General features: G+C 27.7%; 5 protein-coding genes and 1 long non-coding RNA gene across 8 annotated transcripts; 4 read left to right on the top strand and 2 right to left on the bottom strand.

Annotated features, from left to right (window-relative positions):
* Nucleotides 1-20,413: 20,413 nt before the first annotated feature.
* Nucleotides 20,414-34,546, bottom strand: LOC132949008 (cytochrome b5-related protein-like). Its single transcript, XM_061019748.1, has 6 exons — nucleotides 34,408-34,546; nucleotides 25,830-26,043; nucleotides 24,843-25,240; nucleotides 24,533-24,721; nucleotides 24,252-24,455; nucleotides 20,414-23,184 (listed from the first exon to the last, which is right to left on the bottom strand). Exons 2-6 carry the CDS (start codon nucleotides 26,031-26,033, stop codon nucleotides 22,872-22,874), a joined length of 1,308 nt encoding a protein of 435 aa, XP_060875731.1. The 5' UTR covers nucleotides 26,034-26,043; nucleotides 34,408-34,546; the 3' UTR covers nucleotides 20,414-22,871.
* Nucleotides 34,547-35,455: 909 nt separating this feature from the next.
* Nucleotides 35,456-50,998, bottom strand: LOC132948814 (utrophin-like). Of its 2 annotated transcripts, XM_061019463.1 has the most exons (9): nucleotides 50,263-50,996; nucleotides 45,167-45,368; nucleotides 44,365-44,611; nucleotides 44,181-44,292; nucleotides 42,682-42,845; nucleotides 42,477-42,601; nucleotides 39,943-40,041; nucleotides 37,891-38,005; nucleotides 35,456-36,295 (listed from the first exon to the last, which is right to left on the bottom strand). In XM_061019463.1, the coding sequence occupies exons 1-9, from the start codon at nucleotides 50,393-50,395 to the stop codon at nucleotides 35,693-35,695; spliced, it is 1,800 nt and encodes a 599-aa protein (XP_060875446.1). In that variant the 5' UTR covers nucleotides 50,396-50,996; the 3' UTR covers nucleotides 35,456-35,692. The 2 variants fall into 2 exon arrangements, with proteins under 2 accessions (XP_060875446.1, XP_060875447.1); XM_061019464.1 differs by lacking the exon at nucleotides 39,943-40,041 and having other exon boundaries at nucleotides 50,263-50,998.
* Nucleotides 40,325-42,178, top strand: LOC132948816 (uncharacterized). Its single transcript, XR_009665050.1, has 3 exons — nucleotides 40,325-40,561; nucleotides 40,628-40,738; nucleotides 42,041-42,178. It is a non-coding gene; the product is annotated as an uncharacterized LOC132948816 (long non-coding RNA).
* On the top strand, nucleotides 46,546-48,815 carry LOC132948815 (prolactin regulatory element-binding protein). The gene is made up of 2 exons (XM_061019465.1): nucleotides 46,546-46,653; nucleotides 46,945-48,815. Exon 2 carries the CDS (start codon nucleotides 46,950-46,952, stop codon nucleotides 48,084-48,086), a length of 1,137 nt encoding a protein of 378 aa, XP_060875448.1. The 5' UTR covers nucleotides 46,546-46,653; nucleotides 46,945-46,949; the 3' UTR covers nucleotides 48,087-48,815.
* A 4,428-nt stretch (nucleotides 50,999-55,426) lies between the features above and the next one.
* On the top strand, nucleotides 55,427-56,798 carry LOC132948772 (cuticle protein 8-like). Its single transcript, XM_061019416.1, has 2 exons — nucleotides 55,427-55,576; nucleotides 56,001-56,798. The coding sequence occupies exons 1-2, from the start codon at nucleotides 55,565-55,567 to the stop codon at nucleotides 56,388-56,390; spliced, it is 402 nt and encodes a 133-aa protein (XP_060875399.1). The 5' UTR covers nucleotides 55,427-55,564; the 3' UTR covers nucleotides 56,391-56,798.
* A 504-nt stretch (nucleotides 56,799-57,302) lies between these two features.
* On the top strand, nucleotides 57,303-64,916 carry LOC132948952 (coiled-coil domain-containing protein 112-like). 2 transcript variants are annotated; one of them, XM_061019673.1, is made up of 9 exons: nucleotides 57,303-57,672; nucleotides 57,822-57,925; nucleotides 58,696-58,771; nucleotides 58,855-59,029; nucleotides 59,124-59,271; nucleotides 60,687-60,877; nucleotides 63,707-63,831; nucleotides 63,902-64,087; nucleotides 64,225-64,916. In XM_061019673.1, exons 1-9 carry the CDS (start codon nucleotides 57,545-57,547, stop codon nucleotides 64,247-64,249), a joined length of 1,158 nt encoding a protein of 385 aa, XP_060875656.1. In that variant the 5' UTR covers nucleotides 57,303-57,544; the 3' UTR covers nucleotides 64,250-64,916. The 2 variants fall into 2 exon arrangements, with proteins under 2 accessions (XP_060875656.1, XP_060875655.1); XM_061019672.1 differs by having other exon boundaries at nucleotides 58,828-59,029.
* Nucleotides 64,917-72,089: the final 7,173 nt, after the last annotated feature.

The raw sequence follows: 72,089 nt of genomic DNA, 5'->3' as shown, positions 1-72,089 counted from the left end.
CGAGATTATGATACTAACTGTTCATTTTCCTTCACAAAACACACTCACACAAACAAACATACATAAATACATACATACAATGTGTACGTCCCCGCATACGTCTAAATATATTCGAACTATCAATTAGTAAAAATGTATCATTGTGACAATAATTTCTTAGTACATACTATAATATTTTCTGAAAATATTATAAAATTCCCAGACAGCAAATGTTTGACTAAAAATATTATTATAACATTATTATAGGCACGTTTTTGCACTAATAAAATATAATAATGGTAAAACGGCAACAACTGGACACCGGCCCATAGGGCTGCTTTTAAAATCAGACAGGGGCAAATGCCCACCTTGCCCCCCCCCCAAATGACGCCACTGATGGTAACCATCATAATATGCCATAATAGGTATATTATATTATGTTTAAAACGTACCTATATAAATAATATTGCATGCCTGATATAAAATAAAATGTATAATATAATAGTATGCATACCTATAATACACATCGGTACACAAAATATGTTCGTTTATCGTCATTGAAAAAATAAAACGATGGTAATGTTATGATTTCTATGATACTTTAACGTGGGAGATTATATTATAGCCTTATAAAATAACCTTATAATAACTTATAATATAGTTATGTAACAGCTTTGTAAACGCACATTTAATACGTTTTTGTTGTTAAGAGTTAAACGTTGTTTTATACCATTCTGACAAAAAAAAAATTATGAAATTTCTATGTTAATAATGTGTTTGAAAATAAAATATGTTATCTTTGTATTACTATAACATAATATAATAAACAAAGTGTAACACGCAATAGGTAGGTTAGGAACCTAAATCTAAGTACCTATTTCACACGCCCATGGAAACATATTATAATATTAATTATTAAACGTTCCCGATACGTTTTTTTTCAAGTTAATGCTCAAATGTAACATGCACAATTTATACATTACCTACATTATTCGTATAACCGTATAAAACGAAAATAAAATATATGGTTGGTTAGTAGTCGTATTGAAAAACACGAATATCTAATTATCTGCGTGCAACTTGTGTGCATAAGGCACCAATATATTATAATATGTATCACAAGCACACACCCACATGTCACACACTATATATACACACTACACACAATATACATACGTACATATATACACACATACATACATACATACATACATACATACATACATACATACATACATACATACATACATACATACATACATACATACATACATACATACATACATACATACATACATACATACATACATACATACATACGTACACACATACGTTGTGGTTCAAAAAATATACTCATACATTGTTAACTATATTATGCACCATGTACAATATTACGGTATTATTTATTCACAGGGTATCGTTAGCATAATAATAATATAATAATAATATACAGTAAATGTAAACTCTTTTTTTGCGATTATTTTGTCATCGAAATCGCACTCGCGCATTATACCGATGAAAAGTAATTCCATATCCAAACAACTTTGTTTACTTTTAAATTAAAATAAAACGGTTTTCGCTCACCACCCGCGCAATGTATACAGCTGCTCGATAATTAGTTTTGCCAATATGAATTAAAATTATGGCGCATTTAATTTTCGTTTATTTAAAAGAGAAAATCGTTACTCAAAAACGGTAAAGATTATGTTTTATTCTCTTGGATTCTATTATTATTTTTTATGTTCTCTTCACAACTCTGGGAAAAGTTTGACTTACTTTATTCATTGAATCGAAATACTACTTTCCTCTGATAACAATGAACTGCAGTCGAATCAAAGCAGTTGCACACAACATAAAAACGATGACGATAGTATATAAAAAAAATTCACAAACCTTTAAAATATAGTTTTTAGCGTTCAGTATTTAAAAAAAGTTCAATTTTAATTTTTGACGAAGTTGCTTGGTTAATAAATAATAATGACGTACTTATAATTATAACTTGGTATTGCTTACTAATTACATTTTATATATTTAATAAAAAATTAAAGTATGTGTGCAATAAGACTTCGGCAAAAATAATTAAATAAATAATCAACTATTATTGAGAAATGTACAGAATACGAAAAAATACATTTTAGTACACTTAAAATTTAAGATATTAAAATAATATTACGGCCATTTTAAAGTTGAAATATAGATCTATTGTGCAATACATTATATCAAAGTTCTATCTTCAAGTACTCTTTTATAAAAACATTTATGTGTCATTATTATAGTCTATGTCTCTGTAACAAATACCGATTACCATAAAGAAAATCGAGGAAGTCACTCTGCCATAGTCAGCGCCGCTCCGTTGTTTGGTTTTGCGAGGACCAAAAAAAATCTTGACACAACACACCACGACACTTTTATTTAATTTGTATTAACTAATTCACATTAATTTTATAATTTAGTAATTAATAGATAAATATTTCATAGGTACCTCCTATAGGTACATCCTATACTGGCTACACTTAACAATTATTTTTATAAATACCTATAGGACATTCACTCCATTTATGCTCAAGAACTGTAGCGTTAAATTTAAATCAGATTCCTGATACCACTTAACATTGTCGAATTCAATAAATCAATAATAAATTATATTTGAAGAAGACTACCTGCCATATATGACTATATCTGGAGCAACAGACATTTCATCAGTCATCACTGCATCCATAATCTTTATTTTCTATATCATTTAATTTTGGAAAATCTGCTGAAGATCAGCTGGAACTGTGCCATAACCATCCTAAAAATTTCGGTAGGGTGGAAGGGGGTTGAAGCCTCTAAATACATTTTCCTTAAGAGTAACCCGTTATAGAGTTGCCTTCCTCTCCCAACGTTTTTTTTGAAAACTTTGGTTATCTAGGACTCTAGACCCTGTGACTATTAAATCCTAGTTACGTCCATGATGTAGCTATATAAAGAACAATAATAATATAGTCGTTGGAAAAAAAACGGGCACCAAATCCTAAGCTGGCCGATTACTCGCTGGCTATAGTAATATACAAGTATACAACGTTGTTCTCGTCGTCGGGGAGATTTTTGAATTTATCCATCAGATGAAATCAAAAGAATAATATCTACTTGTTCCATTTGAAATCATCATCAGAGTATAAACAAAACGCGCACTACACAAGCTGATATCAAAAATAGGATAATATCCGCTTACAAATCAGCTGATAACTTCGATGAAATAGAACTTACTGTTGTTAATGAGCTCATGGAAGACATTACGATTCCGTCATACAGAAGTCGATTTCCAAAAAAAAGTTGATTTTCTTGTTCTGCCGGACCAGTGGTGTAAACTGGGTGGTGCAAATGTGGTGGTGCAAAGGTATGTTTTTGCACCACCAGAAAATCATTGAAATTTTATATCTATATTTCATAATATCATATTATTTCGCGGTTATTTCATGAGATATCGAACAAAAATAAATTCTCGTATCCATATTATCAATATAAAAACCTATTATCTTGTCCCATACACTACCTATGTCGTATATACCGTGATTATTATCAATTGTTATCAATTTATCATGAATTAACTATAGTTCATGTTTGTTATTAACGTTGTACCGCCAATACAGACTATATTGTGTTATCAGTTATCGCATTAGATTGCATAATACTTTCTTTAATCTTTTTAATATTTTACACTTAAATGATTCGAGTTCACAAACTCATGACAGTTTAGTGTTTCTACTTCCAGTTTTCACTGAAAGATTTTAATTTGATATCTGTAATCTGTTGGTTTTTTTTCTCTAAAAATGACTGAACCGAAAAAAAATAAAAATGAAGACAATTAATGATTTTTTTAAAAACGAATCTGTTAATAGTAAGTTAACTGTACTTCAAAGTATTAAATTATAGAAAAACATTCAAAAATTCCATTTGTATGAAATATAGGTGCTATAATCAACCAAGACTTGTCTCAGAATAATCAGAATCTCTTTCCTGGTCCAAGTTCTGAAAATGATACCAACTTGAGTAAATAATATTATTCTCTACTCTCATGTGTTTTAAAAGCCTGTCTAAAACTCTCTAAAAATGTCCGTAAACAGTTCAAAAAGAGTCAAATTATTTTCAAAATTGTATGGTGTATAGAAAAAGCTAATATAAACATTCAGTGAAATTTTCAAGTATCTACAGTCATTCGTTTTTTAATTACAACAAAATAAGAAAATCGTTACATGAGATATCGAGTGAATATCAAATGTTGTAAAAATATAAATTTCAGACGCTCATAAAAATTTAATTTAAGTTTCTTATAGACATTTTTTTTTTGATAAAGGTAGAAAAACTTATGAGTAATCTTATATTACATTTTAAAATCTTAGATTTAAAAAGAAAAATTTTTATGAATTCTCAACTCAAAATAATTTGCTAATTTTCGTGATTTTTCCGTATTTTGTCGTAATTTGAACTTTAAATGCGTATAAATAAAAACTGTGACTAAGGATTTTTAATTTTTTTCCTCTGCCTTTGAAAAAATAACCTAGGAGCCTTCTATTAAATTTTAAAGCTTTTTTACTCAACAGATAAAATGTTATTGATATTTATAGAAAAAAAAAACTAATAAAAATGGAAATTGACAATGTCCGTAAACAGCTCAAAATAAGTCGAAATATTTAGAAAATGTTATGGTGTATAGGAAATGCAATTACAAACATTCAGTCAAAATTTCATGTCCCTACGGTTATTTGTTTTAGAGTTACACCAAAAACCAAAATCGATTTTCTCGAAAACAAATTTTGCGTAAAAATTCCAGTATTTCCTTAATTTTTCTTTTGTTTTTCACTTCGATTTTGAAAACTACTGTGATTTTTTTACTTTTGACCCCCCAAAGTACCAACTAGATTCACTTTCCTCAGAAAAGTTACTGTTGAAGAAAATCCAAGAACTTTTACTGTCCTAAAAGGTGATGACAGACACAAAAATAAAAAAAAATAAAAAAAAAAAACACATCATTGTAAAATCAATATAATATTCAACGCTTCACTCAGAATCTAAAATATAAAAAAAAATTTAAAAAAAATTAAAATTAAAATAAAAAGAAAAAACACACATCATTGTAAAATCAATACATTCATCGATTCGCTCAGAATCTAAAATGTATTATTCTCGTAGTTAATTGTTAAGCTACTTATTAATTTTTAAGCCCAGATAGTTATTCTTTATATAGTTATATTTATAATATTATTCGTTAAAAAACATTTAAATACAAAATCAAACTGTTGACCTACTTTTACAAAATACTTGAATTAATATAAATATATGATATCCTTAATGTAAACTGTTCAAGTAACTGTATTTTAAATCAGTATTATTTCTAAGCAAGTTTGACGCACTTATATTTTACGAAATTATCAAAAAATGCGTTCGTTAATGCCAAAACGGAGAAAATAACAATGTACGTAGATACCTATAATATACAAAACAATTTATTAAAATAATAATATGTTAGTATAAGACTAAATTTGGTGAGTAGATTCCTGGACCGTTTTTAAAATATTCAAACAGGGATTCGATGGAAACAAAACGTCGTTTTCTTCGGATTGGATGTTCAAAATCTTCGAGTCTCCATAGAAAAAAGCTCTCTTCATACATAATGTGTGTATATTATATATATACATCACAAAATCGTGTACCCGGAACGAAAATGGTGCTATTACACACTGCGGCCAAATTCGTTTTTGACAAACCATGAACAAATAACAAACGAGAACTAATACATTTTATATATAATATATATATTACATCGTATCATTATATATATATATCACACGATCATGAGTCATGACTCTTATATTGGCGCGTGGCGCGTGCCGGATGCCGCTGCAGAGGTAGAAAATAAAATATATAAAATCACGCACGGCGGTGATACAAATACGGTTTGACGATCATTGCCGTAATAGGTAGGTATGTACGCTGAGAATTGGATTTACACCATATTTTGGTAATCGAAATTGAAAGAGAGTCTTTCCCCGCGCCACTGCGCCTTTGTAACGCGAATTGATGAAAAATATGACCCATTTATAATATATATATATACATTATATTATATACACCATAATAATACCCGTGTTGTGTGTAAGAGAAAACCTTAATTGTAGATAGCTATATTCCCAGCAAAGGGAAAAATATAAAAATATTTTGGGAAATGTTTTTTTCCGACATCCGAACGCGTCTGGCCGCAGGAAATTAGATTACGTGAAAATAGGAAATTGTACTCGATTTCTGTGGAAGCTCGGGATACATTCCGATAAGACGTGCTTGCAGTAAATGACAGATACGGATATACATCATATAGGTACGACGTACGTGTATATTATACTAGTGTATATAATATTATTATTATAGTTAGTGTTTATGAATTTAATCTATATTATATACACTATCATAGATGGTGTCCCGTAAATACAATTTTTAGAACCAATAAATTTTCATATGAAGAATGATTTTTTTAAATTATAACATTTTTTATTGAATAGTCAATTTTCTAATTTTATTTATTATTACTTACAGCAAGTCGAACAGCGAATGTTATTCACTACCTATACACATGCGTGTTGTGAATAGTCTTCTTGTGTCTTCTATTTTACTATACAGTTTACAACAGTAGGTAGGTACAAATACTTATATACATACAAATTTTTTATTTTACATCATTGAATGCAGAAAAAAACTATAATATGCTAGTATTTTAATAGAAACCCTAAACGCATTTAATTTAGAATACACTATAGTAGTTATAATTGATATATATATATATTATAATATAATATTGACTAATTAAACCGTACGTCAATTAGTTACTGAAGCAGGCTGTCATTAGTCAGCAACATCTTATTTACAATTAAACGGTCAAGCTAATCTATTCCTAACACATAATCAGCAAAATCAAAACAATGCACCAAATACTAAAACAAAATTTCCCCGCCAATATTTGTTCGTGGTATATTGGACTTTGTTGGAGTTCACATTTTCTCAACGAACTAATATATTTGATCGGTTCTAATAACTTCCATTCAAATCGTCTATAAACGAAATAAAGAACCAAATAACTAAACCTGAATCATAACTTGAAACAATTCATATTCTAAGAGATTCATACGCACAGTACCTACTACTTCCCACCACAATAAGAAAAGTCTTTTCTTATTGTATGCCGAAATCTACACCCGTCAGGCATCAACACAGACAGTCGAGAAAGGAATAGCTATCGGAAAAATAGGTTCTTTAGTCCACCATGTTATTACGTTCTCAAAAATAAAAATAACAAAATTAAACTTCACATGGTTTTTGTTAATCAAGAATAAACCTGGCATAATCAATAAGAATATTATTTACTATTTAGTGTAACATCAATAATTCACACCAAAATTAAAGTAGAATAGCCAATCAATTAACAAACTTAGAGACTTTGTACTATGCAAAAATTTCTAATATTACGGCCACTCCAAAAAATACTGTTCTTAGTCTCTATAGGTGCGTTTGATGAGATGAAAATCCCCAATGAGTCACCTACCAAATGTTACAGGGACCTAAAGTAACACGGTACCAACTTAAACAATAACCACAATAATACAAATCATATAGATAATTTAAATAAAAATAAATAAACAATATTGTTCAATAACCCATGGCTCGTGCACATCGCGTGCACATCTATAAATTGATAAAATGTTCACTTACAATACGCCCCCTAACATTTAAATAAAACATTTAATGAATTGGCACTGATTTCTATGACTTTTTTTTTACTCCGTATCTAATATTTTAATTCCTGGCTATAAAATATAATTCTTCAAACCATCTAGACAATAATACCCAAGTTGACGCCTTGATTCTAATCAGATAAAATTTGCCAACAAAATCATCATCTTTACTTATGCTTATGAACTAACAAAGTACTCCTTTTACAAGTTGGTACTTTAACTCAATTGCTAAAATTGATTAATAAGATAGACACTGGATTGGAGACAGGAATAAACTAATAATCAATTTACAAGGGTTATTTATTTTTTTAACAACCATAAGGTTGGTTTTGCAGTATTCCATAATTTTCATCCACGGTGTCTTTTGCCATTTGTTTTCCTTTCTATTTGTAGAAGTTCCTCTTCATGTCACAGAAAATAATATCCAATCATATTTCATACATCTTTGATTGTACAGAGAATCTTCCTTATTTAGTTTACTTCCCCTAGTATACTGATATTTGCTCTTTGTTCTATCCAGCCCACTCATATTGTTTCCGTCGGTTTTAGTGGACTGTATCGGTTTAAGTTTTTTTAGTAATATATTAAAATTACACTTTTTTTAGTTTAATAATTTATTTCTTTTGTGGAGACGGACACGGTGACACGCATGTGTACAATGTACAAAAGAAATTTGATAATTGAATACAATTTAAAATTTTAGATTATAAGTTTTAATTTAAATAATATACCACTTAATTTATAAAACTGTTCTCCTATATATGTATTTTTAAAATAAATTCATTGCTTAAAAATAATGTAATGTACATTTTTTTTTATTAATTACAATAATTTTTGAGATATATGAAAAAAAACGAAAATACGCCCTCTCAAATGAAATTTCAACCCTCTTGAGGCACGTCTTAGGGTTATACTATCGTTGCCAAATTACACAAATATTATTTTTTTATAGTTTAGTTTCAAATTTGATCATGGCGCAGTTAAAATTTTGATCTTTATTTTTAAGGACCACCCTAATGTACATAGGCACACGGTTAAACACACACTAACTAAAGTAATATAATAATTGAATGTTAGTCGAACCGATATCGGTGAAAATAAGATAATAATATATAACAATATAGATAAACGTACGAATAATAATAATAACTACATTAATGATATAATACACGCGTCAACACATATCATTCGTCCGCAACAGTGCAACACCACATCTCTCACTCATAATCTTTAATATATTTAAATAGCTATTATAAAAACTTAAGATGGGACCTTCTATTGAAAAAAAACTAAAAATTATCAAACATTTAAAATGTCTATAAATAAAGATAAAAAAAAATTATACCAAGTATAGAAAATGCTAATATCAACATTTTGTGAACATTTTGAGTATCTACGGTTATTCGTTTTTGAATTACAACAAATAAGAAAATCATTTTATGAGAAATCGTTATTTTACCCATATCTAATTTCATCAACGATTTAACTCTAAATGCTCATAAAAAAATCTTTGTGTGATTACGTTCAACTTTTTTTTTGTAATTCCGGCTATAACAATTTACGAGTAACCTTGTATTAAATTGTACGTAATTATATTGCGCATCAGTTGCTAGGGGAAACCTAGGTACTGTAACGTGAAATTATATAACGTAATAACAAAAAATCTATCAGGATTACGAAAAATAAATAAGTTTTATCCAGCCCAAAAATATATCTATGTAAAAATATATATTTTATTTACAATTTATACGCCAAACGGCAGTTACAAAGGAGTAAACGAAAATTAATAATAATTAATTAATACAATATTATATAATATATCGTGTACAATTTATTAGTGCTGGTTAATCCCTCTAATCTATTATTCTTTGTCTAAATAACTAACTATAATCAGTTATCACATATGCATAATATAGTAAATACATTTTAAAGATTGTTTATGTGTAATACATTTAAAAAAAATTATCTACTGCTATAGATGTTTCAGTAAAAAATAATATTAAATATTGCTCTCCGTCAATCACGCTTTTTCGATAAAAAATTAAACTTTAACTTATGTGATTAAGAGTAGGTATCAACAATAACAGTACATGAATTTTAAAATTTAATTTTTTATTATAATTATTTGTTTTAGTGTCTTTACTTTTTAGATGGCAACACAATATTTTGATACCATAATATAATATTACTCTGAAACAGAAAATGTCCAACAAACGAAAATATTATGTAAAATTTTAATATTAAAATATATTGAACCAATATATTTTTATTTATGATTTTATTTTCTTACAATAGTATTTCAAGTTCGTACGAACTGAATTGTACGCGACATAAATACTAAATACACCATGAGTATCTTATATAAGTACCTACATTGCATATTTTATGCATTATGCACTACTGATATTTTATTTTTTTTTGCTACTGTTATTATTTAATTTCAAATACCTACGTACACGAATGGAAAAAATAAAAACACCAAAATATATTCATATTCCTAGGAAGTACTGTGTAAAAACAATCAATTGTAAATAATGTCAGACTTGTGCTTCAAACAGTACACAAATCATATTTTATCAAATCCATCATAAAGATCAAATCAACCCGTATATAATATTATATTTCCATTAACGTAGGTAGTACTATAATATCGATTGTTATATTAAAAATAAAAATATAAATATATCATGTACCTCTTAATACTTATATATATGGAATACTATATAAATTATATAGTTCAGAGTTTGACGGGAAAATAATCATGTGAACAGTCGAATAGACGTAAACGGTACAAATGATTAGGTAGGTAGGTAGCTGGTCGGTTTGCGGGCGTTGGAGGCGGGACAGTGGACTTACCGGGTTGACGACGTAGAAGAGGGTGATCAATATACATATAATAACATTATTATCATATTGTACCATATACGTTGGTAATATTTTTATCAGCGTATTTATCCATATATTATAATAACGGACCCGGGTGGATTTTTTCATATAATATACATGATTGTTATAGTAGCATGACCATCTCCGCCACGACCCGGAACGTCGGATCATTATTTTTTTCCGGGCGATTTTTTTTTTACACGCACTCTTATAATAATATATCCCTATAGTTATTCACTTATAAATAAACTGTACTAAGTAGATAATATACCTACGAACAGACAAAATAAAAATTAAGTATAATAACAGGTATAACCGCTCTGCTGTGCACTTAGGTAGCACTGTAGGTAACACTGTAGGTGTTGACTGTCGATTGCGTACCTCGTGATTGAGTAAGTCGTAATGTATACCTATTGTGTTAAATTTGAATTCAATGATAAATCATTGCATAATACGAACAACTCAAATTATTTAACAAGATATATTTATATCGTTATAATAGTTATTTATTTACTATTAATAATACAGTAAGTTGAATTATTTTTTTCTGAAAATATTGGATTTATTTGATATTTCAAATACCTATCTGTAATAAACGGCTTGATAAAAGTCAAAATATTTTGAAAACTATATACCATGTATAGAATTATTACTATATATACATTTGGTGAAAATTTAAATTATATACGTTATTTGTTTTAGAATTACAATAAAATAAAAAAAATAAAAAAAAAAATTTTAAAAACACACTTTTCCATAAAAACATTTAAAAAAAAATTTTAAAAATTGCACTAAAAAGACAAAAATAATTCTCTGTACTTAAAAATAATGAAAAATTTATTGATGAAAAATTTAAAAGTGTGTGGTGCTCATACACTTGACATATATTCCCAGTCACTATCTTATAAACATGATTGAACAAAGAAGTGTATGTGAGACTTTCCTTGGCTTTTAAATTTTTCATCAGTAAATTTTTCATTATTTTGCTCTTATACTTGACATATACTGCCAGTCACTATCTTATAAACAGGATTGAACAAAGAAGTGTATGTGAGACTTAGCTCGGCTTTTAATGTTTTGTATGATGCACCACACACTTTTAAATTTTTCATCAATAAATTTTTCATTATTTTTAAGTACAGAGAATTATTTTTGTCTTTTTAGTGCAATTTTTAAAATTTTTTTTTAAATGTTTTTATGGAAAAGTGTGTTTTTAAAATTTTTTTTTTTATTTTTTTTATTTTATTGTAATTCTAAAACAAATAACGTATATAATTTAAATTTTCACCAAATGTATATATAGTAATAATTCTATACATGGTATATAGTTTTCAAAATATTTTGACTTTTATCAAGCCGTTTATTACAGATAGGTATTTGAAATATCAAATAAATCCAATATTTTCAGAAAAAAATAATTCAACTTACTGTATTATTAATAGTAAATAAATAACTATTATAACGATATAAATATATCTTGTTAAATAATTTGAGTTGTTCGTATTATGCAATGATTTATCATTGAATTCAAATTTAACACAATAGGTATACATTACGACTTACTCAATCACGAGGTACGCAATCGACAGTCAACACCTACAGTGTTACCTACAGTGCTACCTAAGTGCACAGCAGAGCGGTTATACCTGTTATTATACTTAATTTTTATTTTGTCTGTTCGTAGGTATATTATCTACTTAGTACAGTTTATTTATAAGTGAATAACTATAGGGATATATTATTATAAGAGTGCGTGTAAAAAAAAAATCGCCCGGAAAAAAATAATGATCCGACGTTCCGGGTCGTGGCGGAGATGGTCATGCTACTATAACAATCATGTATATTATATGAAAAAATCCACCCGGGTCCGTTATTATAATATATGGATAAATACGCTGATAAAAATATTACCAACGTATATGGTACAATATGATAATAATGTTATTATATGTATATTGATCACCCTCTTCTACGTCGTCAACCCGGTAAGTCCACTGTCCCGCCTCCAACGCCCGCAAACCGACCAGCTACCTACCTACCTAATCATTTGTACCGTTTACGTCTATTCGACTGTTCACATGATTATTTTCCCGTCAAACTCTGAACTATATAATTTATATAGTATTCCATATATATAAGTATTAAGAGGTACATGATATATTTATATTTTTATTTTTAATATAACAATCGATATTATAGTACTACCTACGTTAATGGAAATATAATATTATATACGGGTTGATTTGATCTTTATGATGGATTTGATAAAATATGATTTGTGTACTGTTTGAAGCACAAGTCTGACATTATTTACAATTGATTGTTTTTACACAGTACTTCCTAGGAATATGAATATATTTTGGTGTTTTTATTTTTTCCATTCGTGTACGTAGGTATTTGAAATTAAATAATAACAGTAGCAAAAAAAAATAAAATATCAGTAGTGCATAATGCATAAAATATGCAATGTAGGTACTTATATAAGATACTCATGGTGTATTTAGTATTTATGTCGCGTACAATTCAGTTCGTACGAACTTGAAATACTATTGTAAGAAAATAAAATCATAAATAAAAATATATTGGTTCAATATATTTTAATATTAAAATTTTACATAATATTTTCGTTTGTTGGACATTTTCTGTTTCAGAGTAATATTATATTATGGTATCAAAATATTGTGTTGCCATCTAAAAAGTAAAGACACTAAAACAAATAATTATAATAAAAAATTAAATTTTAAAATTCATGTACTGTTATTGTTGATACCTACTCTTAATCACATAAGTTAAAGTTTAATTTTTTATCGAAAAAGCGTGATTGACGGAGAGCAATATTTAATATTATTTTTTACTGAAACATCTATAGCAGTAGATAATTTTTTTTAAATGTATTACACATAAACAATCTTTAAAATGTATTTACTATATTATGCATATGTGATAACTGATTATAGTTAGTTATTTAGACAAAGAATAATAGATTAGAGGGATTAACCAGCACTAATAAATTGTACACGATATATTATATAATATTGTATTAATTAATTATTATTAATTTTCGTTTACTCCTTTGTAACTGCCGTTTGGCGTATAAATTGTAAATAAAATATATATTTTTACATAGATATATTTTTGGGCTGGATAAAACTTATTTATTTTTCGTAATCCTGATAGATTTTTTGTTATTACGTTATATAATTTCACGTTACAGTACCTAGGTTTCCCCTAGCAACTGATGCGCAATATAATTACGTACAATTTAATACAAGGTTACTCGTAAATTGTTATAGCCGGAATTACAAAAAAAAAGTTGAACGTAATCACACAAAGATTTTTTTATGAGCATTTAGAGTTAAATCGTTGATGAAATTAGATATGGGTAAAATTTTTTTTTAAATGTTTTTATGGAAAAGTGTGTTTTTAAAATTTTTTTTTTATTTTTTATTTTCTACTTTTTAGTTGAAAGTAAATATTTTTATTAAACGTTTAAGAAATATGTTTGTGAAACAAAAAGAATCAAACTACTGGTGATTATTTTCACTGCTGACTGTAGTGTTTAAAGAATATCGGTATCCGGTGTTTTCGGTACCTATATCAGAATACCGGTATAATGTTATTTGGTAATAATTACCGTTGTTACCATAGATATTATAATAATGGATAGGACACGCCTATACTTGCTTCGTAAGAGGTTGCGGTTTTTTTTTTGGGGAAGAGAGAAAGTTCAATATCTGCGAGAGATATTACGGCGACGTCGTGGGGACAATCCTTTTTTTTTTTTTTGGTCCATGTCCCAAAATGACAACGGATTATTGTATTGTCATCCAAGACCAAGGTCTATACCAATTTTCAGAATTTTTCATCTTCAAAAAGTGCCTCAAATCGAGCGCGCAAGATTTGATCACAGACAGACGTGAAACCAAACTTAAGAAAAGTGTTAATAAAATGATTTTGTCTAATTACACTAATAACGCATAAGCAATTTTATTTTGTTTTTCACCAATTGTATTTTTGTTTTTCCAAATTATTAAGAAAAATACTGAAAATATTTAATTTTCCCTTCCCGAAAGTACCTACATAGATATTTTACTCCCCTACCAGAAAATATATTGAAGTTTCTACTATTTGTAAGTCATGTTACACTTATATTATACAACAACAAAAAAACACATAAATTGTAAAATGAATATATTCATCCCTCCACTCAATTTAATTTAGTCAATAAATATAATGTTATTATTATTATATCTTTTTAACTGAATGCAATTTATTAAATACGTCACATATTTGGTGTGATATCAAAAACAATGCATAATATTATATTTTAACATTTTACACCAGCTGATAATTATTCTCTTCGTGCATTTTAGTTAGCGAAATGAAAATAAAATTATTATAAAAATAAACGCCACACATTAAACTCAGTATGGTTCTACTCTTCAGCACCATATTGAACTTTAGCTCATAACAATAAAACATTTAAAAAATAATAAAAACATTGAATGTAATATTGTGCAATATAAAAAAATCTAGGAAATATAAACGACTAAAATTATTCATATTCATACTATGTGTCTATATTATTGTTATTTGTTAATATAACTTGCAATAAATCTCGTCGGAGACGTGATGGGAGTTCTCTCTAATGCGTGGCAATTGTTCGACGTTAAACCTAACATATATTATATTTTCTTAATCATTCTCTCATTAGCTATAATTTTATTCATTGTTTAATATTGTGCAGATGCTTATATTTACGATTTTGGCGCCCTAGGTACACACATTTTGGTGCCCCTTTTTTTCTCAGTTTCCTTTTACTCATTGTCACAAAAAACTTTTAAACCCCCTCTAATAGGAAAATTTACTTTTTCTCTCCATTAAAAGTGATACCCCAAAATGTATATTTTTCCCCTTATTGCACTTAATAATTAATATGCTCCCACTAGTTTAGAGAACACTTTTATTTTACCATTACCACTCAATTTATTCCTAGTAAAAAAGTCAACCTTTATAATTAAATAAAATAAATTATAATTTTAGACTTAAGCCTTTTTTTCTAAATTGTACATAAGACAATATAATAAAATACCTATATAATATATGTATATATAGTATATACTTATAGAAATATGTATAGAAATGTAAAAGATATAGGTAATAAGAAAAGATACAGGTTATCACTTATCAGTTATCACTAATATTATTTATCAACAAATCCAATAAAATAAAAATCAATTTCCCCCCGCAGCCCCCCCCCCCCACCAAATACGCCTCTGATATTGTGTGTAAATATATCAGTGAAGTCACGTCATGTTAAATAAAATACCGCTTATGTGCGATTTAATATACGATGTGAAATTGTATGTAAAATAATAAAGGCTGTTAAATTAATGTAATATGTAAGTACATGAATTACAGTTAAAGTTACCCATGTCTATATAATATATTATCATTTAGTTCAAACTTTTAAGAGTTTAAAAAATTATAATTTTCATACGGTCCGCAATATTTTTAATAGGACAAACCACACAGTGTAATTTTGACATAAAACTTTTCTGGCTGCCGTGTTTAAAATACTAACCACGAAAAAGCCAATCAAAAGTTTCGGATGATTATATTTAAATTTACATTATCCCTGAGGAGCCCATGCCAACAAGTATTCGGTAGTTTTTAATTCGATTACCACCCTCTCGACGCTGCATCGGGCGTCATAGCTAAACTCACACGATAATAAATAATTACAAATAACAATATTGAATGAACAAATTTTAAAAATAATTTTCAAAGGAGTAATTAGAATATTCTGTGCTTTTACAGAGACGGCGAGTTTCTTTCAATACCTACCATAGGTACACGACGTCAGACACGTTTTTATCGGATAGGATTATGCTAAATGCTCAAGTACTCGCGGTTTATTAGGAAACGTCAAATCATAAATCTCGTACGATATTTGCCGATTATTAGGTATTATAAATTCGATACAGATATACGCAGATATCCGCAAGATGAGGTTTTCGTGTTTATTTTTTCGTTCCTCCTACTGCAGCTGCAGGCTTATGTTATATTTCTTGCGATTACGATATAATTAATTATAACCGTATCTACCAATTAAAAAACCGTCGTTAATTTTTATTACCTTCATTTTTATCTTCAGACGTTATTTATGTTTTATTTTTCGAGTTTACGTTTACACAATATTAACAATTTAATCTCGTTTCTAATTTTTATACCCTAATGGCTCAATAACGAATGCTAAGTACAGTGATGGAGATGCTCTTTTTTAAAAAGTCCTCCTGCTGTTATTTTTCCAATTCGAGCACTGGTTGTGATACGACAATCATCTGTAGCAAGGTGTGCACGGTACTCAATGGCGTGTTGAATGTAGGTTACTGGTTAGGTAGGTATTTATTAATTAATAATGTCTAGGTAATAGTTTGAAAGTTAGGTACATAAATAAAGTTTGTATAGTAATAAATTTAGTATATAATAATATGTATAAAATTGGTGTATAATAAGGAGGGAAAAGATTTGAATGCTAATTGCATTTTTTTCTGAATACCTAAAAACATAGCTTTTCAAGCACTTATATTAGAGCATTTTTTTGACATTTTTATATTTTTAAGTCATTTATATGTGAGTGGATACAATTTTATAAAAATGTAGTTAAAATTCTTTCTAAAAGAATAAAACAAAATAAACTATAGGTACTACTACTATTTTTATTATTTGTTATGTTTTTACCAATCAGATAAATACGTCACTTATAATACGGTTTGTATAATTAATTTTTTTGAAAATAATTTTCAGGCTAAAAAGAAGATAGGAGAAGATGAATAATAAGATGATATGAATAGTTAATAACAATTGAATGTATATAATAATTATTAATTAATAACAAAACAAATTTTTTCAATGTTAAAAAAAATTTTAAGAACATTTTTTAGTGCATTTTTTAAAAATTGTATTTTTTTAGGCATTTTTCTTGTTTTTTAGAGCATTTAAGTCCGTTCTCTAGTAATAAGTTATTAAACACGAATGGGGTTGTATTATATTATACTGATTACTGAATTGGACTTGGCATTAAACCTCTGTAAATCACGAATGGACGACTTATGAACGCGATGACACTTGTGAGTAAAAGTAGAAAAGTGGATGTAAAAGACGAAAACAATTAAGAAGCTCAGGTATAATTCTGTATTAAGCAAAAACGTCCAAGGTACCGCATCGTATATAAAACGCAATTAGTTCATTGATGAATTTTAACTCGGTCAAAAAATGGTAGGGTAAATTCATCATTGAGTGTATTAAAACAGGTGATTGTTTATATGTACCTATTGTATTCGTATATAAATAATATAATATAGGAGATAGGACTGAAGGTAGAAAAATAATCTAAATTGAAAGCTATATAGGAAGAAAGTATATTATACATTGTAGGGGAGGTAAACGGTCGTGCAGTCATGAAACCCATAAAAAAAAAAAATCACTTCTTCATAAACAGTATGTACTAAATGGCGTATGATATATTTCTGTTAACTACAAAATAATTATTAAATTTTAAATTTGATACATTTTGTCAAAATTCAAACTTTAAATACTCATAAAAAAAATAGTGACTAATATGTATTTTAACCTGCTATTGTAACAATATATCAGGAGCCTTGTATTACATTTTCCCGCTTTTTGGCCACACAAATAACGTTTTGTTAATATTTATAGAAAAAAAAATTTGAAATTGTCCTTAAACAGCTCAAAACAAGTCGAAATATTTTCAAAATTGATGGTGTATAGAAAATGAGAATTTAAACATTCAGTCAAATTTTCATGTATTTACAATTAGTCGTTTTTAAATTACAATAAAATAACAAAATCACTACATGAGAAATCGAGTGAATATCCTGTGTTTATCTGAGTGTTAATCTTGTAAAAATATGAATTTTAAACGCTCATAAAAATGTAAATAACTTTCCGGTAGAGATTTTTTTGTTGATAAATCTTGTTTTAAATTTTCAAATCCTAGATTTTGATATAGAAGAAAATTTTTATGAATAATATTTTTCAAATGTTTTTGTAACAATATTATATTATTGAGAGCCTGAAAATTTTATGTTTCTACGGTCATTTCTCTTATTAGAGTTACACCAAAAGGCAAAAACCAAAATAGATTTTGTCAAAAACTGATTTTGCGTAAAAATTCCCGTTTTTAACACTTTTCTTAAGTTTGGTTTCACGTCTGTCTGTGATCAAATCTTGCGCGCTCGATTTGAGGCACTTTTTGAAGATGAAAAATTCTGAAAATTGGTATAGACCTTGGTCTTGGATGACAATACAATAATCCGTTGTCATTTTGGGACATGGACCAAAAAAAAAAAAAAAGGATTGTCCCCACGACGTCGCCGTAATATCTCTCGCAGATATTGAACTTTCTCTCTTCCCCAAAAAAAAACCGCAACCTCTTACGAAGCAAGTATAGGCGTGTCCTATCCATTATTATAATATCTATGGTAACAACGGTAATTATTACCAAATAACATTATACCGGTATTCTGATATAGGTACCGAAAACACCGGATAACATATTTCTTAAACGTTTAATAAAAATATTTACTTTCAACTAAAAAGTAGAAAATAAAAAATAAAAAAAAAAATTTTAAAAACACACTTTTCCATAAAAACATTTAAAAAAAAATTTTAAAAATTGCACTAAAAAGACAAAAATAATTCTCTGTACTTAAAAATAATGAAAAATTTATTGATGAAAAATTTAAAAGTGTGTGGTGCATCATACAAAACATTAAAAGCCGAGCTAAGTCTCACATACACTTCTTTGTTCAATCCTGCTTATAAGATAGTGACTGGCAGTATATGTCAAGTATAAGAGCAAAATAATGAAAAATTTACTGATGAAAAATTTAAAAGCCAAGGAAAGTCTCACATACACTTCTTTGTTCAATCATGTTTATAAGATAGTGACTGGGAATATATGTCAAGTGTATGAGCACCACACACTTTTAAATTTTTCATCAATAAATTTTTCATTATTTTTAAGTACAGAGAATTATTTTTGTCTTTTTAGTGCAATTTTTAAAATTTTTTTTTAAATGTTTTTATGGAAAAGTGTGTTTTTAAAATTTTTTTTTTTATTTTTTTCTTAATTTTTTTCCCCCCGGCGTATTTGAAAATTACTGGGAATTTTAAATTTTAACCTCCCCAGTGCACCAACTAATTAGATTCTCTTTTCCATCGAACAAAATACTGAAGTTGAAATCTAATCATTATTTCGACTAATTATCGTGTTTCGTGTACACAAAAACAAATAAAAAAACACACATCATTGCAAAATCAATACATTCATGATTCATCGCTCTGCTCAGAATCTAAAATTGAATAATTATATTAGATTATAAATTTTTTAAAAACGTCTAATATAAATATTTGGTACAAATCTCAAGTCTTTAGAATTATTAAATTCTGAATTTCAAAAATTAGTAAATCGTTGACACCTTTAAAGTTGTATAATATAGTCCATAATAAACCAATATATTATAGTCAATTTAAACTACTAGAAGGGAGGAATGATTTTTTTAATATCTTGGTAAGATTTCCGAAAAGGTAATCCAAAAGAATATATCTTAAGAATCATTACATTATTCAAACAAAACAACATTAATTATGGTAAGATTTTAAGAAATTTATATTATTTAGTAGGTGCTTTACCTTTAGTCCTTACCGATTTTTGTATATACTTATATTATATATTAAATATGTAAAACCAAGCCAAATACAACAATATCATATGTTTGCTAATTATTTTATCAACATGAGTAAACAATAATAATTATTATACCTAATTAGAACAATATATATTAAGATTATAAAATGTATTATTTTACTATGCATAATAAATATGTTAGAATAATAATAATAATAATATATTAGTTATGTATGTAGTATTAATACTAGTATGTAATATGTATATGTATAATATTATGAACATAGTACATTATATATTTATATAGTACCTATACATGTGTTATGTAAGTATATGTATATTTGGATAATGGTCACGCAAAGTTAAGGTCGAATACATTACGAACACGTTAGATCCAAGTACCTAACAAAAAAACTAAATCGTTGTCCGTATATTTTTGCATATATTTAGTCTGTCGAATTTTTTTATGTAAATTGTGTACCACACGTACGTTTTCATACGTTGAACCTACTACGCGTCTAGAGGGAATTTATTTATATTTACTATTTGAGTAAAATTAGGCTATAATACGGCATATGCATATAATATAGCCCATAGGTACATACATATGATTCATGATTTATGAATTATGATACAAAATGATGTATTATTATCTAACATTTTCTTTGACAATTTTAATGTATTAGGTGGTTTGTTTTTTTGTAAAACATAGTATACGTATATTTATTATTATATCAAAATTTAGATGTAGATGTTCGGCTAGTAAAATACCTACGTTATGTAAAATAATGATAAGGGATAAAATTAATGAAATAGATATATGAATTAATTAATTTCGTGTCACATTTTACAAGGTGTAACATTTTTGTATCGGTATATTTAGATATTTTTGTTTTATAATCTAAATAGTCTACGTTTTTTTATGTTAAGTATAATTTTACTATATTTGTTTTAATATTTACTTACTTATAATTTTTGTGGTTTTTATCATACTACTTGCTGTATTAATGATATGATCTCAATCAATATTAATAAAATATATATTTATAGAAATATTTGGAAATTAATTGTATTTTATTTTATTGCATGTCATTAAAAAAAAAATATGTGTGGCAAAAGTCCACCTTAAAATAATGTACCGGTGGAAAATTTTCGGAGGGAATTTGTCCTATAGAATCTTATAATTCACGGATCATGGTTTTCATACAATATATTTTGGTATAGCATAAACATTACAATATATAAGTCATAAAATAGGTATGTAATATAATTCATAAATATATAATTACAAGTAACTAATTAATGGACTATGATGGTTATACAACATTGACGAAATAGGTCAGTCAAATCCTCTCACTTTGTTCTTCGTTGTTCAGTTGGTACACATTTTTATATCATAATCATAAATCTTTATATTTTAGGTATAATGATGTATTGATGTGTATGCTTAGTACTACGAAGGCTAAATTATTAATCTAGCCTTCATGGCTCAAACACGTTGATTACCTAGTATTATATTTTGAATTAATTTTTTTTATCTCTCTCGTTATATATTTCAGGGTTAGATACATACATTTTAATAATAATTTATAATAAATAATAAGTACCTACTATAGATATCTAACATAATTATACAGTGGTCAATAACAAATGCTTAAAGCATAAATAAACAACCCTAATGAACATTGGGTACATGTTTAATTCAAATATTTGTCATATTTTATATTTTCTTATGACCATATTATAGGTGACCATTGACAATCTTTATAAATATTGGCTCTGTACACAATTATATTTATTTTAAATATATATTTTTATAATAAGTAGGTAATAATTAAAGGTATTCATTCAGACAAATCAATAAATATTTTTTTTACATCATTGTAAAGAACAATCATAATATACCTACAACTGAAATATAAACCCACAATTTTATTCATATGGTTTATAAGACGAACTACCTACATAAACTATTTTTGAGTTAGAGTAAAAATTGTTATGCTTATAATAATGATATATAATCTAGGTAGGTACTAGTTCTATTAAAGTTTATCCAAACACTATCACTTTAAAAACAGTAGTTTATATTATTTTCTAACAAGTAACATGAGTATAGCATTGAAAAACCAATACTTTTTTTTAAAAAATCTTAAGGAATTATCACAATGAATACTTAAGTAAATTTATGCTAAATAGTTGGTATACAAATAAGTAAAAATTAAAAGCCACCGGCTGTAGTAAATTTTTCTTATGTTTACGTGAAATAAAAAATGATATTGCCTAATATTATCAATAAATTAGTTATCTTTATCGACAAAATCGTAATAATATCGTATAATATCACATGTTTAATAAATAATGATTTTAAATAGTAAAATAACTATTCAGCCGACAATACTATTACTCATAAATAGGCTAATAAATTACAATATTACCGCCCAGGATCTCTGTGTCTCAAATCTCACTTATATTTTTTTTTCATATACGTCATACATATACGCATTCAAATTTTCTTGATTTTCTTATATTTAGATGTTATTGTCTAATTTTATATCAGTTCTATTCTTCTTCGGATTATTAGGAGTAACGCGGGATAATTGTTTAAACTGTCCGTGCATAATCGTTGTACATGATTTTGGTGTTAGGTCCAAACCAAATTCTTTACATGTATCTTCGAAAGTATCTTTTAATAGTGGTATTAAGCTATGATCTAAAGCAGGGAACAAATGGTGTAATGTATGGTCGCCAAATGTCGCTATTGTTATAAATATATTTTTGATTGGCTCGTTTCGTTCTGCGCTGGTTTCTATTTGATGTATTCCCCAATCAATGTACTCATCACTAGAAAAAAACAAAATAGTATTGGTATTCAAATAAAATAAAAGTTCGTTGGGAAAATAGTACGATGTTATTATTAATTTTACTTCTGAGCAGACCTCAATTTAACCGAACAAAATACTATAATTAGGCAACAAGAAATAAAATGAATTACGACAATACATTCGTGCAATGACCAAAAAATATAGGAAAAACTAAAGCTATTAAGATTTTTATTTTTTATTTTACATGTAATGTTTTCATTAAAAAAAACGAAGAACGTCGATAATCGTGTTAAAATAATACATAATAATATAGTCCTTGTATAATATTGATTGTACCTACTCTATAACTTGGTATTATCTAAATATTACAAAATATTATTGGTTGTATACAACTTGTTACACAAAAATTAAATTCAGTTAAATTAATATAAGACGTTATTAAATCTAAAAACTCCTATTAAATAATAATAAGACCTATTTATTTAGAAGTCATTATAGATAAGTTGACAAGTTTTGGAGGTATTCGTAATAATAGTATAGGACACTTCAAAGTTCAAATCATCTTATATTATCAACAAATATTATAACTACTGTAATAATAATAATTTGCATACATTATGCACTGTAACGACCACTGGCCTGCAATAATGACCGTGCATTACATTGCAATAAAAATACCAGAAATATTTTTTTAATGTTTTTTGTAGGTACTATATATTAAAAAATCAAAACTTATGACCCATGAGTCATGATTTACTTCAATAATGTACGAAATTTTTTAAGGATTAACTCTAACTTTGAATTGTATATGTACCTACATACCTATTTTAACTACAAAAAGTATAACTTATCATAATTTATCTATAATTATACGAGTTCCCCCATATCGAGTTGGTATGATTAATTTCGGTAAAAATGTTTACGTTTTTTTATAAATTATGATATGTTAGGTACTATTTGAAGTTTTAGTTGTGACATATTAATATTATCAGAAAGTCCCTTATAAATTACCTACGAAAGCTATATCTAGAAGGAAGACATTTTATCTAGCGGTTTCAATTATAAATGTAACTTGTGTTTTTTTACTTGACATAGTCTCCATCGTGAAAGTTGTCCGGAAAATGATGAGAAGCACTGAACCCAATGAATGTAAACATAAAACTACTTGTCAGAACTACGATAAGCCAAGCAATAATTACAGAACTTATGGTCATTTGTCCACAAAACATCAATATTGCAGGTATAACAAACATAAGAAGATCGGCTTTGTCATTATTGCACTTGAAAGTTCTAAAACAATGTTTATGTATGTACAATGATAATTAATTCGTAACACAACTGAATTATTTGTATACGACATAAAATACCTAATGGCCAATTGTCCAGGAATAATAAAAGGGTATATAATGGGGGTGAGGTAAGGGAATAAACGAACAGTAAATGGTTTGTCTGTAGTCGGAAACCAATGGATAAACGGATACAACAGTGACATCTCCAAGTCTTGTACTGTGTTCGTGTATATATGATGACTGAGTACATGCGATATTCTCCATTCGCTAAAAAATAAAAATAAAAATAAAACACTACAGAACGTTAAAAATAGTTTGGCTGTATAAAATATATAAATATTGTAAGAATTACGACGACGGTGGACCAATTAATAATTGCACAACTCACCGTACAGATAATAAAACCAATTGCACGTAATACATCCTCCAGTTGTCCTTAAGGTGCGTGAAGTTGTGACTAGCAACGGTCCCGAGTGCCAAAACAGTGCCGGCCAACAGTGCTAAGAAAAAGTTTTCTGTCTGAGCCAATCCAACGCACAGGGCCAGTGCGAGCAGGTAATATGTGTCGACGACCAGCATAGACTTTATATGATAATTTTTGCTGTCCACGTAAGACAATTTCTTTGCGACTCTAGACTTCAACACGTTGTAAAATCCGCCTGGCTTAAACGTGAAAGGCGATTTCCTGGGCGACTCTGTCTGTCGCACATAATATTTGTGCATCACCGCCGTTGCAGCTTTGCCATTTATATGGTACGACTCAAATAATTCTGTGATATCAGTACCCTATATTATATTGTGTTACAGAAAACAAAGGTTGAAACTATAACTGTGGCAATACGTTTTACATAATAGTGATTACTTAACAAGTATAAATCATATTATTTTATTATAGTTTAATAAGCTTATATTGGTTTCGTTGTTTCTTTTAAATTCGTAACCCATTGTAATGGAATATCTACTCAATCAAAATGTTTAGTTTTTGTAACATTTTATAGGAAATTATTATTTGAAAATAAATTTATAATTGCATTTATTTTTTCATACTTTATAGAAATAATATTTATCCTTTATCCGAGTATTGTAATGCCAAATCAACTTCGAAAATCAAACCTTAAAATGTCTAGATAATAATTCAAAATAGTGTGGATCGTGGATGTGTTTGATAAATAATATTTGTAAGTCAAACAAAATATTTATTTATTTATTAAAAAGTATCTTATTAGTGATATTACCTATGATATTCTATAGGTACTCTTGACGTACTTATTATTATTATTTATTTATATTATTGTAAAGAATTTGGTATTTTTGTCATTCATATTATTATGTTTGAAATATACATTTTTAAGTACAAAGTTAAGTAGGTACATACTTTTGTAATTTCCAACCACTGTGGTCCTCCGGGATGCTTGTGTATCCATTGTTCAAGGTTATATAATCCATCGTGAATTCTCCACAACTTATCTGCACCATCTTCCTTTCTGCGTGCTTCAATCCAATCGTCGGCCGATTTTATATTGTTGTCTGTGCTCAATATACCACTCCATACTGGCCAACTACTAGTTCTTGGGGCCATAATTTAAGAACTGTTTAAAATATTAATGACAAAAAGTGTTATATTTAATATATAATCGTGTTGGATGTTTTTGGTACGTAAAAACATTAAGAAAAATTCTCATGAAATGTTTATTTATTAATGACCACTATATAATAAACCGAGGATGGACAATGGTTAAATATATTATAAAGATACCTTTGCTACAAGATCCGGTATTCCGGTAACCTATCTCTGACACTAAAGTTTAATCAGTCTACAGACTCAGGGGTCTCCAACTAATTTCTATGGGGGTCCGTTTTGAAACTTACCAAACTTCCCACGGTCCAAAACACATTCAATGACTTTTTCACACATTAACAATTAGTAACAAATAGGTGCCTACATATTTTATTTATATTCAATTATTTTTCCATATAATCGCAAAAGAATTTATTAAAAAAGAAAATATTAAGTTTGATTTATTAATACATTTAATGTGAACAAATACTTTTTTTATTTTTTAACAAGTTCTTTAATGTTTGGAGTGAATGCACACAGCAAAACAAACTATATAGTGTTGCCCCCCTGCACTACCAACGGGTTAACCTAAAAATATATCACACACAGTACTTTGAAAATTATGAGCCATGTTTTGGCTGCACTAGACGGTTCGTATTATGAGATTTGAAAATATCAACAACTTTATGTATACAATTAATAGTTATCTGCTGGTTAGGACCTACCTAAATTAACGGTTTGTTTACTGTATATTATTTAAATTGTTTGCCTATTGTTGTTTATTTTATTTTTATTGACGTTTATCAGTATAATATTAAGTTTATTCGGTAGGTTACCTATACTCTATACAGCAAGAGAACACGCCGATTCTGAGGATCACCACTCGACACCCTGCCATCAGATTTAGTACCAATACTTGTTGAATATTATGATGATTGATGACTAATAGAGCAGTGGCGTCATTTGGGGGGGTGGCAAGGTGGGCATTTGCCCCTGTCTGATTTTAAAAGCAGCCCTATGGGCCGGTGTCCAGTTGTTGCCGTTTTACCATTATTATATTTTATTAGTGCAAAAACGTGCCTATAATAATGTTATAATAATATTTTTAGTCAAACATTTGCTGTCTGGGAATTTTATAATATTTTCAGAAAATATTATAGTATGTACTAAGAAATTATTGTCACAATGATACATTTTTACTAATTGATAGTTCGAATATATTTAGACGTATGCGGGGACGTACACATTGTATGTATGTATTTATGTATGTTTGTTTGTGTGAGTGTGTTTTGTGAAGGAAAATGAACAGTTAGTATCATAATCTCGTATAGTTTAATTTCTAAAATCTAAAATGATTACAAATTCTAAAAACAACAACCGATTGACGCTCTTATTATTTATCATTGATCACGGACTTCATAACTTGCGACAGTCGTGTATGATTCAACTATTCTGCGTATTGTGTTAATTTAGTTGAGTACCTAAATTAAAATTAATTTTTTTCGTGACGCATGTTTACATTAATCTTTTAATTTGGGAAAAATATGATCTAAAAAAAATAGATGGGTGGTTAAGGGGTGCGACTAAAAATATAAAATTACCGCAAACTGCTCGAAAAGTATCGAAAATAATTTCTAGCATGTTAATAAACAGACAAAACTTGAGCCGGTAAGCAAGCAATAAAAAAAAAATATATTATAATTTAAGATAATATTAATTTGTAAATATATCATATACTTATATAAGATATATATATATTATATAATATATACTTATATACTTATAATGAATCAGGTAAAATTGATTTATAGATAATGCTGTCAATAGATTTTCAAAAATAAAAAAAAGAAGATATCTTAATAAACTATTAATATTTTTGCGGTTTTTTTTTTACCCATTCGGGCCGGTCTAAACCTTTGCCCCCCTCTATTGAAAACTGAAATGACGCCACTGTAATAGAGGCAATAGCGTGTTGCATAAATATATAACCTGCAGCCCTTAAATTAATAAAAACTCTCAACCATCTAGATATTGCCGTTTTAATAGTTAATACAGTAATAGGTTAGGATATGGTCCACGATATACCTCTACAAGACATCACGTCATTATCAAACTCGAGTTTACTCTTTAAAATTAAGTTGTATTTTTTTCTGGAATTTATATTTGAAATAGTTACAAGTTTATGTAGAAAATTAAATACTGGAAACTGGAGAGAAATAAAATATAATGTTTTGATGTTTAATAACATAATATAATATATTTATTTTTTTTTGCCCTGCAAAAGTCTGTAAGGACTGTAAGCCTCGACTTCAGCGCAACTCATTCAATTCACGATACTGTGAACAGTGGCGTAGTTATAATTTTGTTCTGGTGTATGGGAGGGGGTGAATAACTTTTTAGGTAAACGTCAGGTGAGGGGGCTTTGCTTCCCACCAAAATACCATATAGCTGTTTTTTTTTTAATACACCGCTATACACAGTAAAATAATTTATATTGAATATTTTAAATTCATTTTTCTAATCTATAATAAATATATGAAAAAAAGTCAAATACCACTCACGACTATCGCTATTTCTCAAAAGCGACAAAACGTTTAAACTTGACATTTGGAATAGTGGTTTCTCTAATGCTCTATATGTCGAATAAGAAGGGATTCAAAAAATTCATATTTAAAGGATATTTAAGAAGTTATTTGTAAAAACCTTGATTTTGATAGTTCATCAATAGTATAGTACAGTACTATTTACTTATTTGAGTCAAGGATTATGTTTTTGTAGATATCTAACTGCTATCATAGCTACGGTTGGTGCATTTTAATAATATTACAAAAAAAGGTGGGCAAGTTGGTCCTGCTCTGCTGTACAGAAGTGTCAAATGGAGTCAATGTAACGGATGTGTCAAATTTGGATTTAATGATATAAAATCATTGTACCTATACGAAAAACTGTTCTGAGTGAAGTCGATCTGTCAGCCTATATTAATAAATACCTACTAAGTATATTTTATGATATTATTGCTATTAAAGTAATTTATTTTACTATTAGACGGTCTAATAGTAGTACACAGTAGGTTGAATAAATTTTTGCCAAAAAAATGTATTTTGTTATTGTGTATATAAAATATAATAATATACTTTAAAAGTGTTAAGAACATTTTCAATTTTTATCTCTTAAAAGTACAATCTGGATTCAATTGTCTATTAGAAACCATTATCTAAGTCGAAAATTGTATAAAGTAATAAAATCTATACCTACACAGAGTAGATACAAATAAAAAATTAAAAAGACATCACGCAATATAGTGGATTGATCACTCCACTCTGGGGGGTCTATGGACTATGGTACCTATATCCATTATCCCCATCTCATCCCCTCCCCTATAACTAAGACACTGTACTATTTTAGTAAACTATTCGTATAGTTAGCTTATTTATTATTAATATTATAATTATTTATTACTATTAAGGTATATTCAAAATGATTACACTATTAAAACCTAATTTTCATAGTGACTGACTTAAAGATTTTTGAGCTACGTACAGTCGTACTCGTACATATTATTATTATTATTATTATCATCATCTCTTAATCTACCACGTCGTGTTTATCAGTCAGTCGTGACCTTGTTACTATGGTTACCGTAAACTAACTTTTTTTTGCACACTTAGTTTGAGAGATTATACGGAATCGTCGTATTTAATATTATATTGTTCGTCATTGAAATTCAAAAAATCAAATAGGTACCTAGGTTCTTCACAAATATTCCGTATAACATTTTATATGCTATATAGATTATAGGTAGGTACCTAATATTGTAAATGCTACTATTTTATGGTAGTGGGTAAAAGAGAACAAAAAAACCCGAGCATACTTTACCTATGATATATATACTTTCTTTAATTGCGTTTTATTAGATACTCAACATTGATGGAAATGTTGACAGATTGTTCGAGTATTTATATATATATATATATTATATATGTATATATAAATATAATGTTCTATTTTTTCATAAAACAATGTCAATTTGAACATATTTAATTCGGTTTAGCAATATAATAACTAATAAGTAATAACACTTTAATGACCCATATCCTATTGGCTATTGGTTATATTTATGTATAATTATAGACTCGTCCATTGCGTCGTACCTATATAGTTAGGAGTAAGTACCTAACTTATAAGTTATAAGTTGACATGCTCTAATAATTAGGTAGGTATAGACCTACCCATGTAGGGTGCTAGTTTGCAACCTTCTGTTTAAATATGATGAGGTACAAACCTAAGGTACCTATATAAAAAATAAATTATCAGATTTCAACATAACATTGATAGGTAATGAGTATTACCGTGTAATTTTTTGTTCATATTGGTACAAATTACACGAGTAGCTTAGGTAGGTACATAATATAAATTCTTATAATGATTAGGTATTATATAGTTGTATACGTACTTACAAAAACAACCCCACTGATTTTTACCAATGACTATTATAGAACAATGTAGAACCTTGTAAAATGTAATTAACAGAATAGAGCAGTTGAAAAAACATATTTGTTCAGTCTTGGCGATTGATAGCGATCGGTCGCAAATTAAGAAATAAGAACACGAGCTAGTCGTTCCGGGCTGTCGTTATATTTTAAAATTTAGTCCACCGACAACTGCGACCGATGCGTTGTCAATTGCCAATGCCAAAAGGTGCAATAAATGTGACCAAGTTAAAATAAAAATAAAAAATAGATCATATAAAAAAGGGCATACAACCAATTTTGAGTGTTTTTTAGTGTTTAAATTTTTAAAACAAAGAAAAAAGAAAAAAAGATATAATATGTTCTAATTATTGCCGTAAATTCGATTAAAAGTAACAAAACGCCGTTCGTCCCGAACAATATTAATATATTAGGTACATTGCACAATATAATTCAAATTGCCTAATGATTAGCAGTGATAGTAGTTGATGTGGGTACCTATGTTTTAATAATATTATCACCTTATGAACTTAGTAATAAACTCTAATCAACCAACTTAAGCGTAGAAACCTATGATAGGTATTTCATATACTATGTACCTATACCTATATAATGTATATTATATAATAATAATATTATATATCATTATCATTGGGTTAATGGGTTATAAATATTAACATAATGACTTGGTTAATCGAATTATAATATTTATAATAAAACACAGTTGAGATTAATGTTTTATCGGTCATTATAATATTAATACCTAGGTACATATTTTTCCATGAAAACTCTCCTACCGACAGCACGGTTATGTTTATTACATAATAAATTGTTAGTTGATATTTCCGAAGTCTAAATAATTTGTGATTTGGGACAAGGATTCTAAAAAAATATATAAACATAGGTATACCTACCAATTATATCGAAATTCACGTTGCATTCACTAATTTACATATTATTTACAATAATACGACAGTGTACCTACTAAACATTAGATCACTTATTACAGATATTGATACCTATTTCAATGTATTATGGATAACGATTAACGACAGAAGAATATTGAATCATTAAATAGGTACTTGCTTGTATTTTTTTTTTAAATTTTCAATGTCACCGAGACACCGAGTTCGCCCAACGCATAACACAAAACGTTATAATAAATATTATTATATTATATTATTTATATAAGTATACGCTATAATATTCCTATACCAACAATATATTATTCCTACTTTAAAGGTAGGTACAATAGTTATTACTAATAATTATATTTGGTACAACTCAATAGCTGGTCAGCTGGATACGTTCTATACCAAGGTACTAATGTTATAGACACTAATTAATCAAATTAAGTAAATATTAAGTTTTTCAAGGTTAACCACTGATAGCGAGTATATTTAGACATTTAGTCTTTCTAACAAAATTAAATTCAATGTTAATTGAGTAAAACCAGAACAACAAATTATAAATAATTCAGGTGCCGTTTTGAAATCTGAATAATATACCTGCCAACGCAGTTTATAAGTACCTACCTATAACCTACATAGGTATCTATACTCTGTTTATTAGACTACAGTTATTACTTATTATTATAAACCAAAAACAAATTTAAGTGGTCAGTAAAATAAAAGAATATAATATTAGGTGATTATCAGTAGGTATTAATATTTTTTGAAGCTTTATTATATACCTATTACCCACTAAAATAATGGCAGTAAACTATTTATTTAAAATAAACATTTTACGAAACCTATGTAGGTATAACTGTGTAGGTACCTACCTAATATGATTAGTATAATAAATAATAATTATAATAGCCATTAGGTATGTATAACATCCTAAGTAGGTATACTGTTAAATGTATTTATATAGGTAGTAGGTAAAAACCAAAATAAATTCCAGAATATTCATTTTTAATAATCATAATAAGGTAATTCAATATTACTTAATTATTAAGAAAAAACATTTTTTGAAGAGACATTTTTATGGACGCAGTAAGTGCGGAGCTGTAGTATTAGGAGGAGCAGAAAGTGAGAATGCACCAATACTCACATTTTAAAAACTCCAATTATTTAGAAATCGTATAACGTATAAATATATAAGTAATATAATAATTATTATAATAAAAGGAAATTAAAGGAGTTTAGGCGTTCATTAAATTTAGGTGTTTAAAAAAAGGTTCCATAGAACGGGGTGAAATGGCCCATTCTCATTTTTTTTTTTAATGTTTATCAGCATAACTTTAACATGGTTTAATCAAAATTAATTTAATCAATTCTACCTCCATAGCAGTATATGATAACAAATAATTTAGTAAAATTATCGGTTATATAAAAGAAAATTTATATAGGTAGGCATTAATATTGTTCTAGCGTTCAAACAATCAAAACTATAGATAGGTAGGTACTTTTAATTTATTCATCTGCAGAAAGTATGATATGCTATAAAATAGGTACACAATAATCCAAAAGTGAAAGATATGGGAATATTAATATGTACCTATAATACTAATTTGTATTTGTTGTTCACTTGGACCCGTGAATATTAATATAATACCTATGACAGCTCAAATAAGACTGTAGGTCGTAGATAGGTACCAAAAAGTAATTTGTACATATTTAATAAGTAAATAGGTGCCTTATAGTATATACACTTATCAATTTGAACTTACGTGATTATTATTTTTATACAACAATAAAATATTATTCTTCTCTTTTTTTCACTAAAATATTTATTAAGTAATATTATTGGAATCTAATTCGAGAAGGTAATAATTTTTATTCGGTTGTACAGCCGAAAAAGATTAGTTTAAATTATGATATTTATTTTATTTTTTTGAAATAATAAAAGTAGATAGTAAAATATCTAAATATGTATGTTCCCTGTAGGTATTATTAAATTGCATTGGATACATAATACAAGATCGTATAAATCTTATAGGTAGGTACAATAAATATTATATAAAATATGTAGTTACATAAAATATACGTCTAAAAAGAGAAGATCCTGTAGACAAAAACCTTTCCGGTTCTATGTCATTAGTCATTACTATGTATTTTGATATTGCTACCTACCATATAGTACCATTTAGACAGAAAACGTTGAGGTATGTAATATGATTATGTATTGAATATTTTTTACCAAAAACTAATAATGCATAAACGCAAACATAAAATGTCACGTCATATTGTATTATAATATACCGATGTTTTTTAAGTATTATAGGTATACCTACATTTATATTATATTTGTGTAGTATATAGGTACAATAAATAATAATTGAAGTTTGGTACCTCCTGCATACCTACTTTATTGCTTATAAACGATTACATTTATCAATAATTTTTGATTGGTTATAGCCTATAGGTATATCTACAGTTTTTGACTTTTTGTACATATTGGCAATTGGCATTAATGGTAAAAACCAATCATATATATATTATAGCTTAATAATCTATAATGTACTACTGTTCTAAAACTATACTCGTGTAATGCTAAGTATTACCAGGCACTTATTTTTAAGATTTAAAGAAATTATAATTAATCTATGTTATTATAACATACATTCGGTTTTTGATTTACACAAGACTAAATCAGAGTTCAATTTGGAGATGGTTGTAAATTGATGGATTATTCTAACTACATATAACATGTCGATATTTTATACCTACATATTATTATATAGGTATTTATTATAAATTGCTCTAGTATATATCTCAAATACTGAAATACCTACGGAACTATAAATTATACATATCAATGTGCTTTAAACTATAGAACATGATTAAATTATCGAACCGAAGAAAATATGTATATTGTGCATTTTGGAATACTTATTGAAATAACACGATGTAGATAAAATTATCTACATCGAGTTAAATAGGTAAGCAAGTTGATAGAACACATAAAATAATTTGACTTACTTCAAAATAAATTCCATAAATATCAGCAGCGACTTTACATATGAAAATACGTCTTATTATTACGACGGAGAACGAAAACTAACTGGCATATTCGGTGCATTGTAATTTGTATGAAATCCTGATGACCATGAATAAAACATTGTTTTTAAAGTCAACCGGTAATAGACCGTTTATACACCCAAGGTCAATAATTTTTTTTACTAGTTTTTTGTCTATATAAAATTTAAATTAATATTATGTGGGACAACTTCCTTTATTTTTATTTATTACCTAGAATGTAAACACCAAATAAAAAAATATTGGAACTGTATACACGTAGACTGCTGCTGCTTATCGGGCATTCATTCGATAAGCGCAAGTGCCGGCAGTGAACGAGTGAGCTTATAATTATTTCACAATAAAAACGAGTTTCATTCGTGGTAAATATTTGGATACTATAGGGATTTGGATTATAATAATATAATGATTTTAATTTATTAAATTCCAGTATTTCTAAGACGAATTCTGAGTCGTTATACATTATACATATTATATTTAATCAGTTTTTGATCAGCATTACTCCACGTAAAATTTATGAAATCGACTGCAGGAGATTTTTAACGTCATATTAAACTTATTTAGTGTACCGCATTATGTAGCTGCGATGATGCCTGTAGTTATGGTTCAGGCTAACACATATTTTTTACAAATTAACACACCAATATTCCAATCCATGAAATAACTCGACCGATCATTTTTGACTAGCTTTACCAAAAAAAACTCCGGCACCTTGTATCACCATCGACAGCCTCAACAGAACATACTAATAGAATTAATTTTATTGTTAGTCGCTAATTAATCCAGATCAATCGCATAATATAATGTTTTTGAATATTCTTGCGATTCGTGGGTCCAAGAACAATTTTTTTTTATAGAATGTACTTATACCTATATATTTTTGTGATATATGTTGTAATAGGAACACATCAAGAAAAAAATAGAAATACCTACATATAGGTTAGGTTAGGTACGGTACCTATACACCAATACAATTGTATTAGAGACAAAAGATAGTTTTATGAATTTAATAAAAATGTAATTGCAAAAATATGTATTTTTAAGTACTGCGATCCACTCTTAAAATATGTGCTATTAATTATATACAAATAAATAAAGTTATTCTAAATATAGTAATACGTTATGATGCAAAGTATAATACATGTATATATAAATTATACAATATTATAGAGTGCGAAATTTAATTAGATTTAATAGGAAAAAAATAAATATTTGTTTTTTTTTTTATCTAAGTCACGAGTTTCTGTAACTGGTCCAAAATCTTATCTAATTCGGTATGTAATTCGTCCATGTCTTTGTCGTCAGTTGGCTCTCTGGCGTAGTCTCTACTTGCGTTGAGCCACACCGACGACTGTTTGTTGACCGTGATGGAAATTTTGTCAGGAGACTTGGGCCCGCCTCCACCACCTGACGGTATGTTCAGGATGTCGGATAAGACCGACGACGGCGGTTCGGGCTCGGGTCTGGCTGACACGGCAATGGCCGCTGCAGTGTCGTTTTCTTTGTCGCTGTGGTCAGCCGGTTTTTCGATATAAGTTCCGTCCAATTCTCGGTTCTTGGCGGCGGCGATTTTCGGGCCCAGCCAGTAAGAAAACTCGTTCGGTTCGGTGGCCAAGCCTTCTCCGGCACCCGTCCTCTCGCCGTACAACGTGCTGAGTGCATCCAGACCAGTACAGCTGTGCACGGCGCGCGACGACGCATCAGCAGAAAATATCGGACTCAGATTGACCGCGGCGATTCCATCACCTTTACGGTCCGGTCTCGACATGATGAGCGGCGTGCTCTGCATACGCTTCATCTTTCCGCGTCCGAACGTACCAGTTAAATGGTTCTAAAATATACATGGATACATGATAAGCTATAATGTACTCAGTGGCGTAGCCAGGGGAACTAAGGGGGCTATACCCCCCCCCCATTGACTATGTTGACCTTAGAATTTTATCAAGATTCATAAAAAAACAAAAAGCGTAAATAAAAGATATATTGTATTTTTTTGTGAGACGTAGCCCCCCCACTCCCCTACAAAATTCCTGGCTTTGCCACTGAGTGTACTATTGTAAAATGTTGACGACACAATATTATTATTATGTTATATCATCCAGTTATTGGCAATAGGCTTCTAAAAATGATATATGCAGTACCTACACGCCAGTACCTATAAATACTTACTAGCAGTGGCGTAGCCAGGATTATGAAATGGGAAGGGGGAGGGGTAAACACCAAACAACTCCTAGATACGCCACTGATAAACTGCTTACTAATCACCCAAAACAACAAACTTGTTATATCGTTCATTTGTTTGTATAGTCATACATATACAGAAAATTAAATTTATTTTTCATGTTTCTGATGATGTTTTTATATTAATAAGAAAATTTGACATTTTATCACCACCAAAGACACACAAGAGAGTTATTCTAAATAGAACTTTGAATTTAAACTTTCAGGAATAACTCAGCTAAAGATTTTTGGAATACTAAATATTATAATTTATAATCAATCAAATGTACCTATTATTGTGTTAAATAGATTACCTATTAGAATGTATAACAATGATACTGGATAGGTGCTTAATATTAAAATAGCGATAGGAAAAAATATTCAACATATCAACATAAATCATTAGAATAATTTTTAAATATTAAATAATACATTTCTTAAGTCAAAATCAAAAACTCTGCTGTATAGTAGGTGTATCGAGTTACCTTGTCATTGAGTAGGCACTGTAATGGGAGTATTAAATTTGAATTAAATGTTAAATCATTGTATTCGAAAAACTATTCTAAGCAAAGACAGTCGGTCAGTCTATTATATTTTCTATTATATTTCTGTGGCTTGGTGCAAGATAGGCCAATGTCATATTTTGATAATGTTCAGGAATTAAAAAAAAAAACGAATTAACTAATTTTTAAAATGTACACAATAATTTTAAAATTAAAGTAGGGACTCTAAGAATTATGTTAATTATTTAAATTTACCATAGAACAATGTGAATAGGTTCATGGTATAAATAGGTAATGGTAATTTAACTAAAATTAAAATTCCGTAAATTAATAATATGCTTATAAGTTTCAAGTCTCCACAAAAAAAATATCTTTGAATTACAACAAAACAATTAAGTTTTATGCTTCATTTAAATATCTAAGTTAGTCAAAATTTGAACTTCAAATGTCTATAAAAGTATTGAATTCAAGAATCTGCGGTTATTTGTTTTTGAATTATTATTTCCAAATCCTTTCATAGCAGGTCTTTACATTATAAAATGAAACTACTGACGAAATTTCATTCTCATAGCTTCGGCGGTTCCGGCTAGGCGACGATAAATTAGTCAGTTAGCTCTTTCATATATAATATAGATTATAGTGATTGTAACTAAATATATTATATTTATTTTATAATATATCAATATATTAACTTTTAAGCCACCTTTAATTGTTTTAGACGTATCAACTGTCTTTCGATTTTGCTCCGGTGTTGGTCTAAAAACGCTTCAAACTGAGAATCACCTCGTTTCAACGTATTTACTTCAATCTCCAACAGTCTGAAATACATTACAAGTTTATTATTTATTAGTTCTATAATAACATAAACATCTAATTTATAATTATTATTTCACATTGTATATTGTACATTAGCAAAACCTAAAAAAAACATAAAATATTATATAAATGCTAATTCCAATAAAATGGTAAGTTTCATAAAAATGTGGGGGGGCAGATATGGGATTTTATTATTCAAAACTAAATATTAATTAGTTTTATATTTTATTTGAAACCATTTTCTTGTTTAAGTTTCCTAACATAAAGTTATTAATCATTTATACTATATAAGTATTAGGAACATTAAAATAAAATTATTTAAGATGAATCAACAAAATAGGTTATAATACAAAACTGACATCAGCTAACTATTTAAACAAATCAAAATATAGCCGATATACCACTGTATCACAGAATAACAATGGACTCCCCCCCCCCCCCCCCCCATTGATATTTGTCCACCTAATAAATGTATTATTTATATACAAAAACTGTAGAAAAAATTGGTTCAATTTATACTTAAACCCCTTCATTTCAAAATCCTGGCTACTCCACTGAATGGCCTTAAATATACTAGAACGTACATAAAATGCATGTATTTATTTATATGCTTATTATTATTAATATTAAGATGTTAAGTAAAAAATGTTTCTAAAAAACATTAAAATCAAACTATGGTTTCAATACAAATGCATACAAATACATACAATATTTTGAGTGTTAATTGAAAAATAATATTATGATTTTGTAATCATTGATAAACTTTTTTAAATTACATAATCTTAAAAAAAATACCTACACATTATAATATATTTTAATTTAATCATTTTATAAAACGTTTGAATTTGACCTTTTTAATATTCACATTAAAGAAGATATCATACATTTCCATGAATGTCTTATAAAATAATTATTTTATGTTTGAAACAATTAACTATTCACCTTTTTATTATTTTAACATTAACGTAAATAGCTTAGTTATTAAAATATAAAAAGATCAAACAAAAATAATAGGCGGTACTTATCTTTGATAAAATATGTAGATATTATGTTTCATGAGTGTATAAACATTAAACAAGCTATGAAAACATCTATATTTGTTAAATAAATAAAATGTTTTTAGTTTTTGTTTTTTTTGCATTACAATTCACCACTAAAATCAAATTGTTTTTTGTTGACTAACTATTAAAATTTGAAGTCTAAATGAATTAAATATTGTCACAGAGTAAAAATTAATAGTTAAACAAAGTTAATTCAAAGCAAATTAAAAATCTTGATTGTAAAATTAGCCACTTATTTTATACGATTCAATGCAGTTGAGCATGCAAGGAAGGTGTTTGGAGGGATACAACTTCCCTCCATTAGCTTATATTATGTATGCATTTTTTAATTAAGTTTAAAAGTGTTCCAGAAATATATATAATATGAAAGTATTGATTGGCCCATTGTTTTTATTAGATAATTGTTTTTTATAACCGTAACCATATTTTAATTTATAATATAATATAAATTATTTATATTGGTGACACCAATCTTCAAAAAAACCCTAGAACTCTACTGATCCAATCCATACATTTTATAAATTTAAAGATGTTAACTTAAATAATATAATTGATAAAAATAAACATCACAATATTTTAAAATTATGTTCACATAATATCAACACGTAAGTAATAACTATTATGTTTTGAAAACAAATAAGAAAATATGTAAAAATTTAAAAAAATTTAAGTTAAATATTTTTCAATTTTTTGCACGCACTTCTAATTTTAAACATCTGTAACTTTATTCCAATATAATATTTAATTGAGTTCATTCATTTTTGTCATTTATGCATATTATAATTCAATGGATTATGTTATTTTTAAATGTGACATTTTCTGTTCAATCTAATATTTACTATATTAAAAATTAATTAACTTAAATAATATTTCTGTACCTATTTTCTCTTTCTATTTGTGATATAACACTTTGCAATTCTTGACGAGGTGATTTGACTGCGATGGAATCAACTGAGATAGTACTAAATTCTTTAACGCTAAAAAAAAAATTTGGAAAAAAGTTCAATATAAAGCGCATAATATCATAGTCAAGTATTTTAGTACCTACAAGCTTTATCAAGTATTAAAAAATCACACTTGACAACCATTGACAAATGATTTATATATTTCCATTTAGTTTATTTCTTTTTTTAGTATTTTATAACAGTATTTAATACGTATAAACTGTGTTTAATTTTTTTAATTGGTACATAATATTAGTTATTATATCATAAATGCATAATTCAATACTACACTTATGCTATCACTTATTAATTATTACCAATGACCTCGTCTTGTTTAATGCAATAAATGCGATAAATTAAAGAAACATGCTTAAAATTGAATCAATATCTTTAGATAAACCAACTTATAAACTTAGTAATTTATAATAGTAATCCTACTGTTAAAATAAATTTTACCTACAATATAATGGTATATCATTCACTATTAATTTCAATTTAATACATTTAAAAACAAACATCTACAAAAATATTGTTTGTGAATCTTTGTATTATGGTAAGACATTTTTTAGATAAATTTCTTTGAAAATACTTAATAATTATATTATTTTTTACATAATAGGATAATTTAATGTTTGCACAAACAAATTCAATTGTATCTGGTACTCATAATAACCGACAAGAATGTGAAGAAATAATTCAGTATGTTCATCAGCAAAATATTTTACGAACAGTAAGTTTTACTAAGTTATTTAGTCATTATTATAGTAATTTATTTAATTATTATAGTAATTTATTTAATTATTATATAAATACAAACAAAAAAAATTTTTCTTAAATAATTTTTTTTGAAATAATGTTAAACTTAAAAAACTTAACTTAAAACAACAAAATATGTTTTATCAAGTATTTCATAAATAATAAACAGATTATACTAGTTTTCTACTGACTATTATTGTGCATCAATATAATATAATATTACAATGATATAACAATAGTTAATTTAAATAATTCTTTAATATTATTGAATAAATGTATTTATTAATGCCAACAATTATAAAACTATTTATTTAGTAGTTGTTATAATTTGTATTTAAGGCATTTTAAGCAGGACAATGAGTTATGACAACTGTTATATTATATTACGCTATGGTACTATACCTTTAAAACAAGCACACGTTAATCCAAAAGATTAACATGCACATTTACAACCCCCCAACCTCCTGATACTACTTGAACAGATTCACACACTCAATTATTTTTGTTTATCTGTTGAATCTGTTCATTTGAATACAATTTGTGAGCACATGTTGGATATTTCGAGAATTAAACTGCGAAAGAAAAATAAAAAAAATTAATATGCGATTGAAAAATAAAAATGTGATTTATACAGCAACTCTACACTTGAAATACAAATATATCAAAACTATTAATGGACCTGTACCGGTTCTCGGTTCTTTAGGAATCAATGGAACCAACAATTATCAGCTCTAACATGATTATTTATCGGTACCAGTTCTTTCCGGGTTTTTTTTTGTGGACTGAATTGATCTAATTTGTATACACAGAGCATGATTCACAAACTAGTATTTCTTGTAGCCAAACAATATTTATTTCAACATCAATATTACTTATCAAGAGTTGACAAATTTAATGAATGTTATTGAAAATTATCTATTTTTAACTATATTATAAAATTTAATAATCAGTTAATTATAATTATTAAATATAATTATTATTTAAATAAATTCATCAAGTCATTTCAAATTTTATCATAAGATAAAATATAAAGTAATATGTTGTTAAAAAATGAATATATAAAATAGAAGAAAAATATTGAATTAAAAAAATAAATCTAAAATAATAATAATTAATAACTTTTATCAAGACTTGTGATATAAATATTGTTTTGTTTACAGATTTAAAACATTTGAAGTATTTTTGATCATCAAAATTAATTTTACATAGTTATTTATACAATTTCAAATATTAAATATCATTATTTATTTACTTATTATGTAAATTACATTTTTAGCCTGTCAACCAAATTACAATAGATTATTCACAAGACGATTATAGAAATATGATTATTACAAGACCAACTATTTCAAGCAAAAAAAAATCAAAGGAGAAAAAGCTGTCTCAAAAAATATCAAAAATAATTTAAGAGTAGGTTCTAATAGAAATATAAAAACAAATATTTATTTCAGTATTAACACATTAAAAAAAATATGTTATAAGATGTATAATATTATACTCATGCACTATTATCATGTATATTAATATCTATATACCAATTTCTATGTGTTTGACAATAAGTAATTGTATAGTAATTTTTACATTATTAATTTTTCTTTAAAGAAATGAGTACTATAAATAAGATAAGGTATCACGTAATAGTTTATTAATTGTAATATAATCATGGAATAAAATATCTTAGTCCGTGAATATAATGTATAAATTGTATTTACTTTTGTTTTGTTTCAATAACATCAAGAGGCATCTCAACAGGAAGATATCGAATTTTTGATGTTATACCAAAAATTCTTCCCAAATAGGATTTTAAGTATTGTGTGTATAACTGTTGGGGTGTTTCCTAAAAATTACAATTAAATAACATTTTAAACTCTTAATTGATAAGGTTTCTTTAAAGAAAATGTTAAGTAAAATACAAACCAGCCAACAATATTCTTGCATAGCATGCTTTAATTTATGTTTTTTATTAGTGGCGCCAATCAGAAAACAGTTTTGGCACTGGTTATAGTTTACACATTTTAAACAAAAATAGCGTAAACCTTTCACAGGTAATTTGCAAACTTTACAGTTCACTTCATGGTTGACTGAAAAAAAAAATAAAAAGATTTAATTAAGGGTATCAGACCCAACACGTTTTAAGTACAAAACCTTGTCTTACAGGATAAACTCTCATGCTTCATGAAATAGTAATACTTTGATAATAATTTTTTCCTTTAAACATCAACACTTTATGCAGGTTGGATTGATCTCAATTGGACTACAATTTAAAAAAATTGTAAAACACATTTTTGAGGTTTTTAAAATGTAATATTTTGACGCTATTTTAAGTTAATTAAAAAAATCATAATTCAGTGCAATTTGAATAAAGATTTCCTCTTTTAAATAATAAAAAAAAATATTATCAATATCCTACTATTATATGAGACATGATTGTTATTCCTGTAAAATAATTTTTAATCATTGAAATGGATTGATTATAATATTTTCTGTAAAGTTTAATAAAAGGCAGCCACAAAACTATAAATTATTCAAATGTTTACACTTAAATAAATAGCCAGCTCCAACAACTTTTAAGTGGATTTCTTAACCAAATATGATGTCTAAGGATGCAATTCTAATGTAGTGTTGTTAGCTCAAATATGACAAAACAGTAAACTTAAAGGTAACTTAATTATCGAGTTATATTATCATTATGAACATATTTAAATATTAATAGTTTACATACTCATAAGTCATAACTCACTTAAAAATTAAAATATCATACAAAACCAAACACGGATAATGTTCTAACCGTTTAGTTAGTTAATAGGTCAAATCACTCTAATATTTAAGCTAATTACACAAAATTGGAACTGATAAACTAAAATTTGATGTATTTTACGTTTGTAAGACAGGGATAACGCATACATGACAACATGTGACAACTGACAAGTATAATATTTTTCTTATCTACTATTATTATTATAATTCACTTTAAATTTTCAATTATTACAATACAAATATGTGTTTAGAACTAATTTGCAGATATATTAGCAGAGTATATGTTTTTTAAGTTCCCCCACTACAAAAAATATTCTAAAAACAAATTTTGAGTTTATTTAAATGTATGTATCTGGCCATTTCTGGTGGCTTGACATGTAAACTATGCCTATAAATATACAAATACAATACAGACTTAGTTTTAAAATTAAATTAGTTTATAATTTAAAAATGAATATGTATACCAAAATAACAAACCCTAATAATTAGCTATTGGTTACAAAAATAACTTATGTATATTATGCGGACCAAAAGTCAATTTTAATTCTGATTTTTATAATGAACAACATAATATCTAACTTAAAAATATATACGTATTTTGATTAAAACATGATTGGAAAAAAATCATTGCTAATCCTAATTCCATTAAATAACCTTACCATTTTCTGCCATTTTTATTCTATACAATATTTGTAACCATTCTAAAACTGGTGGCTCAGTCATAAACCATTGCATGAAGTCAGCTTCAGTCATACAATTTGGGTTGTTTAACTAGAAAATTAAATAAAACAATAAGATGTCACACATTATTACTTAAACATTTGTTTATTATTAACTATTTACATTTTGGAAGCAATTATCAATAATATTGTTAATGGACGAAGACTCAAACACACTTTTTTCTGATAAAAAGTTCAGTAATAAACTGAGATCCCTTAAAAAATTTCTAAAACATTCTTTTGTTAATCCAAGTTCATTATTAAGACAATTTAACTGGAACATATAACCCAATCGTACACGAAGTCTATCACATGATAAACATGCTATGACATTAAGCGCAGATCTCAAATTGATTTGTTTATTTGTATACCTAAAAAATATATTAAACAACAATATTATTAATTGTAAAACTAATATATTTAAAATTAAGCAATAAAATGTATATTAGTATGCCTATTGTGCAATATATTTATTTTATACTAATATTCACAATACACAATATTATTAAACATAAAAAATAATTTCATAAATAAATAACAATAAAATTCACTTAAGAGGAAATTTGCATTCACTAGTTTCAATAGTGTGCTGTTAGTTTGTAAAGGCTTTTTTTCGATATTTTAATTTTCAAGCGAGATATGAGCATTTTTAATTTTTGATATTTCACATACCCATATTTTGTTTGAAAATGAAAATTTAGGAAAATCGGCAACGCTTAAGCACAGATAATGTTCTTACCTAAAAGTTTTAGGATAGGTCAATTCACTCTAGTAACAAAACTAACAGCACACTATTGAAACTAGTGGACAGCAATTTGCTATGTCGTGCGTGTGTAAGACGGAGACAACAAATGTATGGGTAGCGTCCTCTTAAATCACAAATATGTACAATAAATAAATACAATTATTAATTTAGTACAACTCACTTTGAAAATATTTGGCCCAATAACTGAACCAAAACGTTAGATACTATTTCTCCATCAAAGGTTAAATCTGAGTGCTCCTTTTGGACCGCAAAATAGATATCAGATACAATATCATCTAACACATTTTTATCAATGAGATTCAGATTTTTTCCTTTATGCTGTTCATAAACACCATTTATTACATACAATGAAACTTTATCCACTAAAACATAAAGAAAGATTATTAAAAATTTATATTTGCAAAGGTACATAGCAACTATACAATTATAATCAAACAATAAGTACAGCCTAAGTAAATATGTCTATACTAAACAATTTCAATTTAATAGATAATAATATTAGGTTTAGTGAAAAACAAATTAGTAAACTGCACTAAAATCATTCTTTTTTATTTAAATTTATCTCATTTCCTCTAAATTTGGACATAAAATGACAGAAAAAAAAAACTGTATTTAATTTTTGATTACATAATAGCCAATTTACGTGGAGCCTTGTTTTAAATTTTCAATCCTTAGCCATAAAAGTTAAACATTTTATACATTTTTAACTACAAAATAATTAATAAATTATAAATTTGATAAATGTTGCCAAAATTTGAACTTTAAATGCTTATAAAAAAAATTTGTGACTATGTATTTTCAATACTTTTCAACTGCTGTTGTAACAATATATCAAGAGCTTTGTATTCAATGTCTACACTTTTTGACCCAACAAATAACATTTTATTGAAATTTATAGAAAAAAAACTAAGAAAATTGAAAGTTTAAAATGTCCATAAAAACGCCTCAAAATATTTTCAAAACTGTATGGTGTACAGAAAACGCTAATATAAACATTCAGTTAAAATGTCATGTATCTACTGTCATTTGTTTTAGATTTACATCAAAAACCGATTTTGATTAAAAATTCCCATATTTCCTTAATTTATTTCCTTTTAATTATCCCGGCGCTTTTGAAAACTAATAAGAAATTTTTACTATTGACCCCCTCCCCCCACCCAAGTACTAACTAGATTCACTTTCCTATCAGAAAAAGTGCTGTTGATGTAAATCTAAAAAGTGATGACAGACGTCACACAAATAAAAAAAAAAGACACATTATTGTAAAATACGTAAAATCAATACATTCATTGCTCCGCCCAGAATCAAAAATAGGTAGCTAAATTTGTACAATATAAATAAAATAAAGTGTTTATGGCACCTAATTTATAATTAAAACTATTTTTACAATAATGTTTACACTCTGTATAGTATATACAAATAGAATATCAATACAATTTTAATAAATTGTGATAATATTATGGTCAAATTAATATTTATAAATTAAACAATAAACATTTTTTTTTTTTTTAAAGAAATGAAATGTTTTAAAATTAATATATTTTAACAATATTTATTTTAAAGGAAGGGATTTGAGTGTATTGTCGTATTGGTGCAAAATAGAGCGTTCAAGAGGTTGCATTTACGATATAGCCATATATCAATATAGTTAAGTACATTGGTACAGTATAATTATTAATTTATAACAAATTATTTTACTTTTAAATATATTTTTCTTAATATTTTGGGAACTATATTTTTGTTTCACAAAACAATTATTATTAAAACATAAAGTACTTGTAGAATGTTAGCACTGGTCTTCTTATCAATATATAATGATAAAAATGATAACATTTGTCATTTTGACATCAAAGCAAAATACTAAACAATAATTAATACTAAAATTCTGAATTTCTTGAAATTCATTAAAGTTATTAAATTAAAAATTTATAAATATAGGAAGCATGTCTCAAGTGGTCACTACAACAAATCTGCCGATGTATTCAATTCAAACATTTCTCAAGAACTATATACTGGTGGCTGGTGGTGGCGGTTCTAGCAAAACTGGCATAGCTAATGGATTTGAAGTATTCAAGCTAAATAGAGATGGTAAAACTATATCAATGACAAAAGTAATTCGTTACGATAGTGGTCCAAATGTAATTATGAACTGTTGTACAAATATAAGTGGTAATACAGTTTATATTGCGGCAAATGAGAATGATAGATGTCGACAATATATGGCTGATATCATAATAGAACCAACATTTCATAATGGTAAAGCAGGTAAAGAAATTAATTTTAAAATAACATCAGGAGATTCATTATTAACTGACTTCAGTAAAGAAGAACCCTTACAAAGGATTGTGAAAATTAATAATGATGGAAATTTAATGGTAACTGGAGGTACTGATGGATGCATTCGTCTTTGGAACTTTCCAATAGTTAAATCAAAAGATACTAGACCATTAAAAGAATACAAATGTCATACTAAAGAAATTGATGACATAGATATAAGTGCAGACGGTCAATTTATAGTAAGTGTTGCAAAAGATGGAAAAGCTTATCATTGGAATACTGTTACTAATGTGCGTTCAACACTTATTCATCCAGATCCAGATAATGAAAAACAAATATTCAAAAGATGTAAATTTGGTGTAGTTGGAAATAAACCGATTTATAACATATATACAATTGCAAATGGTCCTAAACAAAAATCTTACTTACAAAGATGGTCTGAAAACAATAAAATAATTTATGAGTTATCGTTTTCTGAGCCTACATCAGCATTAGCAGTACGTCAAGATGGATTATATATTGCTGTGGGTACAATGTACTCGGGAAGTGTTAGTATACATGAAGCAAGCAACTTAAAAATGATTTATAATGTTAAACAAGCTCATGCTATGTTTGTTACGGGGCTAGAATTTTTAAATAAAGATTTAATGCCAGATATGAAAGCAGCAGTATTATCAATATCAGTAGACAACCGTGTGTGTCTTCATAATATACCATCTATAAAATTAGTTCCGTATTGGAAAATGCTCATTATAATACATTTCATTCTACTACTATTTTATTTTATTATTTTTATCTTGTAATTAAACATTATAAATCATTAGGTACTTATGTATATAATATTTGTTATAATTAAAAATCTTTAAGAACTATGCTCATTACTGTTAACTAGATACTTTATAATTTTTTTAGCTAAATTCAAATAATGTAAAAATAGAGTTATGGTTAATTTTTAAAATCAACAACTTGAATATATTTTATCTATTTTATAAATATTCCTACCTACCTATATTTATATTATACGAAAAACCATTGTCAGTTTTTACCAAATTGAGTCTATAATATAATATACAACTTTTATAATTATGTGCACCTAATAACCTTGCTAATAGCAAATGACAATTTAATGTTATAAATAATAATTATAAATTGTACTCTTCTAATATTGTTAGCCAGGTACCAAGCAAGTACCTACATATTAATTTACAAACCTAAATTATTTGCTGGACTATAATTTTAATTTAAAATATTTATATTCTGAAAAAAATATGACCTATTTGAATAGTAAATTATAGATGCTGGATATTATGAAATATAAGCACTACCTAGCCAATTTTATTAAATCCCACATCCCCTATTACTGAGTGATAAAAACCCATCATGATATAATGTATTAATATGAACTTAAGCAACATATTTAACCACTGTTTTTAATTTTAAATTAACTTTTAGGTATAATTAAATAGGTTATGTGATTTTATCTTAATATATAAAACCGAAAATTGAAACCTTTGATGCTAATGTTCTCGGAAATTAATGACAGATTGTCTTAATTTTTTTTTTTTTAATGAAAGATTATATCATGGAGAAGGTTTTTATCGCAATAGCATTTGTCTAAGTTAATTAACATTTGAGTTATCTATTAATTAAAATAAACGTGTAAATTGTACACCTATATATATACATAAATATATATATATATCAAAAACTACACAACATACAAACTTGAAATTTGGAACAGTGGTTCCTCTAATACTTTTACCGTGAAATAAGAAAGGATTTGCCGAAATTCTCATTTTAAAGAGGTGCTCAACCTGGTACATTGAGATTCACATTGGAAATTTAATTTTTATTTGTTATAATAGTTTACAGTCCACATTAGAAAATATAATTTATTTATTATCGGTTGCCATTGGTTAAGTTAGGTTAGGTTAGGGAATTTTTTACAGTCATTGGAGTGCACGGGTTCAGCTAGTTTTTTATATAGGTGGGTGTAGCCGAATACAACTATTACCTACCTAATATTAAAAAAAAATTTTAAGTTTATCCTGGATATTATATATTCAAAGATACATAATCAAAATATTACAAATAATATTGACTACTAATTAATTATTTTATGATATTTCTCAAACTAGTAGGTAATTATTATATATTTTTTTTTTTTCCGGTTAAATCGAGGACCAGAGGAGGAACCGCGTTAGCATTACTTCCCCTAAATCGAGGACCGGAGGAGGAACCGCGTTAGCATTACTTCCCCTAGGCAACTATTAATTCAAAAAATCTAAATAGGTACTGAAAGGTTTACAAAATTCAAGTGTACCAGACCCAGTTAAATTATAAAAATTAAAATTTACAGGAGTCAATTTAGGGGGATGCGATTATCAAAATTGTGTACACCAGATTATCATAGTGGTTTATCCCTCGGGTGGATGATACTTAGAGTACATTTACCTATATTGATTTAAAATAAAATAAGTGCAATAGAATATTAGGTACATAATTACAAGGGTAATAGGCACCTATATAAAATGTTCTCTGAATATAGGTAGGTAGTATTAAATCATAGTGAAGTTAATTTTTGAAGGCACACAATACCTATATTTATTATATTTTAAAACAAGTACTGAAGTACATAATACTACAGATAAAACCTCGGGTAAAACCAACACAGAAACAACTAAAAAGGATCTACGTACTTCAAGTCTCAAGTATACCTATTATTTAGAACCATCTGAACAACATAATAAAATGAGTAACTCGCTTATAATTTCATATGATTAAAATAATAAAATTGTTCTAGTAGGTAGGTATTGTTGAATCAATAATTCATAAATAGTATACCTAAGTTGATACAACTATAGACTAAGTTAAAATACCTAGGTAGGTACATTTTATATCTTAGTCTGTGGATTCAACTATGATATCACTATAAGTAACAGGAGTAGGTAATAGGGATATAAAGAAATGTGCACTTACGGCTAGTGTATTTTTGCAAGACAGTCAATTTCAGAGCAATACGATATGGCATATACTTGACGTTGTTGTGGCCGTTCAAAGACTCCGACATACGATCATACACATCTGACGCGGTCGTTAATATTCTAGTCATTGTGTATACATACGTTGCAAACCAGAACAAATTGAAAGCCACCAAGCCACCTAAGTAGATACCACAATGGTAACTAATGGTATGCGCGTGATCACTGGCCTGTGGACGAGTTGGACGAAAACGTTATGAAAAACCTACCGGCTACCCGGTTTTCTGCCGCCGAGTGGATCAAAATCTGTAATCAAAATCCAGTCGGAAGTACCTTTTGTTCGATTCGGTAGTGTTCGACATCCACTGGTGGGTATTACAATTTACAACGACAATGAAGATTGAAGACGCGGAGACCATCGAATACGGAAAAACACAATATACAAATATCCGTACGATTAACGAATACTAAGTAGGTACTAACGAGTACGGCATTACAAGTTACGGCTATAATTATAATAATAATAATTAATAATTATAAATATGATGGATTAAAGAATACTGATCAATAATAAATAAATCACGAGAATACGGGATCCAACTTCCTATTCGTAATCGGAAATATTCCAATTTACAATTTTTAACGGTTACAAACGACTGATAAGAATGACGATGTTTGAAATTTTGACCACATTTTTATTATTATTGTTGTGAAACTGCACTTGTCTTGCTTGTCGCTCCATAAACCACCTGCGTCCGTCATGGACGTGAAAAATATAACAACGGCATGTTTAAATGATTCCGCTAGAGGTCACTGCCAAAATCGTTATTTTAGATTCTGAGCGGAGCGAGGAAGCTAGTGGTTTTACAATGAAGTTTATTTTTTTTTTTTATATCGTGTATACAAAATATCTACCAGAAGGAGTGCTTCGATTTCAACATATAGTACCTTATCTTTTAGAAAATTGGATCAAGATGGTATTTTAGAAAAGTTATTTTTCGATTTTCTAATTAGTTATTTATTGCCAATGGAAAAACCAGCGACAAATTATGAAAAACCGCTAGAAATGGGATTTTAATTTCTAACGCTTTGTTTATTACTATAGAAACGAATAAAAAATAATAATACCTATTATAATATAAATTCAACTTACAGGATACCTATAATAAATTATAACAATATCCAGACTGACAAACCGTCTCCGCTCAGAATCGTTTTTCTTATACAATGATATTATATCATTGAATTCAAGTTTAATACAATCTTTTATAGTTTTATACATTGACCCACATTGTAACCTACTGTACAGCAGAGCAACATCCACTTACCCACTTTTTATTCTTGATTTTATTTTTAACCCTGTTAGGTAGGTTATATTTTTTACCTATAGGCTATATCGGGCTATGGTTATATCACGGTCATACCACAGACTAGTATATAATATAGTCTGAGGTCATACCTATAGCCTATAACTATCCTATAAGCATTAAAACCAATGATATTTATAGTAATTATAGATCATAGCCCATAGGTACTCATTAGGTAGTCTATGCTGTTATAGTCCATGTACTATATAGTCTATTACGAAATAGTGTTAGGTAGGTGGTACACTGGTACCAATCTGTTTATGTTTATTTTTAAATCACGATTGGCGGATTATAGATGGCCATACTATACGATATACCTACCAAACAAGTATTTATGTTTTAATAAATTAGGAGATACTATAATAATAGTATATAATGTAATTTCCATTTTTAGTACCTATAGATAATTTGTAAAGCCCAGGTTTCAAAGCAAAATGCATTATTTTTTTTGGAAGTCCCAACCCCAAGCAACGTTTTTCAAGTAGGTGCGACGTACTTTGTTGCAAACATCAGGGAATTGAAAACTTACACTTTTATTCTGCATTTTTTTTTGCATTTTTATCAGAGTTGGCGTTTCTAATGAATTTGTTTTATATCTTTTCCGTAATTTTGTTAATATTTAGTGCATATTTATTACTTATACATTAGGTACCTATATACATTTTTAAATTTTTAGATTAAACTTAATTTGTAATTCAAAATTTTAGCTCAAAAAATTTTATTCTGAACATTTGTCGATCTTGCTATTTTTGATTTTGATACATCGATTTTGAAACGTCTTTATCTATCTACATTATACGTCTTCTGTGCGATTAACGGCTATTAATTAGGTATTATGCGTCTCGTAGGCCTTAGGCAGTGGCGTGCCCAGGAATTTAAAATGGGGGGACATTTTTTTTTGTTTAAATAAACAAAAAAAAAAGCAGGTAAGTGGAAGTTGCTCTGCTGTACAGTAGGCTACAAGTGGGTGACTGTAAATTTAAATTCAATTATTTATATCATGTGTGCAAAAAACGGTTCTGAGCAGAGACGGTTTGGCAGCCTAGGATATTTTATATTATACTTATAGTGTTATTATTAATATACCTACATACATTTTTAACTACAAAATCATTTTAGAAGCTTGTGGTTTTACAATGGTGTTTATTTTTTTTTATCCTGGATACAAAATTTCTACCAAAAGGAGTGCTTTGATTTCAACATCTAGTATCTTATATTTTATCAAATTGGATCAAGATGGTACTTTAAAGAGGTAATTTTTCAATTTACTCAATAATAATTTAATGCCACGGAAAAACCACCGACAAATTACGAAAAACCACTAAAAACATGATTTTAATTTCTAACGCTTTGTTCATCACCATAGAAACGAATGAAAAATAATAATATTATAATATTAATTAAACTTAAAGGCTATAGGTAATAAATAATAACAATATAAAATATCCAGACTGACAAACCGTCTCCGCTCAGAATCATTTTTCTTATACAAAGATATTATATCATTGAATTCAAGTTTAATACAATCCATTATACATTGACCCACTTGTAACCTACTGTACAGCAGAGTGACATCCACTTACCCGCTTTTTAATTTTAAGTTTAATAAATTTTGTCGAAATTAAACTTGAAATATTTAAAAAAAAATTGACAATTGTGCATAGGTATGTGTTTTTAATATTTTTCAACTGCTATTGTAAAAATATATTAAGAGCCTCGTATTAAATTTCAAGCTTGTTGACTCAACGAATAAAATTAATAATTTAGAAAAATTAATGACTCTTAACAGCTGTAATAACTAGTAAGTTGTTTTCTGTAGGTCGGTAAAAAAAAGACAATAGGGGGGATATAAAAATTTAAATTTGAATTCCATGATATTATAATATCGTTGTATAAGAAAAACGATTCTGAGCGGAAACGGTTTGTCAGTCTGGATATTTTATATTGTTATTATTTATTTTAGCCTAGGTATAAGTTAAATTAATATTATTAAAATCCCGTTTTTAGCAATTTTACGTAATTTGTCAGTGGTTTTTACATTGGCAATAAATAATTATTGAGTAAAATCGAAAAATTACTTGTTTAGAGTACAATCTTGATCCAATTTTCTAAAAGATAAGATACTATGTGTTGAAATCAAAGCACTCTTTCTGGTAAAAAAAAACACCATTGTAAAACCACTAGCTTCCTCGCTCCGCTCAGAATCTAAAATATACAAAATAAACCATAGATTTTAATTTATTATTTATTTTATAATATTTATTAATACCTAATAAAACTATATTAACAGTATAATAGGAATACCTGTCTTTAACTGAATCTATTCCAATAAAAGTTTGAATGAATCATTTAGCTTTTATCTGTTTCTTCTTTTATAAAAATAAAACAAAATAAAATATTTTTTAGTGTACATCGCTTTTTTAATTTCCAAAATATTTTTTTCAAATATATATACCTAACCGTTTAGGCTAACTAAAGATGCATATTGCATATTAGATTTTTATGTAATTATGTACAGTAAACTATGAACATAAAATTTACCTTTCAATTGAGTTGACTATTTATATATTGTAGGTACCTAATATTTAATAAGTTACTAAGGTGGTGAGGCCGACTTATTTGTAAAGCTTCAGTGAAACTTCCAATGTAAAATTGTGGGAAATATTAGGAATCATAATATAAAATACTATACTGGTTGAAGGGCTTAGGGCCGCCTATATGATAGTAACGCCTGAATGAAATTAAAATTGTATAAATTAAAAACTAATAATAAAGCCATAATCTAATATTATCATAGTTATTTTTTTATTTTATCATAGGCAAGTGAAATAAATAAAATGTAAATAGGTATATTTGTGAAAATAATTTTTTAACATAAAAATAATTATGTAAGTAGGTAATTGTTTTCAAATAATAACCATTTTATTTTTTTATACCTATAATCTATATAATATTATACTTAATATAAAATATATAGATAATACAAAAAAAAATTAAATGTTTATTATAGTAGGTATGATAGTCGGCCTAGATCGTGATCCCATGCATCAGACAAATTCGACCACTAAAACGGTTTCAAAAATCCAAAAAGATTTATTCACGATGTAGAGAAAATCTGTTGAGAGATTTCTAAACTGATGGATTGCTGTTCATTTTTACATCCATTTTTTTACATTGTGAGATAGGGAAGTGTTATCTTCTCTACATCGTGGATTTATCACACAATAGTAATAATAAATTATATTAATTTATGAAGAAACATAATATTTTATAAATATCAAACATGAAAATATCTAAAACTCTAGTTGTTCGTACCTATCCTTGTAATATCTAGTTTCTTCACAATAAAATAAAAATGTAGGTAATTGATTGAACCTACTATGTTTGAAAAGTTAAAGTAGAAAATAAATTACAAGTTTGTTGTAATAAAAAAATATTACTTCATTGTGTGTAATATAACGTAGGAACTATAATAATAGTATATAATATAATAATAAATAATAGGTTGGTCGTAACTCGTAGGTACCTATAGAAGATTTATATTTTTACCTACATTTGATATCAAAACCATCATTGACTAATTTTATTTAGCATAATGATAAAACATTGGTAATTAAAAACACAATTAATTATGTAATGTGTATACTGCTAATAATTAGGAAGATGTGTATTTCATGTATTTTTTTTAATGAGTTTATGTAACTACGTGTCCATTTCTCAGTCAATAACTATATCTAAAATCCTAAACTATAAAATATCTGTGTGAATGTTGAACAATCTAATATAGGAGGGATCTGCACATGCAGTATATATACTGCATACTAAGATTCAATAGTTATCAGTACCTACCTAGTTCATTCTTTGTGAAGAATAAATTTTATTTTTAAAAATCTCATCTCGTAAAAGTGTGTACGCATCTACAATACATTCAAAATGACTACAAAGGTAAGATATTGTACATTTATTATTTATAAGTTATAATTAGGTAACTTTATTAGAAACCTAGGTAAATAAAATAAGTATATTATGATTAATATTTACTTCATTTACGCAGACAGAAATTTAAACCAAATAGGTATTAATTTGTATATTTTTATAAATGTGTGTTTTATGCAATAATACATACATTATAATACCAAATCAAAAACTCTTAATATTTTGAATCAATTAATTTACTATTAAAGATTTTATGCATGGACATATTATGTGCACATGGTCAACACACTTTCATATATGCATGACAAAATAGATTTTGTCATGTATATAGGTACATATAGCCATATAGGTATATATCAAATATGTAATATAACATCGGCTTTATTCAAGATATCGGACTATATAAAAACCAAAAACGTTATGAAAATTTCAGCTGATTGTATTTGCTGCTCTGATTGGACATATGGCCATTGCTTACCCGCCTGAGTACAAAAGTTACGACGATGGTCACCACGATCACTATGCTCACGCACCTGCACCGTATCATTTCGAGTACGGTGTAAAAGACCTCCATACACACGACATCAAAAGCCAAAGCGAAGTGAGCGACGGTCATGGTAATGTCAAAGGATCGTACAGTTTAGTAGAAGCCGATGGTTCTACACGTGTTGTCGAGTACACCGCCGACCACGAGCACGGTTTCAACGCTGTTGTCAAGAAAATCGATGCACCCCACCATCACAGTGAACACTCTGACATTGGTTACCATCACCACGAATCACTTCATCCATACAAATCATCATCTTACTACAAGTTCTACTGAAATTCAATATTATTAAATAATACCTATACACAAATTTGTTATCACACCGTCGTCGGTACCTACCCATTATTCATTTTGTACCTATGCCATGTAAATTTTTTTACTGAATAAAATATTATAAAAGATATATAATAAACAGTTTTGATCTACATACCTATTGCATATATTATGTTTAAAATATGTAAAGTTAATAATATAATATGTGCTCCGAAAAGTGGTTCAAATTACAAAATCAATTGTAAACAATTTGCGTTTGACCACATGAAGTTACTGTTTTTAAGGCTATATAATATGAAATTGTATTTCAACCGTATAAAGGTCCATTTTTTTTTTTTTTGACTATAGTAAATACTAAATAATAATTGGATAAAAATGTCAGTAAAAATATATTTTTATGTTTAAATTCTAGAGCGTTTTGTTTTTTTTATCAAATCAATAATACCTAACACAATTACAAATATTGTACTTAAATTATAACCTAAAATAATATATCGTATACATATTATTATATAATTTACACCGAGCAGTGTTACTAATGGAGATGACATTAAAAAAAAAGCGGCATTGAACCACCCCTCAACAGTTTTATCGTATTTTCACTATGTTAACATGGCACACACCGGTACATAGATTTTATATTATTCTCCGTTTACCTATTTACGAATTCATGTCAACAACAAAAACCGTCAGGTAGTGTAGTGTAGAGTGTGTGCGTGTGTATGTGGTACGATTGTACGTAGATACCTATACGTATAATAAAATAATGTAATAAATATTATTATATTGCGATATTATACACAGGTAATAACAGTTATGAATAAAGTGGTTCACGTTAAGTATTCGATTTAGATTCGGTCTGCAAGCTTGCATGTATTGTTTTGGGAGCCTTGGATGTTACCCGGCAACCGACACCGGCAGGTGGCAAGTATGCGTGCTTGTGTTTGAACGCGCACATCAGCTACTAGGTCTGTTGAAACGTCAAATAATCTACTGGCTGACGGTCTACCAAACGATATAACACGATTATAACACAGCATAATATTATATTATGAGACATTTTTTTTCTTTTATCACGACTTATTTATACTGTATATTTTAATAATAATAATATATACGCCAAACGCGGTACGATTGGAGTGCAAACTGCGGACATTATGTCTTGGTCAGACGACCGTGCCGTGGACGCGGTCCATTGGCAGATCCTCAAAAACCATCTGAAACCTAACGTCTGGCCTACGTCACGGGAGATGTTGAAATACAAGCAAGAACTCGATACTTCCAGGTGAGTAATAAACGTCCGTCGTATATCGACCACAGAAACGGACGTTGTTCGAATACACTTCGGTACCTTCTCGAATATAGTACTTATTGCAGTACATGTAGGTACGCGAGAGTATAATAATATGACGTACCTACGTCGTCGTGTTTCAGACACGCGGATCTGAATCAACTTGCCAGTTCGATACAAGAAATGAAAAAAAAACTATCCTATTTGAAAAAGACTGCGTTAGACGTGAATAAAATCAAAACCGTAGGTATGTAAAACTGGTGTACCTACATAAAATAGTACTTACCGTATTCTTTTTTTTGTCATTAGCCAGGTATTTTTTGGAGTATAACCTTTACACTTATACTCTTTTGCGTTTAAGTTTTCAGAAATTCAGGTGTTTAAAAATTAAAACAAATTATTATTGTATGTAAGAATTGCGTTGATTGTGGTAAAAATTAATAATATATATACTATGGAGTTACCTTCTTTTTGAATTTTGGTAAATAAATATTGTGTAAAAAATAAAAATATTGAAATAGGAAAAATTAATCATAAGCAAAGTCGGGAGTGCCAAAATGTTATTACCCACAGGCGGAAAAATCTTAAATATGGCCCTGAGAGTAACAAATAACTACAATTTTTCAAGAAAATATAAATACGTTTATCTTGACTATCGTTGAGATTTCTTCAGTCAGACTTGATCGTAATAAATAATTTTATAACACTCACTAAAATAAAACTTAAATTCAATATAATATAGAACGTTTAATATATAAAATTACTAACCAAGTTTAGCAGATTAAAATAATATTTTTTGTTTGAAAGTTAAAAGCTTAATACTTAACAATTTTCCATTTAATTATTAATTAGTAAAATAGTCGTCTTTTTGCATAAGGTTAGGTTAGCATTTAAAATTACTTTCATAAAATAAAGTATGAATAATACATTTTTGGTAACCTAACAAACATGTTTAGTTAAATTCATTAAATTTAATAGAAATATCGTATTGATTGTAATCAAAGGAATTTATTATAGGGTTTGAACATTTTCGAAATGATATAAAGACATTTGAGTCAAAGCTGTCAAAATTAAAAGAAGGATGCTCAAAAAAGTGAGTGAAAGTCAACTGAAATGTGTATGTACAATAAATTTGTTAGCGTATTATAGAGTACTAAGGAGATTAAAAATTTTAAGATTACGAGAAGAGAGCGTTAAGCAATACGCGCTGTTTGAAGAAATTGAACGGGTAAAGCAATTAGCACTTCATGATGTCGTTTCAAAGCCACACGCCGATGCTATTAGTAAAAAAAAGAAGGAAACAAAAACCATAAAAAGAGTTCCAATTTCAAAAAATACATACTCCTCAAAAGTACAAAAATATTATGCTAAATACCTATATTATGTGTACATAATATATTATGGTAATAATAAAATATTATATTAATATATTCCATTTCGTTTAGGAAATTGCAGATTTCCATGATTTCTGTGCACGTAACTATGGTCTTACCGGAGGTTGGTCTAGCAAAGATCATGAAACATTTTTAAAGATTCGTTCCAAATATGTCGACGCTGTGGATTTCGTTGATCATATTGTACAATCAATGCCACGTAATATATCTTATGAATACATGTCTGCAATATAATGAATAGTACTGTGTATACATGTATATACTATATTATTTAATATAATGTATATTGTAAGGTCGCGGCCCGCTCGACTATTCCATATGACTATTATTTTTTAAAATAAGACTAAAAGATTTAAATTTTTATCCGACACACGACCAGCGAAACTTTTTTTATTTTTGAATGGGGTAGCGCGGCTCCAGAGTCTAAAAAGTTGGCCGATCACTAGACTAGGTAATAAAATAAATCCGAAGAGCTAAGTGAAATTTAAGTTCGTACAAAAAAATTGATCGTGCGAAAAATTAATCATAGTTATTAAAAAATTAGGTACGTATTTAAATACTGTACTTAACGTAATTAGGTATTTCCATTTCTAAAACAAACACTAAATATTTATTCAAAACGAGCCGGACAAGGTGTAATATTTGAACGAATAATTTAATATACAAACGTGTTTTGTGCTCTTTTTAAGAGACTTAAACTATAATATACTGCAAAAACAAATAAACATAATACAATATTATGTTATAACTTATATTAATATATTATTTTGTTTAAACGACCTTTGAGGAATTTTATATCAAAACAAATACGTACAAGTATATTCTCATTTAAATTATACATATTCATTTACATTTTTAAATATTTAATGGTGTATTTAAATCTCAAATAAACTTGACTATAAAAAAAACACACTTAACAACAAACGTTTTAAATAAAATTCAAGACAAAAATATTATTATATAATTTTAAAACAATCGTATTCAGAATCGTTTTGCTTGAGCGATGTTTTATCACTTGCATATATAATTTTACATATAGTTAATTATATAAACCATAATTATTTCAACGCACTAACTCTTTTAAGTTGCAACTGAATCACCCATCTAAGAGATATGCCCAACAGTTAAGTTGAGGATATTTGTTAACAATAGGTTATTACAAATCATATACCTACCTAGTAATTTTATTTTTTTTAGAGAAGAATTACTTTAGTTATAATTAGTCCTATATTACAATGCAAATTAGTATTATGCACTCAGATAACAGATGTACATAATATAACTGTATTCTAAAACAGTAGATACTATTTTCATCATCGAAACATTATTGTATAGGTACCTAATGAGTTTCTAGATGTTAAGATAATATTATAGACGATGGTTTAATTATTTATTATATTAAAATAAATAAGACAATTAATTTGTCAGTTGGAACGTGATTTAAACATATAAGCTTATTAATCGAACCTCGAGAATTCAATACGTTAATATTTTATCATACTTACATGCATAATCTCAACTATACAGAATTCGGAACAGTTTATACAATTTTAATATTACTTTTTGATGATAGTTATTCTATTATATTTTCATTGCTTTATAAAAATACTATAGATATAACCGAGGATGCTGCACGTGAACATGAAAACTGGTTCATAAAATTTGAAGAACTTAAAAATAAACAAAAAGAAGCAATAACGAAGTGGAAAAAGGAAAAGAAAAATGTTTTTGTGCCTGACTGCAATCCAAATAATTGTGACATGCTAAGAAAATGTGCAGATAACGATCCAGAAATAACGGGGAAAGTAAGATCCATTTAAAATTAATATTTGTAATAAAAATTAAAAGCTATACAGACGAAACGCCTAAATTATTTGTTTAAAATAAAAAAATCAATTATATCTTAGTATAATATCAAAAACATAAATTATTATACGTTTACATATTATGTATATGTGATTATTCTAAAAGATTTAATATTCATTATTAAAATAGTACGAGTACCTTATATACTTACTACACGAAACTAATGATTCATAATAATTAGTATTACAATTTAATGTCAAGTACAAAAATGTAAAAATCAGTAGAAATTATAAATGTTCAATAACCAGTAAGCAGTAGCTTCTAAATTTAATAAATATGTATTTACAATTCAGTGTGTCTAATAAACTAGTGCACGCCGTGTAGGTTGAATGTGATACCGTCCATTTTTTTTTGGGACGATGTTATTTTTATTTGAACATTTTTATACACCATAGAATGTTATAATAATTATTATTTATTTATTTACTGAGAAAATCCATTTTATATGTAGGTTTATATAAACAGTTATATAAATAATAGTTACAACACTTTTAAGGTATATTATAATTAATACCTTATAACCTCATAACATCTATGAAATATTATAATATTATGTTTACAGTATATTCATATATGCCTATCGATTTTAAATTAAATTAAAATTAAAATTATAATAATTAAATTAAAAGTAGGTATATAGAAAATATGTTTTAAAACAACCTTAAAAATATTCATACCATTATTATAATAATAATTATTATGATGAGTAATTTATTTAATATATTCTACCAACATTCAACACAGACTTATTTTTGAATGCGATGTTTTATCATTTTTTCAAAATGGGTTATAATAATTATTCATCATTGCCTTGTACTGAAATAAGCTAACAAAGGCGAGTTTCCAAATGCCATCACTTCACATTTTTGTTTTTATCTGCCATAATATTGCTTATTAGAACATTGAACGGCGTATCGTATAGGCAATAGAGGTACATTGTTACTGTGTTGAGGACATAATATTATTATTATAAAAACAATCATTCTAAAAATGACTTCCCGTAATATATTATATTAAAATTGAAATTTTACTCGTTCGTTTCATAGTTTGATGTTTTGTACATGTATATTTCTGATGCCTAATAATTATAAAACAAGTCGAGTGTATTGTCTTGATAATATGCCTAGTAAAATTTCATGTGAAAACGAATTTAAGGGGCCTGCTCGTGCGTCTATAATAAGGGGCAATATTTAGGCAATATGCAACTTTGTTGCCACCGCCCATGGCATTTGTGTTAGTCATCAACGATGATTAGTGTGAGTGTGATTGTATGCTGGTACCGGGCTATCTACCAGGGATTGAACCAGATTGAAATAATTTCGGTTTTTAATTTTTACGATTTCGGTTTCAACTTAGCAATACCGGTATTAAGAAATTTCGGTTTCGGTTTCAGTTTTGTATACCGGTTTCCAAATTTTTTTTGCGAATAACGAAATGGTTATCAACATTTTAATCATAATCTCAATTTTATTTTTTTTTTTATTGGTTAAGCATCAACTACATAGGTTATTAGCTTACAGGTGTTAATTTCTACATATAATTTTATTATAAGTATTAATTATGCGTATTAATGGAATTATTTACGTATCTAAAAACACGTCAATTAAAAAAAAATAACGATTTCCAATTTTTTACGGTTTCAATTTTGAATTTACTACCAGTATCCAATTTTTTTCGGTTTCGGTTTTAAATTATAATACCGGTATCCAATTTTTTCCGGTTTTGGTTTTGACTTTAATATCAGTATCCATTTTTTTTCGGTTTCGTTTTTAAATACGGTTTCGGTATCGGTTTTAAAACGGTTTATACCGGTTTCTGAAATTGGTTTTGAAAACGGTTTTAAGCCCTGATCTACACACCCACTGCGTGTGCGCACATACCCATCAACGGCACCGCCAACCAAAAATAAAATGCACGATTTTTTGCTCAAAACACGCTTACAGGAAAAAGTCTTACACATCGTAGAGTGGTCTGATTTGATTAATTTTTTTTCGTTAAAAAGAGGAGAATTTTTTACAGAGCGCATTGAACTTTGATTTTTAATTTCGTTTCTTAAACAAACTTAATAAAAATAACAAAATCTTGTGAAAATTGGTCATACTCAAAGTCGTATTGTATGGTTTAGAAATAGAATCTTGAGAGTCCAAGTTCAATCCGCCCTGTAAAAAGCGTTTTTCTTTCAAAAAAAAAAAAAAAATTATCAAAATTGGATCATTTTACGAGGCGTGAGAGTTTTTCCTATAAAGCATTTTTTGAGCAAAAAAACAGGTCACGTGCACCTTAATACTTTTATATCTTCTCTTCGATTCATAATATTCATAATAGGTATTGTGAAAATATTTTTATTGATAAAATGTTTATTTATAATCTATATAGAATATTACATAGCCACATAGGTATCTTAAATAAATAAAAATATAGTTATATAAATTAAATATATTATAGACATAGGTATAACATAAATAAGCTATACCACTTAATCTATGGATTTATAGTAAATACTAAACACTAAATGGACAATATAATATTATAATAAATTACATAGGTATGTCATAAATATTGTAAAAATATAAAAATTAGTTTTTTTCTTTAAAATTAATGTTTTCAATGCATGTGTATGTGATATTTAGGACAATTTGTTATTATATGTTTGTAATACAATATTACGTAAACTATTACAGAAACAAAATTAATAACATACTTTTTTCACTAGGTAGGTAGTTACATCACTATATAAAACCACAATAATTCTTCTTCTAACTTTTTAGTTTTCCAGTGATAATTATTTAGAAAAGCAAATAAATGTAAACCACGATATCAACAAATCTCAAATTGAATTCATTGAATCGAAAAAACTCGATAACTGTGGTACTACTTTGCTAAAGCGTTTCAGGTAACAATAAAAAGTAACTATTAAATTATAAAAATTAATCAAGACGTTAAACAATAACATGATTTTCCAGGGAAAAAGATAAAAGATATATAGACTCTAAAAAAACAAATAAACAACGACTGGAGTGTCAACGTAAATCGGATCCATTTACAATAGTTACTTTGCATGGGAATTCAGAAAAATATGATGAAATTGAATCACTAGAAAAACTTCCAAATGTACACTTAAGCATTTACGGTGCACATAACCAAGATGTGTATGTATTATATTATATTATGCTATATTATACATATAAATAATATATTCATCGACGTGAATTTACACAAAAATAGAATATAAACATAATTTAAAACTAAGTGAATATAACAATATAATACACATTTTTTTTTACAGGAAAGTGGTGTTGAAATATCAATAGAATAAAAAATATTGTGCCCGTACTTTTTTTGTTTAATGTTATACTATTATTATCACAATATATTGAATATACCAACTTTCATAATTGTAAACAAAAAAGTTCATCAAATACAAATTACTATTTCTTATAATATTATTATGAAAAACAATAATCAATATATTGAGAATAAGCTGTTACCGCTTAACTACGGTTACCTATTAGGAAACGATGCGCCGAAAACCTGCAATTCGTATATGATGTAGTGACATTTACAGTACATCTTCATAGACCGTATTTCATTCGAATAAGCAAGACTCAAGTTTATAAACGATAATATCTTGAACGACCTCATTCCCTTGTTTAAAGATACATGGTCAGGATATACAAATTTAACAATTATAATTTTCAATTTACCCCATTGTACATATTATATTATATTAAAAAAAAATGTTGTATATTTTATTTTTAAATATTTTAAATTATAGATATTAAATGTTAAGAAGCTAAGTGATATGACCCCTGGGTTAAGGTGCTGAAGTCCCTAGGGGGTTTCGGATGGCTAGATGGGATGTGGTTGGTGAGCGAAGTGAGCAGGGGCAGGAACACTCTAGTATATATATACATAAATATAAAAAAAAATAATTTACTATATTTAGACGTCTTATTAAAATATGATAAAAGTAATGGCCTTAGCAGCTAATATTGTATATATTAAACAAAATATAGATATATTATAATATATTAAATTGTGTGCATTATATTATTATTATTATTATTATGGTTACTTGGTGCCTATAATATTATGAGTCTAATTCTGATTGTTATTACTCATTATAATTATTAATTGGGTTGGTTTCATAATATTATTAAATAGGTTATTATAATATCTAGGTGGTACCTATTTTAAGAGTCTTAAATAGATTGAAAAACAATGTTTACCATCGTCACATTGCCAACAACTATATTTAGCTATAATATTTTATAGTTATTGATACAGTGATACATTACCAATAACCCAGTAAGTAGAGTATTTTGTGAAAGAATGTGATTAGGGAGACATATTTACCTCTTTGATCTTTTTTTTTGTTTTATTTTTGTTTTAACCATAAAACTATTGAATATGAAAGTATAAAACACAACTGATTAAACAACCAATCAATAAATGCATACCTAATTATGTGTCTTTTCTAATAATACAAGTACATTACCATCCGTACGGCGTACATGTTCTCGTTTGAAATTTTGAAACAAATCAAGAACCATGAGTAGAGTCATCTCAAAACCACTATGAAGGAAGGTAAATTAGTATTTTCCTAAATAAACTTATACCTGAATACTATTTACTAGTAGTTATACAATTTCAAATTTAATGTTATGGTAGCTGGTAGGTATATAATGGACTTGTAATATTCTCCATTTGTAGAACATTGAATGTTTAGGTTGATGTTATAATATTAACAAACGTCCTAAAAATAATCAGGAAATTACAATTGTCATTATTTTAAATAACAAAATTATTTAAATAAACAATCTTAACATTCTAGTCTTTACATTCTAGTCTTTACATATTATTATTATTTAATATCCTTCGCATTAACAAAGTCCTAAATACGCCACTGAATAACCTATTGATAAGCTTACACATAATTATTATACAATATTGGTATTCAAATATTGTTTATTTTATATAATATAGTATATATAGACATATAGTACTCAATGGTAGTATCTATTAAGTAAATAAATACAAAAATAATACCATTATTATGTGTTCACCATATTCGATACGTTATTGGTAGGTACTATTACATTTGTATCGTTCTAAGCACCATGTTTTCCAATTTTCTGCAGAAGTTGAATTATTTAAAATGTCATTATTTACATTTTTGTAAGTTTTGAGATAAGATACAAGTTTATCGCTGGGAATAAATGTTGAGACGTGGTATATAATCCTAAAAATATAAAATTTTTGTTAAAAAACATATTATTACCTTCAAATAACAATAATTATAACCTAACAATAATATAAATGTATGTATTTAAATTATAAAACCACTTTAAGATACAATATTGTTGAGTATTTAATTAATAAAACAAAAATGAAATAACATTTTGTATTTATAAAAGAGTTACAATTCAAAGTTCGTTCTAAAAAAGTGTTATTATGCACTAAGAGCATGAAGAGGATGTCTCAACCTCCACATGTTTATTGTATCCGTCTTACAAACGAACCACATATCAAATTTGCGTTCTGCAGATACAATTTTATGATGTCAATGGTCGAACTTTAATGTAAAAACTAAAAACATTATCTGTATTACAACTTAAAAAAAACAATATTTCAATTTTCAAGTGAGTTACCTATAAGTAGGAGGTACCTATGTCAAATACTACAATTCAAAAAGGTGTGTAACTTGCGTTAAAATTAAATTATCGTAAAAATCCGATATAAAAACATAATTTATTTTATATACTATTCTTATCTTTAAGTTGTTCAAATAATTCTAATATTTAAGCTAACAATACAAAATTGGTTCTGATGAAAGAAAATGTGCCATATTGTACGTTTGCAAGATAGAGACAACTCATGGGGTTGTGACGTCCTCATAATTATTAAGCTATCATCAGAAGTCAGCTAGATTAATCAATATTCACCAGTTAATCCAAAAGGGCATGATACCAGCCTTCTCTGCCACAGAAATTTGGCAAGCTATTCTTTCTATACATTTTTCTGAATCCAATATCTTTTGGAAGATTTCCCAGGTAGGATCAAACAATATCGAAGACTCGTTTTGTTGTTTACTAATTAAATTTAAATCATCAAATTTAAAGGACGATAGTCTTTTTGTCTGGCCGGTTCCAGTTATTCCACCTGGCCGGATGGCTCCAGTTGTTCCGCTTGTCTGGCCCGTTCCAGTTGTTCCACCTGGCCGAAGTGTTCCAGTTGTTCCACCTATTTGGCCTGTTCCAGTTGTTCCACCTATTTGGCCTGTTCCAGTTGTTCCAACTGGCCGAAGTGTTCCGGCGGTTCCACCAGGTAGTATGTTACCGGATTGACTTGGTATTAACCCACCAGGTTGATTTGGTTGAGTGGTTCCAGGCAAATTCATCATATTATTAGATGATCTCATTGAAAGTAATTGCATCAATGTTGGTAATAATTGAAGAAATAATAAGGGTAATATAAGGATTTTGGACAACTTCATTAGTTTCATAATTAATAAAAATTTAATTAAAACCGCAGTCATGTATAGTTTGAGCCTAAATAAAATAAGGAATAATATTTGTAAAAAACCGATTGCCTGCAATTTGACCAAGCCCAGTTTAATGAACGCCAATATACCGATTGTATGCCAATCGATTTTGTTCTCTTTCTGCTGTATGGGCCTACGATGATCTTTAGTTACTCTATTTGGTTGGCTATGATAACCATACCCATAGTTCTGGGTTTCATGAGGGGGCTGATCCCAAATACCAGTACCTCCAGACAACGAAGTTGCCGGATATGTATTTTTTGGTTCATCTTTAGTATTCCATCCAATTCCGTCAGCTGAAATATCATCTTCTGTTTTGCTATAACCATGCATTTTGTACGGTAAATTGTATAACTTCAGATGGCTAGTTGAAGAGTCCTTTTTGGCAAATATATTGTTTGCTCCTGTTATCAATTGATCATCGTGAACCATTTTATTATACTTTACTTCCCTGTCGAAAAAAAGTTACATTTTATTAAGTTTGAGAAATTTATAAAGGGAATTGCAAATTATTATATGAGTCATGTTGTACAATATATATACCTAAATTTATAGGTTTATGTAATTTTGTACGTTCTTCTATAACTACATTCAGTTCGTGGACACTTTAAACTTATTAAATAAAAGAGTGGGATAAGTAATTAATTTATATAAAGAGTGGTAGATAGTAAATTATTCATACATTTATGTTTAAATTGCCTCGCATTATTCTTACTGTATAATACGATAGATGTATATTTATCGTGTAACCCAATCTGGGATTTATAATCTACCGTCCAGTGGCTCTGACATATCCATTTAGGAATATAATCTAGAAATCCAAAGAATCTAGAGATCCGTTTATGATCTAGAAATTCCAATATCACCAACACAAGGTACTACCTCAGTGGTGAATTGGGCCAAACTATGTGTAATTAATTATTGTATTTATTTAAACTATCTTATTTTTGGCCAATAAAATATTATCTTATCATATCTCATCTATTACATTGAGTCGAATTTCTTCGTACGAAATACTCTGATTACGAATTTATTATCGTAGGTAAATTTAATTTGCCATCTACAGCGTTTATCGACGTATCTAATGTTTGCGCTCCCTTGAAGTACCGTTAAACCCAACTCTATTATTTTTGGGTATTCATTTTATAATTTATTATCGTCAATAAAACCACATATTGAATTATTCAAATGCATTATTAGACCTACATTTTTTTCAATGCTATCTGTTACTTTATCATTAAACCCAATATTGTCCTTATTGACAATATAAACTATATTTTAGTTAACTATATTAACTATATTTTAGTTAACTATATTAACTATATTTTAGTTAACTATATTAACTCACAATTAATAAGCATTCCAAAAATACCTCGATATATTAAGACACTAGCAGTTAGAGTCTAGCTAAAACGAATTTTGGAATTTTAAATAGCATAGGCGTAGATGAATTTATATAATTCTATGGGGGTTATAGCCCCCTTATACCCTCCCCCGTTTGAGTCTATGTTATAAAGTTGAATTTTACTGGTATTATTATTGATTTAAACAACATTAACTGGGTAGAAGTTACCTGTTCACACTCCATGGGTTATACAAAGTTTCATATTCTAATTGTTTAATGGACGCTGTTGAGAAGAGTAACAAGGCGGATGCTTTCTATATACAAATTTCAAGATATCATTCGATAGGATAAAACAAGCCGTATTGATTAGCAATTTGGAGTTTATGGATGTTAACTATTAATGATCATATTTTAAAATGGTCTAGTTCATTTATATAATTTAGGTATCAAATATCAAAAAGTAAAATTAAATGGTATTTCAATAAATAATTATTTATAATTCGTAAATTCACGGGTTTCGAATCAGAGTTCTATATAAAAACAAAAATAAAAACTGTTTTTTTAGGGGTTTGGTTAAGGGTTATTTAACTGCATTTTTTTTAAAGTGGATTCAAAATTTATTCCATCACATATTTAAGAAGTTAGTTGAAACAAAATGTTATATTATATGAATCATAACCAAACACTACGTATGATAATTTTTTTTTCAATTTTTAGATAAAACAAACATTTCTATCTTATAAATCAAATAGTTATTGGGAAACAAAAAGTGTTATCGGAATTTATTACGAAAACAACAACATCAAAATCGCTCGGATGGAAGTAAATTTTTAAAATTTTTAAAATTACAAACGCTTCACTGAACAATTCTGATATTGTTACAGTTGTTGCAAACTTATTAATCTCACGAATCCTATAATAAATTGTGGTTTTAGCTTTATGCCATTTTTGTAGCTACTACACCCATCTTATGGAAAAACTAACCAACACCTTAGACCTTTTTTCCTGACTAATTTATATTAGATGTTATAATATTTATAATGGATCTTGTTAAAAGGAAAAATCATAACTTAAATATATAATTTGTATAATTTGTTACTGTTCTACTTGGCAGTTCCCGTGTCAAAGATTTGATTTTTATAAATATACAATCTAAATTTACCGGCGTTGCTAGGAAAAAGATTGTTTAACTCCTTTTGGGTGTAACACGCTGTGGAAGCAATGTCTTTTTAAGTGTAAATTATATTATATTTTAATGTATAGCCATCCCGACCGGCATTGTCCGTGAGATTCTCTTGTGATTATGTGAGCAGTGGGAAATATTATCAGGTAGACAATCTAACTGTGGTAAATCGTGAACCTCACGTAGTGCGTACGTAAGTGTATACAAAAATTTCCATCGTAAATCTCAAGATCCCTGTTTGAGCACCTCCCCGGGTTGGACCTACCTGGTCCAATTGTGAATCTAAATGATCCAGGGAACCACTCAAACACACACAAAACATTTCATAAAAATCGGTCTAGCCGTTTGGGAATGCATAAAGGAAAGACAGCCAGACAGACAAACATTAATTTATATATATTATATTATTATAGATTTGTAAAAAAAAAATAGATGTGTAATAATATTGTACCTATAACTTACAGGTACCTAATATGCAACCATGGTAACCATTTCAATTAAAAAAAAAAATATTCTTCTTTCATGATCTGTAAAAAATGTATGAAAAACTAAAATCTGTTAAGTTTTACACATACTATAAATATTGATATATTATTCTTTATGTTCTCACATGATTTTAAGTATAGTATACAAAGTTATACCATCATTTGGAGATGGGTTTACCTGTTGTTTTCCGGATGCACTTCTATGTGGGTGATTTTCTTTAATTCGTATTTATCATCGTCGTTACCAATGGTCGTATTGTTATCGTATAAGTGGTGGTTGGTCGGATACAGATTATTATTATCGACCCTCAAATTTTCCCTGGCTAAATGGAGTGGTTGCATAGTGACAGTGCTCATATTAATCATCAACGTCGCGACTTCAAAACTGTTGTCTAGAGACCTGCTGGAGTTCACCCGCAGTACTTTAGCGGTCGAATCGTTCTTCTTTTCTGGTCGTATGGTCACTTCCGGTGTCTGCAAGGCCTGGGAAGTTGTGATCAACTCATCCTGAATTTGTTCAGCTGGGCGATCTGTTACGTTCATCTCGGAAACGGTGACTCGAGATGTGCTCACTACCAGAGCCTCATCGCTGTAGCGTTCCGTTTGTCCCCCTGCACTTTCCGTATGATTGACGGGGACAACGGGAACCGAAATGTTGCTAACCACCCGACCAGATTGGATGCAAAAGAGCGATACAATCATCACGGTCACTGTGATCATCGTCGATATGATCAATATTTTTCGAATGCATTTAATTAATTTTCGTTGTTCATCGTATTCTGTCCTACAAAATGTATACATAATTTGAATGATAATTGTGGGTTAAACAAAACAAACAAACCAACATTATACAGTCATTCGACGTAAACATAATCATTTTTGTGTAATATTTACTTAAAAATATAAATGCATTTTATATAATCATTATGTAATATGTATTATAATATAGCACGATAGAAAATATATTTATTTTTTTTTAGTATATTAAGAGGACTCACACCCTCAAGTATTGTATCCGTCTTACACACGTATGACATAGACAAAACGCAATTACGCAGTCTGAGTGGAACTCTCTCAGTTTTGGTGTTAGTATAAAAACACCTATTACAAAATTAAAAGTTGATAATATTTTGCAGAGAAAGATGGGGATTTTTTTAAAAAAATACTAAAATGTTGAAAAGTTAAATGTCATTTAAAAATGTTGAAATTTTTGCTATTTCTAAACGATAATATAATGAACGTTATATTGGGAATAAAGGAAAAAACGCACCGTCTTGAACTTAGAAATATTGTCAGTATTCAATTTTATAATAGGTATTTTTACTCTAGAACCAAAATTGAGTGAGTATTACTCTGACTAGTCTGACTGCGTAAACACGTTTTGTCTATGTCGTACATATTATGTAAACGGTGACAACACATGCGGGTGTGACGGGGGTTTCTATTTTCTGCCAAAATGACCCTCGTCCGTTATCATCATGACCGTTTTACGCCAAAGATTAAGTAAATTTCGATTTAAAAAAAAGATTATAAATTATTTGAGTTATATTTTGAGAACTCCTGAACCTAATTTCATCAAATAGAATCATCACAG

The sequence above is a fragment of the Metopolophium dirhodum genome, chromosome 7 (genome assembly GCF_019925205.1).
Source record: "Metopolophium dirhodum isolate CAU chromosome 7, ASM1992520v1, whole genome shotgun sequence".
Lineage (NCBI taxonomy): Eukaryota > Metazoa > Arthropoda > Insecta > Hemiptera > Aphididae > Metopolophium > Metopolophium dirhodum.
This window is presented reverse-complemented; position numbering and strand designations above follow the sequence as displayed.

What these genes read in the sequence shown, in the direction of transcription:
- LOC132948952 (XM_061019672.1), top strand. Translation starts at nt 57,545, where the DNA reads ATGTCTTGGTCAGACGACCGTGCCGTGGACGCGGTCCATTGGCAGATC. An exon ending in CAAGAACTCGATACTTCCAG is followed by an intron (nt 57,673 to 57,821) that starts GTGAGTAATAAA and finishes GTCGTGTTTCAG; the next exon opens with ACACGCGGATCTGAATCAAC. An exon ending in TATTGTACAATCAATGCCAC is followed by an intron (nt 59,272 to 60,686) that starts GTAATATATCTT and finishes AAAATACTATAG; the next exon opens with ATATAACCGAGGATGCTGCA.
- LOC132949008 (XM_061019748.1), bottom strand. Translation starts at nt 26,033, where the DNA reads ATGGCCCCAAGAACTAGTAGTTGGCCAGTATGGAGTGGTATATTGAGC. An exon ending in TTGGTTTTATTATCTGTACG is followed by an intron (nt 24,722 to 24,842) that starts GTGAGTTGTGCA and finishes TTTATTTTTTAG; the next exon opens with CGAATGGAGAATATCGCATG. An exon ending in CACGATGGAGACTATGTCAA is followed by an intron (nt 23,185 to 24,251) that starts GTAAAAAAACAC and finishes GTTTTTTTCTAG; the next exon opens with TGATGAGTACATTGATTGGG.
- LOC132948814 (XM_061019463.1), bottom strand. Translation starts at nt 50,395, where the DNA reads ATGACTAGAATATTAACGACCGCGTCAGATGTGTATGATCGTATGTCG. An exon ending in CTTGCAAAAATACACTAGCC is followed by an intron (nt 45,369 to 50,262) that starts GTAAGTGCACAT and finishes TTTATGTTTTAG; the next exon opens with TGGATAAAGTTTCATTGTAT. An exon ending in TTGGGCCAAATATTTTCAAA is followed by an intron (nt 44,612 to 45,166) that starts GTGAGTTGTACT and finishes TATATTTTTTAG; the next exon opens with GTATACAAATAAACAAATCA.
- LOC132948815 (XM_061019465.1), top strand. Translation starts at nt 46,950, where the DNA reads ATGTCTCAAGTGGTCACTACAACAAATCTGCCGATGTATTCAATTCAA.